This window comes from Carya illinoinensis, chromosome 9 (assembly GCF_018687715.1).
Source record: "Carya illinoinensis cultivar Pawnee chromosome 9, C.illinoinensisPawnee_v1, whole genome shotgun sequence".
Taxonomy (NCBI): Eukaryota; Viridiplantae; Streptophyta; class Magnoliopsida; order Fagales; family Juglandaceae; genus Carya; species Carya illinoinensis.
Window position 1 is genome coordinate 33,757,783 of NC_056760.1, and position 72,089 is coordinate 33,829,871.

Consider the following 72,089-nt stretch of genomic DNA (forward strand, 5'->3'; position numbering starts at 1 on the left):
GTATGTGTGAAGTGGTGAAAAAATGTAAGAGTAGTGCAGCGGAAGCATGGCGGGCGTCGTGCCGCAACTCTGGATTTGTCTCGAGCTACGTGACATGGCAAATGTACATTTGTGGATGCAGTCCTCTTGTTAAGTGTCGAGACGAACTTGTACAAGGCCGAGAAGTAGGAAGAGTCCTACCAACTGGGTCTAAATAGAAGTTGGTATCGGAGTATGGAGCTAGTTTATACAAGCGAGCGTTCGTTGGACTATAAGCTAGTCTTAGGTGATAAAAGGAATAAGATACATATGCCTCTAGCGAGACACGTGTGCCAAACAGGTTTACCACATGTAATGGGTAATCTATCCTCACCATGGTTGCAAGATGTTTAAGCCTCATGGTTGGCTTAAAGTAGTTTGGCATGCATAGATAGGAATGAGGATTGAGTATGGGCTAGGATGCATGGAGGTAGTGATGAGTATATTGTCTAAGGTTGGAATGCGAAACTCTATAGGTTAGAATCATGCAACGAAATGTGGAAATAGAAGAGTAAAACAAAAGTCTTAATGTCTTAACTTTAAGGTGAATTACGAAGGTTCACTTTAAAGAATAAGACCTTGAAGGTTTTAGCATAGTAAATGGCACATAAGAGCCCAGGGATGGATGGAGAGTGTTCCAAGTGAGACATAGTTCTATTTCTAGTATAGTTACTTATGCATTAGACAGATAATAACGTGAGGTTATGTGCATGCATGTAGGTTGTCATCTGACATGCACACAAATGGACTGCATGGATTAAGTATGGCATGAAGTCCAGGTAAGTATTGCATTCATACTCTTCTAGAGTTTTCTTAAATAAATGAAAAGGAAAACGAAACACTTTTTCTCTAAAATGCTTTATGAATTGATGCGAAAGACTTTTTAAGAGAGAACGCTAAGTATAAGTTTTCAAGTATACGTAAATAACAGCACTTCTTGGTAGCCCTTTTTCATTCACCCAAAGTAAATAAGTGTATGCATATAGATGGATACTATACGTGGTACGTATTGTATGTATGTTCATGAAAGGAAACAAACTAATGCTTTAAAAGATGCACAAACTGATGTTTTTAAACGATGCCACGAAATAAAACTATTTTTTAAAAATGTCCAATGCTTTTAAAATGACTTCTTACAAACGAAAGGACTGTAAGAATTGAATGAAAGGACTGAAAATGAATGAATGGACTGAATGCATGATGTATGAAGATACGTAACGGCCATATGAATGGAAAGGAAAAGGTACCAAAGGACTGGACTGGGCAGATTACAATGCCAGGTAAGTAGTACTGGTAGTGCATCCAGTGCTGTACCTTGACGAAATGGATTCCCAACCTGTGGCCACGAGCGAAATCAGGTCTAAAAGACGGCTAACCCCAGCACACGTGGAGCAACATTGTGCAATAGCCAATGAAAGTGATAAGAAAGAATGAACGTATACATATTAAGAAAGAATGCATGTATGTATAAAAAGATGTATGCATGAATACATGTAAGAAAAGATGTATCCATGAACAGATTCTTTAAGAAATGAAGTTAGCGAGGCGTGGGGAACTGTTTTATGAGAAGAAAATATTTTTTAAGAAAAACCCCTCATCGCAATGTTTTAAAATGAATCGCATGTCTATGCATGATACGTATGATATGTATGGAGTGATGAATGCATGATCGAAAACCTATGTTCTTATATTTTAACTGTATGAAATAATGCTTACGAGTCATTGACTTATTTTAGTTTTAATGTGTGTCCTCCTCCTAGGGACAAGATGAGCATGACACATCGGGATGGGTACAACTCAAGGGTAAGAGCACAAAAACCTAGGCATGATATTTTGTATGAGAGACTTTAATTATGAAATTTAATATTTTTCGCTGTAACCTTTTTAATTAAGAAAATAAGTTGTATTTATAAACTGGAGTCTTTTGTATCTTAGCATTTAAGGAAAGAAAATTTCAAAAGGAACTGTAATTCCCATTAATTTTTATTAAAATCATTTATCAAATGATCCACCATAAGGATGGGCGTTACACTTTAATTCTATCTTGTGTTGACCATCTAGCATGCATTAGTTTTGATTATTTTACCCAAGTTTGAATAATGTGCATTTAGAAAAGCCTTGAGATTGGGATGAGAATGAAATTGCATGATTTAATTAAGTTTTGAAACATCTTTAGATAAAGAAAGCTAGAAACATCATGCATATGCGTAATGGATGGTTTAGTGAGAATTAAGGTCTTGAAGCTATGTTTAAGTGTTGGGATAAACTCGTATGACCTGATGCCTAAGTTTTAATTATCCCTAAGGTTATAATTACCATTGGCACTTGATGAATTTGAGTGCACATGCATCCATAGAGGTTGAATAGTTGAAATCACATCTAGGCCTTAATGAAATGCATGCCACGGTTGAGTGAGATTATCATAGTTGCACTTTAGTTCTTAAAGTTCTAAGGTTATATATGGATGTAGAACATAGAAAATACTGCGTTTGTGAAGTTTGGTAAACTTTGGGGCCTAATTGCAAATAGTAAAAATTTAGGGCCTTAGTGAAATTTTGTCAAGTATAGGGACGGTTTTGAAAAATACCAATTCTTGAACCCTTTTGATTGTGAACTTCTTCCTTATGAAATTCCTAACTTAGAACAACTCTTATTACAACCACACCAATTTTCTAAACACCTAATAAGTTTGTAAGTTAGATTCTAACTTACACCTTGAAAAGTTATTTATAATTTATTGATAAATGCCACATTCATGTTATAATTATCATTTTGAGCATGAAATATCATGTTATATGATACATTGAGTATATGACTAATTACTTACATGACATGTGCAATTCTTCATGATTTGAGCAAGTTATACAAAATTGTCACTTTTACAAGAAGCATACTTACAAATACATGTCATGAAAAATATTTTCAAAGTATTGCATGAAAAGAAATTTTTGCCATGACCCCAAAGGTTAGGATGGGAAATTATCCCAGTGAAACTCCTATGTTCACTGTGGAATGAGTAAAAATGGAGTGGTAACGCCTAGATTGACGAAAAACAGTCAACAGGTTTCAAATGTGTTCTTTTTAAAGAATGCCGGAATGAAGTTAAATGTTATGACACCTAAAGCTGGTGGGTATATATGTTACGATGTTATAATGATGTTATGTTATATTACCAATGCATTGAGAAAGAGTCTGTAGACAATGTAGTTCCAGCATGAGTTGTACTACAGTCACTAGCATGTACTCACAGTGCATACGGAGAACTGTAATGATACCATATGTTACGATGCTAATGTTATATTAAGATGATTTGTTAATGTATGATTGGAAAGCTATGATCAAAACACTAAAGTATATCCAGGTTGTCTCCTTGCGCATTCTTATGCCTTTTGAAAATTGAATTTTCAAGATGTTCTTTGTGAGAAAATGTGTATCAAAGTTTATTTTCTTGAAAATGTTGAGAAATCTGGATGGGAGACAAATACTCATTTTCTGCATAACATGCATCTCATGTTTATCATTAATCATGCATATCTTATCTCTATGCAAGTTGATTGTTTAACTTACTGATATTTCAAGTAAATCTCACCCTTGTGGACCCACTACCATTCCTTCCAAAATAGTAGAAGTTGTGTCAGGACCAGCATTTGGCAAACAAGACAAACCGTTGGTTTCAAATGGTTGAGGAAGAGCCTGATCTGGAAAGGAGGTTGGACTTGAGTTTAACTTTCGTAGCGATGACTCTATACATCATAGAGTAGAAGAGAGCATTGATTTGACTAGGAGACTTTGATGTCAGTATTTATGTTATGGAGATTCTATCTCCCACGTTTTATCTTAACTTATGCCTTACTATATGGACATCTTAAGTAAGGCAATATCGATTGATGGCTAATTGATCATTGGGATGTTTAGTTCATTTTGGCATCAATTATTTTTATCACCCTTATTTTTGCTACAATTATTGCATACTAGGATACATTGCATATTAACTATTATAAACGAGGCTATATAACCTTGTGTTGCATGTCCTGGTGCTCCAAGCCTCCGTTCAATCCCAAGCGGGTTGGGGACATCACATAGCGGCTCACATTTAACAATAATATGCTTCAATTCTCCACTCTCTTGAATGACCTCAATCCTACATTTGAGGTTATGGTAGACCTTGGTTTGGTGTCCCGCTACTCCATGATATGTGCAATAGTAGTCGATGGTCTGATTGTTCGAACTCTAAATGTCATATTATCACATCCGAATCTCCTCACTCCTTTCTACATTCATATTGACCAAGTCATCTTGGAGCCCTAGCCACGAGAGTTAGGGCCTTTGTCTCTCTTCCTTTTGTAAAGGGCTATTTCCCGCCTTGTCAACTTTCTCTGTGCTCTTAATACCTTTGTTTGCCTCCTTCAAACTCTTGTCTGCCTCCTCTACTAAGAGGTCTGATACCATGATAGAAAATATAAAAGAAGTGAAAATAGAGAAGATAAGGAGAGAGGAGGATAAGAATGGGAGGGCTAGATCTTTCTTGTTTTGAATTTAAGGGGGGGTGATGGTAGTGTTAGCAAATAGGACATGACAAGGAAATCATTTTCCGCATCCACACATTGGGAATGGGGTTAATTTTATGGTTCTAGAATAAGGTAGCCCAACCAAAGATGAGGGGCATTCCACAATCTACAATAGAAACAAGAAGTTGAGTGAGATGAGCCAAGTGGCTTGAGGCCCATCAATAAGATTAAGGAGTGGAGGAAAAGGCACACGGAAGAGGAAGGCGCCACAAATCATATTGAAAATAAGAAGGAGGAAGGCATCGCACATCATAGAAAAGAAAACAACACCCTGAAGTGTAATGGTAGGTGATCTATCTAGAAAAGACTAAGTACAAGGCTTAAAGGGGAATACAAAGAAGGATATAAAATATTAGGTAACGAGAGATGCTAATTGTACATATAAAAAATGTATTAAAAACTTACTACTTCACTTGGTTTTGCTACCTGTACATCACTGTCATTAAAACAACACATAAGAAAAAGAGAAAATCTACTCCAAAGCTGCTCTACCCTCCAACTCTACACACTAGATAATGCGGTAGACCGAGTTTAGGTAAACAGTCGAGCCCCCTGAATCCACCTCCCTTCCATCTACGATCTCCCCTACTTCCCTCTCTGCCCTCCCCCCACCCTCATTCTCCCCCTCCATCTGTGAATCTCCCCCCGAATCCACTTCCCTATCTGCCCTCCCAGGTCTCACCTTCTTCTCCCCCCTTTCATCTAATCCCTCTCCTCCCTCCATCTGTGAATCCCTCTGCATACCCTATCGAAAAACTCAAGATATGAGAATAACCATCTTTTTCTCCACCTCACAAAGTAGCCCTAATGGTAGAAATCCCTATGTGTGGTCGCATTTTGAGTCCTTCTCTCTCTGTAGCATAGAAAAATCAAGTATTTCCCCAAGTTGATTCTTCTCCTTCATCTTTCTTTGAGAAGCACAAAACCCCTAAACGTAGAACCCCACGCCATTTCTCTCTCCTGTCTTTGAGTGGTGCGTTGTTGTTCCTGTTGGTGCACGTATTCCACTCCACGACGGTAAGCTAATCCCTCTCTCATTCAAACACAAAATTGCCCCTACAACGTTTATGGATATCATGAATATTTAAGCTTTCTAACGGAAAGAACTCGGTTCTAGATTAAAATATCATGATGGAATTTTATAAAGATCTTGTTTGATTGCCATTATTTAGTGGTTATTGAAGTGTTGGGTTATTGAAGTGGTTATTGAAGTGTTGATTTGCCATTATTCAGTGGTTGTTAAAGTGTTGGGTTTGGCAATAAGTGAAGTTGGGAGATTTATTCTTGATAGATAAGCATCATGTGAAGCTACTAGATTTATTCTTGATAGATAGGATGGCTACTGTTCTTTTGACAGGGTAAGTTCAATTGCTTTAGCTAACCTATCTATTTTAGCACTTAAGTCAAGCTTTAGACCTTAGCATTATCTTTACAATTAGTGCCATGTTTTCAAATCTCTTCCATATGTATATTAGATATACCTTCAAAATGTCAATGCCCATATATCATGCATTATTGAGTTTGTTATTGCTAATATAGTAATATTACCTTTACAATCAGTGCTATATTTATTTTGTAAGGAATTTGTTTTCGATGATGATGCATTTGAATATGCTTATTGTTTCATTTAGATCACCTATGGCATTAAGTCAATCATCATGTATTGTTGATGAGTTGCAAATAGAAGCAACAACCTGTTGGTGTGGCTTGAAAGCACCATTAAAGACCTCCCAAATTAACAAAAATCTTGGAAGGAAATTTTGCACATGCCTGAAGTATAGCACTATAAAGCATTTTTATTTTAATCATAATTTTGTATTGCTTTTTAACTAGTCATATTTAACGTTTGTCGAATTGAAAATTTGTATGCAGGGAGAAGCAATGTGCCAATTTTTTATATGGGCAGATATATTTCAACTGGTAGAGGAGAAAATTCACATGCGAGAAAATACGGTTCAAAAAAGGGAGGACGTTTTATTGTTGCGTGAGTATAAAGTTTAGAAAATGAAAGATAAACTAGTTGAGAGAGAGAATGTCCTTTACAAGCAACAGGAGAAAATTGGAAAGCAAGTTGTAGAGAATAGATGTGCACAAATATTATTGTGTATTCATTGGGTGTTATCAATTGTAATAATTCTTGGTTGCCTTGGACTATAAATGTATTTTGAAGAAGTTAATTGTAGATGGATGGGTTGGATTATAGTATATTAATAGTACTATTTGTATTAATGTTAAGCCCTGTGTTGGAAATCACGCACACAAGCTTTGATCGATATTCTGCAAGTCATGTTCTGTGTCAACATCCATAAAAATGCATCACAATACCTAAATTACATCAAAATGCATCACAATCTTCCAAATCCATAAAAATACATCACAGCACCCAAACTACATCACAATCTTCCAAAATCCGTAAAATACATCACAATACCCAAACTACATTCCTCGACATCACAGTCTTCCAAACTACATCACAGTCTTCCTGGAGCACCTACTCATTGCTCGATGGGATTGGTTGTGTAACAGTACTGCACTGTATTAGAACAACAAAATCATCCTTACTTGCATTGGATATCTTAATAAATTTCAAATAAAAAAATTCACCATTAGAAAAAAAATATGCATGCAGTGGGAAGCAATGCACATAATTAATACACATAAAAATTTATTACAAGTTTCTTCTTTCTTTTAGTCCCAGCCTTCTCCACAGGCAGAACCTTCCTTTTTGTTGGTGGCCTCCCTTTCTCTTAGACAACATGTGGGCTTAATATTTTTTTATCCTTGTCCACAACCATGGTCTCTTTTACCTTGGTTGAACTGGACTCAAGTGTTAATCCTTTAAATTGATTCTCAAACTCATCCAAGTGGCACATGAATGCAATAACATGGGAATCACTCAACGATACACAGGTCAGTAATTTCACACATCGTTTCACCACAAACTCATGCCTCCATGAGTCCGCATTTTGGCGCAAGCTATCGTAGCTATTTTTTACTACTGTGTATCTCCACTTTAAGCCTTTCCTCCACCAATCCAATACGTATTTCTTCGGTAGCACATAAATCTTATTCATTTGACAAACATTCAATGCATGCCTATAGACAATCCCTCTCATCTTAAACAATGCACATGTGCATTTTGCATCAACCTCCTAATCGTTAAAGTAGACTGTGTACTTGACTCTCTTGACATGGTCATCATTAGTGTTAATTTTATCCAAAACATCATAGGTGGAAATGCAACCATCCTTGCTGATAAGTATGTAGTTACATAAAATTATTCCTCAGACCTCTCTTTAGACCTCTTTAAATTTCACATTCGTATACACCGCTTGAAACTGCTTTTGAGTGCGGAATGTAAATAAACATGGGATGGTTTGGTTGGAGGAACTGAAATCAACTGTCATCTCGACCTCCACCTTCTTCCTCAGTGCATTGTCAAATTGATTGATGAATTCTTTCAACGTCGTACTAGAATGCACAAACCCATTGAATAAAGCATTCATGCTTTTAGAACGCTATTTTGTGCTTATGACAACCCAAAAAACTCCCTTAAAGATAGATGAATGTTGTTGGAAAATGTGGCATTGGTGGGGGCTATACTCGAGCACCATGTTAGAACAGGTAACAATGAACTTCAAGAAACAAATTGAAGTTTAAAATGAAAATATACCTGGCTACCCCATGCGTATGTATATGAATTTGGATTTGCATTTGGATGCATCATAAATGGCGGGTAGTAAGCGTTTCCAAAAAAGAGAGAGACCTACAATACACAAATAAAAATATATTAATTAGTTGGAATCGAGACACCTTCCTTTTATGAATGACCAATGCATCATACCTAAGTTGGTGGAATTGGTGTAGAAGGCCCGGGTGGCCTTTTATCTTCATATTTGTCCATCTTGCTATATCAACTGAGTTTTTAAATCAACATTACAAGGAAAAAAAAAACATTAGTCCAACATTAGTTATCATAATATTGAATCGATCAAGATTGAAAGCAAAAATAAGAAGAGGAAAACAATTAGGGGTGAATGTGATACAAGCTTAATGAGATTGATAACTACAACTATGTATTTACCCACCATTTGGATTGAATCCCATAAAACCTTATTGCCACGATCACCATCATAATCCCATCTCTAGTTACCTCTATCACATCCTCTACTTAGATCACAATATCAATCACTTCTCTGAAATTTTTCATATAATTTACTCTCATTAAGGTGGGAACAAACACCTCTATACAACAGGTCAAAATAAATAGTCTATAATTTTATTCACTTCCCTATAAACATGACAGGACTGGACATTTAACTCTAAAAGCTTTACAAAGAATATCATTTCCTTCTTCTTTAATAGAGCAGTTGTAGCAAAGAGTAAGAATATTGGGTGATACATCAACTACTTCCCAATGAACACAAAGAGTTCCTTATAGCCATTTCACAACTTCCAGAGAATTAGATTCAACCACTACATAGAACCAACTCAGCCCAATACAAAGATTCAATCCATCAAAAACGCCTCTTACTTCAACTGGAGTGATGATGCCCCGCCCATAAAGAGATGCAAATCCTGCCAAAAATTTTTTAGAAAAGTCCCTTAAAGTAACTCCAAACCACTAGGTCTTGCCATCTTGAATTTTATAGAATGTGTTAAAGATATAAATAAATAAATCTACCTCCTCTCATCCACTCAACCTTTTGGAACAAATGGTGATTTCGCAAAAAATATTCCCATTACTATTACCAAATTATTGGCATTCTTTTCATTTGGAGTTTTGCTATATCCACTGACAGTATTATGAGATTCAGAGAGAGAGAGAGAGAGAGAGAAGATGAAGATAATGATAAAATAAAGATTATGAGATAGAAATCATTCTTAACATGTTTTAAACCTTAATAGGATACTAGTTTTAACTAGTATAAGCAAGTATGACATCAAAAACTTTATGTATATTTTTCATGACAAGTATGAGATATTGCTAGTTATTTTGCACTAAAATAACTAAGATTAGGTTCCCTAATATATACGACTAAGAAATGTCTCAGAAATCCAACCAAAGAGCATATTAAATAACCTATGGGAATCCGGTCAACCAAAGTATGGACCTTTAAGAGGATTCTTATCGTCGAAAGCAGTAAAATGGAGAAAATGGGTGACCTCACAAGAACAGCAAAACTCAGACGGTGGATGGCAGATGGCATGTAGATAGCGGTAGAAGAGTGGTGGGAACTGAGCAGAATGGGAGAGGCAAAGTTGGAGGGAGAGAGAAATTTAAATGGCCTGATTTGGGGAAAAAGTTGAGAAGTTGGTCTTTAAGGGGCGAGGAGCAGTGACCCTTTTTTTTTTAAACATATAGTTAGCATTTCTCATTGGCTAACATGACAACTATAGGTTCTAGTTATATTATGGTTAGTCTTCTTCTTCTTCATCTGGATTTTACTTCCACCACGCTTTCCATCCTCATGATTTTCTTTTAGACACCACTTGACTTGAGCATTAGAACCTCCCTTTACCATCCTCTATTGGCAAGCTTCCCCGCTCATTTGAATCTGATTTTTTCAAGGTCACCCAAGGGCTATAAAGACCAATATAGGCTTGAATTCATTCGTTCTTATGTAAGAAAGATAAAAAATTGATCATCGGTCCACTTAAAAGAAGACTTCTCCTCTCTACTTGGTTGAAAATGAAATCAATATAATTATCAATATTATGTTTTTTTTTTTCTCTAAGCAACTAATTTATTGACATAAAAGGATTAAGATACTTAAAGAAGGGGTGGAGTTCCTCGACAAACAACTTATTGCAACAAGTATAACGCAATAAAAGAAACAAATCGGACTATGGGACCCAAATATTGGTTCCCATTAATTTTCCATAGAGGGGGCGTCATCTTAAATGGCAATTGTTTATAGTCTGTTGGGCAAAGTATGGTACCATCACTGGAAATGATGGTTGATTGTGGTGTGCTACAATTTATTGTTCTAAATATTTCAAGGAGAGACCAAATTCTCATCCTCAAGATCTTCAACTAGGGAAAGTGATAACATAGATGAATAGATGACATCGACCAGTCCAAATCTCCAACGATCGAAAAACGTCAAATGTAGTTGTGAAGCCGAGTGAAAGGCACGTGCTAGTGGTTTAGGGTGCGATGGGCCAAATGTAACATATTTAAGGATGCTAAATCTAGTGGCATGTTGTGTGTTGCCATTAGAGTCATTACGGCATGACAGCGTGTGATGTTCATGTGATGAGCTTTTGGTGGTGGTTTCATGTTGCACCGATAGATCAACAACTAGGGAGTAGTGTGTCATGACGCATGTAGACATTTGGTCACTGGAAATGTGATACTCCCATATGACAAGAATAAGTATATGTGGTGTATGAGATCTTACATTATTTAAGAATGAGAAGTTTTTGCTCTTTATAATAATTGAAATGAGACTGTAATTATATTATTGACTAGTTTTTTAGAATATAGGCCATGTAAGTTAGGCCTTCCATTGGGAGCATTACCAATGGTATCAAAGTTTATCATAACCAGAAATGTGGGACTTGAGCCATGCTGCATATGATAGATTGGCCCAATGAGGACGTTGGAAATGTAAGAGAGAGAAATAATACTCCATTCTGATAAAAAATGGTAGGTGGTATATGGGATCCCACATTACTTGGAAATGAGAAGTTCATGCTCTCTATAATGTTCCAATCGGGCTCCAATGATATCATTAGCTATTCCTTTCAGAGTATAGGCCTTGTGACTTGAACATTCCATTGGAACATTATAGGAAAACAGCAGATCAAAACTAAACCGAATCAAAGAAGAGGAATACTAGAAAATACCAGGAAAAAAAACCTACGAATATGGTGGTGCCAGAAGTGGGATGGAGAGAGCCATCCTGTTTGGCTTAACAGGGGGTTGGATAGATGGGTTGTTTTCTGGCCTCTACGACTATATATACACAGGGGATGGATGGATTGTTTTCTTTGAGTCGGACTTTCTCTGTCTACTGAATGAAGGTTTTTCCTTTGAGGTAAGATTGGGCATCTCTATCAATAGAATAATATTCCCGACGTGGCTAGAGACAACTGAAAATAAAGAAAGGAATATTCACGATATCTCCTTTACTCATTGAGTTAATTAGCTTTGGGCATTGCATTGGCCATGTATTCAGGCTCTTTATCCATTTCGAGAAGCATGTGGAGAAGCCTCAGGCGGTTAAACCTGACAACACATCACCGAAAGGATAAATAATATAGTCATTAAAATATGCTATTGGTTCTTACAGTTTCTGACACTCTTAGCTTATAACAATGCGATTAGTTTGTTTGCTAGTTCAGATATTTGGATCGCTGCAAGCATATTCATATTTTCAGTAAATTATCTTATGAACAATCGATTTAGATAAAATTGAGGCCCCAAAATTAACTTGTCAAGCTCCAAAATATGTAACAAAGAAACAACCCAACCCAAAAAATGTATCAGAGCGAAGGCCTGACTTGGTGAAGGCTGCTCACAAGTGAAGAATATACTCTATCATCGGGTGTTAGACCTGACTTCATCATTTCATCATACAATTTAAAAGCTTCATCTGACCTCCCCACCTTAGACAAGCCAGAAATCATAGCTGTGAAAGTGGCTATGGTCCGAACTAAACCTTTGGAAGACATTTCTTCAAACATTTTTATTGCATCATCCACGTTGCCATAAACACTTTCACCATGTACAAGGGATGTGTATGTATATGTGTCTGGCATTATCCCCTTGTCTTCCATCTCATCTTTTAGCCTATAAGCTTCTTTCATCTTTCCTTTCTTGATATACCCATCAACTAAAACATTGTACGTAACTGTAGTTGGTTTCTGTCCCTTCTTCTCCATCTCAGTGAACACCCTCTTTGCTTCCCCAAAGTTTCCTTCCTTGCAATGTATGTCAATCAAGGTAGTCAAGTTAACAGTGTTTGGAGTCACACCCTTTTCTACCATTATGAACAACAATCTTTTTGCATCTTCATGCCTATTGAACTTACACATCCCACTAGCAATTACATTATAAGTAAACTCATCAGATTCAAATCCTTTCTTCTCCATGAAACCCTGCAGTCTTAGAGCTTCATCCACCATCCCTGTTTTGCAATACCCATCCATCAATGTATTGAATATAACTCGATTTAGGTCATGTCCTTTGCTTTGCATCTCATTTACCAACATTTCTGCTGCTTCCATCTGTCCCGCCTTGCATACACCATTAATTAGGGTCCCGTAAGTGTGAACATTAGGAGAAAAGCCTCTCTCAGTTAATTCATCAAACAGCTCAAATGCCCTTTTCATGTTTCCTAATCTACAATTCCAACTAATTATTGAAGTATAAACATGAACATCTGCTTCTATCCCTTTCTTATGCATTTCCTCAAACACCTTCTCAGCCTCCTCAATATTGCCAGAGCTCCCATAACTTTCAATCAAAATAGTATAAGTTGCTGCATTGTATGTTACTTGATCCTTCTCCATCAAGCTCAAGATCTCATTGAGACCCACAAAATCCTTTCTTTCAACATATGCATTTACAAATGAATTATAAGTGATCACACTGGGTTTAATCCCTCTATCAACCATTTCAACCATCAATCCTCTACCTCTTTCTATCTCTCCTCTCCTACACAGCCCGTCAATCACACTAGTCATGGAATAAACCGTAATCAAAACATCCGACTCAATCATTCGACGGAAGAACCCCAAACACTCCTCCGCCCGATCAGACCTCTTCAGCGCAAGCAAAAGCACGAAGCAAGATCTCTCCTCAATCTCAAACCCATTCTTTGCCATATAATCAAAAACCTCTATAGCCGCTTCGAACATTTTATTATCTGCGTAAACCCTCATTAGCATATCACACAACTTCTCAGCAAATGTGGGCTCACTATAGCCATCCTCAATCAACGAAATGATGATCGGAACCGGGCATCGTAGATTATCATCGGTCACAATACAATTCAACATATTCTTCATTTGGGCAAACTTTCGAGCCCCATATAACCTACGCATGAGAGTAACGTGGGCCCGAAGATCGAGTTTTTGTGAAGCGAAGGATTCATTTCTTCGCAAAAAGTTGAAGAAACTCGAGCAAGACTGGGAGGAGACATGTGGGTCCGAGAGAACAAGGTGAGTGATGTCAGAATTGAGATAGGAAAGTAGGGATGGAGTGGTCTGGAGGGGCTTAAGGCCCGAGTTGATAAGGGTTTGAGCTATCTGTTGGGCGATCTCTTGGTTCGAGAGCGAAGGAGAGATTGACGGGAGGACAGTACTGGCGGTTTTCAAAACCTTTTGGGTGGACATGTCTGTGGGAATATGAGGAAGAAGGAACGTGAAGCGAGCTGCTCTCCCTTTTGTCGGTTAAGGTAGTTTGCTGTTTAGCGTTTGCCTTCTTGGGTCGTCGGGTCTTTCCTTCTTGCCGGTTTACGGCAGACTATGAGAAGGAGCGGATTTGGGCATGAAATGGCGAAATGATAATTTTATTACTCTAAAAAGATAAAATTAGTAATATTTTTTAATGAAGCTATTATAATAATTATGAATTTATTAAAAATGTTATTTTTTAAGAAGCTATTATATTAATTATGAATTTATAAAAAAATTTAATTTCATAATTATAAAATATGATAGTTATGTAACAGAACATTTCCCTCTTTTAAGCATTTTCTCTTATTTGAAGTCTATTGACACATCACAACAATTAAAAAAAAAAAATTAATCCATAAACTATTAGAACATGACATATATAAACTTTTGAATAAAATAGTTAACTAAAAGTCATTTTTATTGAAGATAACCACACAACACACATGGGACCAACAACTCCAAATCAACATATGAAAACCGAGCCACACAACACTTCCACAGATCCAACAACTACCAAAACTCCTATGGAAACGAAGCCTCCCACCATAACCACAAACCCAACGGCTACAAATGTATATATAGAAACTTAGCACAAAATCTTCTATTCCTAATCTTCTCTATAACGTCCTTTTACTTTTCCTGATCTTGTATTTTCTATTTACACCTTTGTACATACCCTTTTATATAATGGAAGACTCAAGTTTACAAATCTTAAACTCGTAATTTGTATTATACTAATCTATTTGATTTTTGGTGAAAACCTCTTAGGGTGTCGAACTCAACCTCTCACCACAATAATGCGATTGAGCATGCCTCCAAACACCATATGTGAGTTCAAAGAATCGTGGTGTCGAGGGCACGCAAGCAACAAGACCCCGTGACCTCTATCTCCAAACACCATATGCGAGTCCAAAGACTCATGGTGCCTTGGGTGGGTAGTCACAAGGCCCCTTGACCTCCATCTCTAAACATCATATGCGAGTAAAAGACTCATGGTACCGAGGGCACGTAGGCCACAAGGGCCCACAACCTCCATCTCCAACCACCAAATGCAAGTCCGAAGACTCGTGGTGTCGAGTGTGCATGCCACAAGGCCTCATGATCTCCATCTCTAAAGATCGTATGTGAGTCCAAAGATTTGTGGTGTTGAGGGTGCGCATGCAATAATTTGATGATGCTCCTATCAGTGGGTAGAAGGTCCTCATAGAAATACTGGATAAGTAGCTGCTCACTAATTTGATGATGGGGGCAGCTTGCACATAATTTCTTGAAATATTCCCAGTATTCGTGTAGGGACTCTCCGTTGTGCCACCTTACGCCACAAATTTCTTTTCGAATGTTGGTCATCCTTGAAGCTAGGAAATATTTCTCCAAAAACAACCTCTTCATCTCATTCCATGTGGTAATACTTATGGAGGGTAGATAATAGAACAAATCCTTAGCTGAATCATTCAAAGAAAACAAAAAGGCTCTTAATTTAATTTGCTATTCAGTCACCCTCGTGGATTTCATACTCGTACATACCACATGAAGTTTCATACTCGTACATACCACATGAAGTTCCTTTAAATGCTTGTGAGGATCTTCACCTACAAGGCCATGAAAAGTGGGCAAGAGATGTATTTGTCTAGATTTTAATTCAAAAGTAGTAGTAGCATCTAAAGTAGAGAACGTTATGCATAAATATTGTTGATTCAAATCAGGGGTGACAAGCTCTTTCAAAGTTTGATTTCTAGCCATGACTTTCCCCTCTTCTAAGTCAGAATCACTAGCAAATAGGGAATCAAGAGTCAGATCATTCTCTTTAGAATTTATCCAAGCTTCCCTCCTTAAACTGTGCAAAGTTCTCTCTATTTCTAGATCGCATTGAAAATCACCTTGATTAGAAGATCGAGTGACAATTATAAACAATCAAGGAAACTCTAATAAACCATGAAAAATAAATCAGGAAAAGTCTAGAGTAATGAAAAGAAATAAAAATAACTATCGAAAACTAATGATTTTTTTTTTTTGAAAATTTCAAGAACAAAATAAGGATCACAAGAAGCACAAAAATCAACTAGAATCACTCCTCGGCAACAGCGCCAAAATTTGGTGTGCTGTCGTAGGCAACAAAAAATACAACCTATACTCCTAAAAATATATGTAATGGTGCAAGTAAAGATCATTCCCACATAGAGTATTGAACCTAGTTTTATGCTGCGTGAACAAGGATGTGGGGTTTGATTCTAACGAAAACAATTTTAAGAAGAAAATCTACGGAAAAATTTAAATTAAATTATCGAAATCAATCAAAAGAACCAACCTTGGTCTAAGTCAACATCCACCATCAGAATTTTACAATTGATCATTGATGTAAGTATATATCAATTTATACTTTGAATATTCACCGTTGAAACTATTTTCCTATCTCTCCTTAGTCGCAGTTAATTAGAAAATAAATGATCTAATTAACTTTTACTACTAAACAACCCAAGACCAACGCTAAAGATTTAATCTAGTAGCAGCCTTAAGAACTAGAGAGATCGATGAAGCTGAACAACACAAACAAAAGCGGTTGTATTTAATTTAATTGAGCGTTCTTCTTAAGATCTAATAATTTCTGACGCAGCAAATCATAAAATTTTAGTTATTTCAAAAATCAGAGGGATCAAACAATTACGGATTTGATATCTAACGTAGCAGTAGTTTGCAATGAATAATAAACTAGTAGGCCTTCTAGTAATTAAACGAGACAATCATAAAAATAGGCATAGAAGAACATCCGATACTCAAAGCATATATTAAACCATAAAAACAAATTAGATCTCACAGTTTTATTGATTCCAAGGCTTTTGTTTCCTTCGACCAATCATAAAAGTTTAGCCACACAAGGCCATGATGAAAACTCAAATGAAAAGTTGGAGAAGAGAGGAGGGAGAGGCGTGTGTGAGTCTCTTGATTTCTCCCCCCTCTTAACATGTTCAATTCAATTTTTTGAAGCCTACTAAATGTCCTAAAAATTTTCTAAGTATTATCCTAAAATTACAATATCCAAATCTGATTAATTAAGGAAAATATTAAAAACAAAATAAAGTCCTAATATAACTAGGAAAGTGGTGTTTACAACTGGAATTTTCGTTCACCAAATCTTGAAAACTTTTGATAATAAACCATGTAAGATCCACGTATTAGAATTGCAAGCTAAGGGACGTTCCGGAACGTCAGTAGTGCTTGTGTGTCAACTTCAAGCCCAATTTTCACCTTGATGCATCTAGTATCTCTCAAAATTCAAAAAATGAAAGTTGTAGAGTTTTTTCTTGGCATTCCATATCATTTTGAATCATCTCAAGTGGAACTCGGATGAGAGAGTTATGCCTAGATTACAAAGCAATGTTGAAACTATTCAAAATTGCTCAATTAGCTTCGTTTTGCATTTAACGACTCCATTTCCATCCTAAATCAAAATATAAGAATAATGAGTACATTTAAGCACCAAATAAGTATAAAAGACTAAATATTAAGGGAGAAAAATATAACATTTTGTATTCTCATCAATAACCGTTGGGTTGCTCTATATAATCCATATTTGATTGCAATGTTTGACTATCACATTAATGTTAAGATATGATCTACAATAAAAGTAGTCAAATATTTGTACAAGAATATTTACAAAGATTATGATAGTATTGATTTCAATTGGATTCCTGAATAAAGTAATCAACAAATTGATGGAATCTAACAATTCTAATCGGCTCGATGGATTACTCCACCTGAAATTATGTGGAGAATATATAGCTTTATCATTAATGAAATGTACCCAATAGTATATAGTCCCTATTTATATCTTGAAAATCAGCACCAAGTGACTTTTTAAGCACATGAAAATTTGATCAATGTTCTCAACTCTAATTTATCTACAAAATCAATGTTGACATAATTTTTTGCAGTAGACCAAGTCGATGAGAATGCCAGGAAGTTGTTGTACAAAGAATTTTTATAATTTTATGTTTGGAGCCAACAATACAAAATATGAATACCTCGAAAAAAAACAAAAAGACAGTTATAGGTTGACTTGCTACAGCAAATCTATTAAAGATGAGAGGTATTATTTGTGAAAATTGCTAAATCATGTAAGAGGTTCTTTATCATTGAAAATCTTAGGACAATTGATGGTGTTGTGGCTCTAACATTTTGTGAAGTAGCGACTATGCATGGTTTGTTATAAAAAAGATAGTAGTTTAGAAGATTGTTTATATAAAACATCTCTATATCAAATGACATTCAATTTGATACAGTTATTTGTAATTATATTAGTTTATTGTAATCCAACAAATTCAAGAGAGTTTTGGAAAAGCTTTGAACAATATATATCGATTGATTTTAAGTCAACTAAAGGTTCTTCATTGAGTGTAAGAATGCAAATTTTGCGTTCTATCTCTTCTACACTTGATTTAATGAGAAGAGACATTAATTCCTTCTATTTTCTCGATCATGATATTTATTTTGATGAAGATGAATTTGTATTTAGAGAGTATTTAGAGAGATTGATAATGAATTGGTTGTTCAAATTTCAGAAGAAGATCTTGCTGCATCAAAAACTCTTAATAATGAACAATAACATATTTATGATTTGGTATTGAAAAATATTTTTTCCAAATGAAACTGTTGCATTCTTTGTTGATAGCCCTGGTGGCACAGGAAAGACATTTTTATACAAAGCACTTATTGTCAAAGTAAGATCGAAAAAATTAATAGCACTTGCAACATCTTCATCTGGTATTGCTGCATCTATTCTACCTGAAGGTTGAACAACACACTCACATTTTAAAATTCCATTAGATACTGACAAAAATAACACATGCTATGTTAGCAAACAAAGTGTCCTTACAAAACTATTTTGTGTAACAAAATTAATTATATGAGATGAAGCTCTTATGTCAAGAAAACAATCCATTATAGCATTAGATAAGATGTTTCGAGACATCAATGATTCAAAATTAACATATGGTGAAAAAGTTATTGTTTTTTTTGTGGAGATTCTCGTCAAATTATACCTACGATTCGTAAAAGGACAAGACAAGAGTAGATTGATGCCAGTTTGATTTCTTCTTATTTGCAACCTACATTGATCAAGGTTCATCTGACTAAAAATATGCGAGTAAGATTGGATCCAAATTTTTCAAAATATCTATTAGAGTTGGGCAACAAAATGCCGCCAATAACAATTGACAAAACTGTAAAATTCCTGATGGCATGATTATTCTATATGAAGATGATTGTACTTCTTTGGGTTATTTAATAAGTATTGTTTTTCATGATATCTAGGATTATTCAATACATATTTCAACGATGATGAATCGGGGCAATATTAACACCAAAGAACAGTTTATATATTGATGAAATAAATACATTACTAATTCAAAAGTTTCCTTGTGAAATTAGGCGATATTATAGCTTTAATGAAGCAATATATACATCTAAACAAGCAGTTTTAGAATATTTTTTAAATACTTTGACCCCAAATGGACTTTCTCCTCATGAATTATTACTCAAGAAAAACTACCCATCTTACTACTTAAAAACATTAACCCTTAGAATAACTATGCAATGGAACACGTTTAACTTATAAGAGTTTTGAACAAAATCTCGATGATGCATAAATAACAATTGGCCAATATAGTGGAAAAAGAGTTTTTATTCCAAAAATCTCATTCTTATCAAATGTTGATAAAAATAGTGGCTTTTCATTTAAACGAACTCAATTTCCCATCCGATTGAGCTTTACAATGAATATAAATAAGTCACAAGAATAAACATCGGATTTTGTTGGGATATATTTGCCTCAACCTGTTTTTTCACATGGTCAATTATATGTCGGTTTATTAAGAGCCAAGTATGCATCTATAGTAAGGATTTTGATGGGGCCAGCATTGACTGAAGGATCTGAAAAGAACTGTACAAAAAATATTATTTATACAAAATTATTAAGATTAACATGTTCATAGGTTGTGCTATACAGGTGACTATATTCAATTATATAATTTAACTTCAATTAATTATACAAAATTGCATATTTAATTTAATTATTTTTTCTATGTGTTTAGTATTTTGTAATTTAATTTATTCAATTCTTTAATTGCTTTAGCAATTTTTTTTTTTACCATTGGGTTTACTATAATTATATATTTAATATCTTTACATGTAAATAGCTTTGAAGATGCAGACAATTTATACATCAATAAAAGATATCATTCCTAGTACAAAGAACTAATAAATTGAAATGTATTGCAGACAAGTCAGTTAAACGAATAGGGCAATGCTCAGTAGTGAAGTTCCAAACTCTAACATTGATTGATTCAGAGGTATAGTATTTATATCTATCTATTGTTTTTTCTTTCTTTGTTGCTCTACAACCTAACAAGGGAATTTTTTATTTTTGCATCCTGTTCTTGTAACCATCTTTCTAGTCATGATTTGTTGTGAGTTTTAACGTTGCATATATTTTTTTTCATATTATACAAACACCAATGATGTTGTGTTTTTTTAGTTTTCTTTATAGCATGCATTTCAAAAAATATTAATTTTTAAAAACTTAAAAATCAAATCAAACAAATTTATTATACTAAATTATTCATTGTAATCTTTTATAATAAATTATTTGTTACAATATTTTACGTTAAATACGGAAATCAACTTCAAGCTATAATGTTTGGTAAAGATCTTGACTCATAAGATGATATTTTGCACATTTTCGGATCATATTATATCAGCAATACATTTGTGAAGCCATTAAATCCAAAGTATAGAATTGAAACACATCATACCAATAGATTTTAAATTCTAGAACAATAATTGAGGAAGTTCTAGATCATGAAGAACAATTGGAGCCACCAACATATTAGTTCATTATATTCAATGAATTAGATGCTTCTAAATATTCAATTGCAGAAATAAGTAATTTACTTTTTATTTTTGAATATTTTTTTCTATAAGTACATTAACAATTTGAATGTTATCTATCAGATGTTTAGCTATTGCAATTCATATCAAGCCATATAGAGAGATAACTTCAATGTACGAACCAACAATTTATTCATTTTTTAATTTTGTTGTTTAAATCTCATATGTTTAGCAATATGGAGTCCATTTGTGCAAGATGAATGCCAAAAAATCTCTGAAATAATTGGAGCTAAGCTAGTTATGATTAGAACAAGGATAAGAGTTGGTTCTTACAATGGTATTTAAAATAATTAACAACCTTATATTTTGTTTATATCAAGTATACTTGCATTAATTATGATTTCTATTTTCAATGAACGATTATCTCTTTCATCATGTCCATTAAGTGTATTCACAATCAATCCTAGGCAACTTCATTGCAATAATGGTAACCCTCACAAATTAGTGATTATTTATTAATGCATTTATATTATTTACTTAAAATGTAAATCTTTAGCCACTTGAATATTAATATCTCCATATTTTTCTTTCTTATGTTCCATTTTTTATGAATTTTAAAGGCAGTCATTAATAAATCATTACTTGAAAATATTATTGCAAAATGTTTGAAATACCCATCTATATCTTTATCTTTTGTTGGCATTCAAGAAATAATCAAGAATTCTGATATTGCTAAGTTGATGAAAAGTTCGCAACCCATGACGGTAAAATCATATTCTTAATTACAAATTTAAATATTTATACAATTACTTGATCTAAAAAAATGTTTCTAATATAATGTAGAAAGTAAAATTTTAGATAAAGGCGAAGATAATTATCATTAATCTCTGGCAGCTATTTTTTACATGTTATGTATTGGTTGTAAAAAAAGAACTGGCTATGAACACAATGAAAGTTTCCTTTGTTACCATAGCAAACACCAAAGTATTTCCTAACTACGGTATGTATCTTTCAAACTTTTGTTTTCATAATTTATGTGACAAATTTAATATATAGTTTTTATTAATAATTATAACTTAAAATTATATTTTCATCACATTTATAGTTGCCGAGCGTATGTTGAACTTGACGATATTACAGGAAAATTAGCTGCTGTTATGTTTGGAAAAATTGCAAAAGAAGCATTGACTTGTTCAATAGTTGAGTTTATGAATAATACTGACGAGTATGCTTTCTTAGTTTTTGTTACTTTATTGTTTGGAATAAAATAGTTTTTTTTTTTTTGAGATATTTACTACATTGTCTATAATTACATTGACATTTATATTAGAAATAAAACTATTAAAACTAAATTATAATAAAAATCATTTTAATTGACTTTTATATATTTCTGTCTTGTACCAGTTTTATTTTTATTTATATCATGCATAACAATTAATTAAAAATATTGAATTCTAAGACTTGTATTAATTTACAACACTTGAATTGTCAATGTATAAGTTTCTTAAGCTTTTATGAATCATGTAAACCTATTAATTTTCTTTTTTTCCAAGAACATTTGCCATATATAGAAAATCATGTTGTAAAACAAGTTTTACAAAATGAATAGATGATTCAACTGTTTGCAGACCTTACAAATTCAACCAACAAAAGCACAAGAATTTCAATATTATGTCTATTGATCTTGTACAAAATGACAAAGATGGTTGAATCATAGTACAAACATCAAAGTAATCTTTTTTTGAACTAATTTTTTTTTATACTTATATTAAACTTGTTCGAAACAAGTTTGCTAAAAGTGTCAAATATAATCACATTCAATCGTTTTAAGTATGGACCCATTCAAATATTGTTGCTACCTTTATTCAATAAGGATGGCATTTTTTTTTATTCTGAAAATACATTGTTCGAATAGAATACCTTCAGTTTTGAAGTTTTTCTTTTCATTGTTAAAATATATTGTTGCCACGTCATTCGGTTGTTACGTTGTTCCTTTAATCTGAAACCTTAATAAATAGAGCGTCCTAAAGACTTCTTGCTCCTTAAATTTAGCCACCCATTCCTCCCCGCCATTTCTTCATCTCAAAGTCTGGACCTTCCAAGCCTCCCAAGACTTCTCACAACACCATTAACCAGAAGTTCAACCTCCCTTGTTGTTCAGCAACAAGTTTTGTTAACATTCAATTTGCATTCCGATCTCCTATTACTCTATTATTTGGTTTTGTTCCAAAATTAAAGTTGAATTCATTTTAGAATTAACACAATTCAAGTTTACATATAGCAAGGATGCTATGGTTAACCATTATTTGACAAGCCTGAATTTGGATTTGGGCAATTCAAGAATTCTATTTACAATTGTTACTTGGGCTATTTTCCTTGAATTTGTGATTTGGAGACGTTTCAGCAATGGCACTGAGGGAATCCAGGATTCATGTCTGTTGGATTCCTCATGTTTTGTTGTACATCATTATTGGCTTAAGTTTATTGCCGTGCATTCAATGTGTGGATGGGAATGACTACAGTCAGACTGGTAATCCGGCTGTGCTTCCAATTGTGACACAGCTCATCTACGGTCGACTTTCGAATCTCACCAAAATTTTGAGCCAAGACATCAAAGAGAATTTGGGATTCTGCATAAAGGATGTGTGAGTGATTTGATGAAGTTTTTACAACAGTTTGGTGCTTTTATCTTACATGTTTCGTTTTAATTTTCTTCTTTCAGGGATGTCGATTGGCATGGTGCATTCAATTTTGCTGGAAAGTTGGATTTCTTGACAAATTGTGTCAAGAAAACTAAGGGTACGAGTCTTTGGCCTTTTCAAAATGAATCTACTTCATTTGCTGAATGTTGCATCCATGGGCAAATGAGGCTTTTGAGCTTTTTCTAGGACTTATATTTATAGCATCTCTATTCCGATAAAATATATAGTTTAAGAGAAAATTACTATCACAGTAGCTCGTTTCATTCTCAAATCTATGACAGTAACCTTTTCCTATGATACATCTATCTCCCTTCCCTCCCATGCATCTGATTGTTGAGAAATTCTACAATCATGAACCTTAGCATCCAGTCTTATCAATTGATGTAGCACATTTTAAGTAGTTTCATAAGTCAACCACATAGATAAAAAGCTATTGAAAATGTGACCCATCTTTTTCTTTTTCTTGGTGGTTTGAACTCCTATTATGGCCTTTTTTGTTTTGCTTGCCAACCTCATCAAGGTTCCTGGATGTGAAGATCTAGCTAGTATGGAATCAGGAGAATAAAAGGCAACAAAGTTTAAATGCTAAAGAATCTGATCTTATATATTATCATGTAATGTTCATTATTTGTTGATTACATCCCCCAAAAGAATTTGTACAACTTACACCTTTACCTACTTTGGAATGTTGGATGTGATTCACAGGTGACCTCACACAGAGACTATGTACAGCAGCAGAATTAAGATTCTACTTCAAAAGTTTGTTTGAAAGAGGGGCAGCCGAGGACAATTACTTAAAACCTAACAAGAACTGCAATTTGAGTTCATGGGTTTCTGGATGTGAGCCAGGTTGGGGTTGTAGTGTTGGCCAAGACCACAATGTTGACCTCAAAACTTCAAAAGCCATGCCTTCAAGAACTCAGGACTGTCAACCTTGTTGCGAGGGTTTCTTCTGTCCCCAGGGCATTACTTGCATGATACGTAAGTACGTGAAAATCATGAAACATGTTGTCACTGTTGAGATTGAGCTGTAACTAACACCATTTTTTTCCTCTCATTTCTTCTACATGAAGCTTGCCCATTAGGTTCTTATTGTCCACTTGCAAAACTAAATAAAACGACGGGAATCTGCGACCCGTAAGTTTCATGTCTCATCTTTGACTTTCTTAATTATCACTTGTCCCAAAATCTTAAATTAATGGGAGAATAAAAATTTAGTTTCAGAGGAGGTAAATATAATTATTTGAATTACATTCTACCATTCTTGCTCATATGTAGATTGCCACTTAATAAGTTGGTCCAACGTGAAACATTTAAGAGAAAAGATATTTGCAACCGTGAATTATACAATCGCTGCGTAATTGTTTTGAAAAAAAATGAATAAAACATTGTATCCACATGAAAAAATTAATTAATTTTTTAGTAGTGAATTTCATTATTTTTCAAAGCGATTATGTAACGTTTACTCACTTTACGATTGTACGTAGAATTACTTAATATTTAATTAAATGGAGTGAAATGGTTCTGAATCGATCACCACTTGCCCAAAAAAAGCTTAAGCTAATGGGAGGAAAATTAACCATTTAAATTATAGTCTAACAGACTGATATTCACTGGTAGAAACAATCTGCAGATACAGCTATCAAATAGCTCCAGGAACTCCCAATCATACTTGTGGTGGTGCTGATATCTGGGCCGATGTTGAGAGGAGCAGTGAAATTTTCTGTTCACCAGGGTCATATTGTCCAACTACCATACGCGAAGTTCCTTGCAGGAGTGGGTAGTGATTATCCCAGAACTTACAGCTCGTTCCTCATTCTTAACATGACACTTGATCTGAATCATTATAATCAGCTTTTAAGTTAATTTTAATTTTTCTTTGGTGCATGAATTTATCATATAGTGCAACTGTTGGTTCTGAATCTGTCTGTACTAAAATGATGTTCTCTTGCAATTTCAGGCATTACTGCAGGATGGGCTCCACTTCCGAAAAATGTAAAGTTGTTTATTTATTTTTTAAGCTTCTTCCATGTAACATGGCACTAATCTTAATTCTTCACTTGTAGAAAAAAATTCACTTACTGTTATATTTATAATCTGTTAACAAACGAATTTTCCTCAAGCTGCTTTTTTCTCACCGTATCTACCCCATTTGCTGTTAAGATAATTTGTTAGAAATGAAGACTCTTGTGCCACATCCTGGTCAGTGCTCATTAGAGTATAGAATTCATTCATAATCCAGCCTAGTTGTGATTTTCATACCTGTCTGAAAATATTATGTCAAACAATTAATAAAGTTTCAGAATGTCAAATCTCTTAGGGAGGTGATCATGTCAGTATCAATGCACTTGATCTCATCAAAACTATGCGGTTGAGCATGTTAGGGCAAGTGTAGTACTAGAATGAGTGACCTCCTGAAAAGTCCTCGTGTTACACCCCTCCTAAAAAGATCTCTTAGGGAGGTGAAAACCCTTAAGAATCATTATAAACAGCAATTAACAACTTTCCCTCTACGTAATGTGTGATCTTATTCACTACCCTCTTGTGCTAAATCAAAGCCATTAAAATTTCCTCTTAAATTTTTACATTCTCATTAGGTTGAAAGTGACAAGGTTCAAGTCTCACACTTCTAGTTGGGATTGGCTATGATTCCATTTGTAATGGCTCAAGAAAAACCTAAGCCATATATGGGCTTATACTCTAAAAGGAGTAGTCAAAGTTACAATTTGAAAAGTTACAATTTGAACCACTTGGAATCATTATAAACTGTAAGAACTTCTCCCTCCTATGTAATATAGGATTAGAATCACCACCCTCTCATTCTAAAACTGGTGGATCATATCTAATGAAAACTTCAGTTAGATGCCATGTCTTTTGTCTCAAATGTAAACCTATTCGTTGGTTATTCCTCCTAGCCATGTTGCCTCTTTAAATTGACATGTAGTGCACTACAGCAAATTTTCTCAGCATCTTTAGTTTTTGTGATTTTGATTCTTATTAACCTTTCGCAGTGTGCTTCAAGTTGACGACCTGTAATCCAAATACAGCAAACCAAAATATTCATGCCTACGGTGTCATGCTTCTTGTAAGTAAATGTGTATCTAGTCGTACATGAACAAGTTGACCACCATCTCGAAATGGCCGGTTCGCTGTGGTGTTTTGTTAGTTGGGATAAAATTATTTAATTATGATTGTTAAATTTAAAAGAAGGAAAAAATAGAGCACTCCCAAATTTTCTTTCTTCATTCCTAAAAGTCACATTCTTTAAAGATCTGTTTACTAGGATTCTATCTAACATGAGTCCTGTCTCTTGAATTTGATATTGTTAACTTGCCTATACAGGTTGCATTATGTACTCTGCTGCTCTTTATATACAACTGTTCTGATCAAGTTCTCACCACTCGAGAAAGAAGACAGGCTAAGTCTAGGGAAGCTGCGGCCAGACACGCACGAGAAACTGCACAGGCACGAGAAAGATGGAAATCTGCAAAAGATATTGCCAAGAAAAGTGCAGGGGGTTTGCAAGAACATTTATCCCGGACTTTTTCTCGTAAAAAATCTGTAAGGCAGCCAGAACAGATGATGGTTCTTGGTCAAGCTAAACCTGGAAAAGATGATGCTCGATTACCACCTTTGCCTCTAGGTTCTTCAAGTACATCTGCACAATCCTCTGGCACTTCCAAAGCAAAGAAAAAGGAACCAAGTAACCTCACAAAAATGCTGCATTCTCTTGAGGAAAATCCAGATAGTAATGAGGGTTTTCATCTGGAGATTGGAGACAAAAATCTAAAGAAGAATATGCCAAAAGGTAAACAATTGAGTACTCACAGCCAAATTTTTAAGTATGCATATGGTCAAATAGAGAAGGAGAAAGCTATGCAACAGCAGAACAACAACTTGACGTTCTCAGGAGTAATCTCGATGGCTGCTGGTGGTGAAATCAGAACTAGGCCTTCAATTGAGGTGGCGTTCAAAGATCTAACTCTTACTTTAAAAGGGAAAAAGAAACATTTGCTTAGGTGTGTCACAGGGAAATTCATGCCCGGTCGAGTTTCGGCTGTCATGGGTCCATCAGGAGCTGGAAAGACGACATTCCTTTCTGCTTTGGCTGGAAAGGTGACTGGATGCAACATGTCAGGTTTAATTCTTATAAATGGAAAAGTTGAATCCATGCAGTCATATAAGAAAATTATTGGTTTTGTGCCACAAGATGATATTGTGCATGGGAACTTGACAGTGGAGGAGAATCTGCGATTTAGTGCAAGGTGCAGGTACATATATTTGCCATGCCTTTTAACTACACCACCCTTTCCATTCTTGAATTTCATAGGTGGAATCCATTATTAGTTCATCATTCAATATCACCTGTGTCAAAGATTTCTATATCAGGATATACTTCTTGTCGGGAAAAGGCGTGCAAAAGAATCTGGGAAAGATATATTGAAATAGAATAAGCTCAAAGACTAAGCACCCGATCAAATGCCTTATGTGATCGTTAAAAAAGATCACATGCCCCTTGAATCTGTCAAATATACATCTACCTAAAAGGATTTACTGAGTTCTAAAAATGATCTAACAATTACATCTTTCTCCATGTTGTTAACATGATATGTCATGTAAACCAAAAAATATGTTTCCCTTATGGTAGTTTAAAGTTACATATCTTGTTTGTTGCTGCTGCTGCTGCTGCTTAACGTTACAATTTGACTTCCTGATTAAATAGATCATTGCCTACTGTTTATTTAGTTCCATTCACATTTTTATTTCATTTCTATCGCTGCATTACTTGATGCTGCAGACTATCGGCTGACATGCCCAAACCTGATAAGGTTCTGGTTATTGAAAGAGTCATCGAGTCTTTAGGACTTCAAGCAGTGAGAGATTCCCTAGTCGGAACAGTGGAGAAGCGAGGAATCTCTGGAGGCCAGCGGAAACGTGTAAATGTTGGCCTAGAGATGGTCATGGAACCTTCATTGTTAATCTTGGATGAGCCCACAACTGGTCTAGACAGTTCATCTTCCCTGTTACTTCTTAGAGCACTTCGCCGTGAAGCTCTTGAAGGGGTAAACATCTGCATGGTAGTTCACCAACCCAGGTAAGCTCCATCTCTCTCTCTCTCTCTGTAAATCCTTTCCCGGTTCAAATGAAATTCCCAACAAAAAATATTTCTCTTTGTAAAAGAATGAATGATGGGACCCTCTATTTACCTTTTGTTTTTGTCCCCTTTTTATTTGTAAATTGTTAGGTGCATCACCTCGTACAAGCTTTTAAGACAAATAAATTCTCTAGGAGTCTAGATGCTTATATTTACCATAGAAATGAAATTTTAAACAAAAGTATTCTGTTTTCTGTAGAATTCATTTATTTTATGCAACAAGTTCCTTATTTTTCCCGTTTACATTCATTGCATGATTGGGGACTCCTGCATGAGCATTCTTCAGAAACATTACCGTGAGAGTTTCTTGGGCAGAAGGAGAAGGAAGAACAAGTAATAAAGAGAGAGGTGGGGGAGAACCTTTTAGCGGCATGAATGAACACAATTTTGTAAACAGTTTATTCAATAGGCCAATTGCATTAGGTTTATGGAAACATAAGGAGAACTTGAAATCAAATTCTGAAAGATTTTGTTGAATCACGATGTAAACATCAAGTCCATCATTGTTCAGCCTCATCAATTTGTATATAACCGAGTCTCCATCAAGCAGAAGAAGAAAATGTACTTTCAGAAATGATTTCAGGCATCTGAAACGTGTACAAATTGACTCATTATTTTGGGTTTGCAGTCAGCTGAATAAGATCAAAAAGGGGGGATCACTTATAGGCATTGTTTTCTCTTCCTTTTAAAGATTTACGAGAATCACTTACAATCAGATTTTTCCTAAATATTGTGGTTGATTCATTTTTTTTTTTTTTTTTTCGTCTTCCCATACAGCTATGCTTTGTTCAAGATGTTTGATGATTTGATACTTTTAGCCAAAGGTGGTCTTACTGCATATCATGGATCTGCAAAGAAAGTTGAAGAATACTTTGCTGGCCTTGGCATCACCGTACCAGAACGTGTTAATCCTCCAGACCACTTCATCGACATTTTGGAAGGTATAGTGAAACCAAGCTCACGTGTGACTCGTGAACAGCTTCCAGTTAGATGGATGCTTAAAAATGGATACAGAGTTCCCGCAGATATGCTGCAATATGCTGATGGACTTGCTGCAATGTCCTCAACTAGTGACTCAAATCCTGGTGATGATGAAGCTACTACTATTGAACAATCTTTCGCTGGAGATTTGTGGGAGGATATGAAGTATAATGTTGAGACAAAACGAGATCGTATACAACATAATTTTTTGAAGTCTAAAGACTTATCCAACCGGAGAACTCCTGGAGTAGCCAGACAGTACAGATACTTCCTAGGGAGGTATATATAATATTCCACCATTCTTTTGTGTTAGCTAAATGAGCAACCAACTTCCCTACTTTGTCATTGACTCATTGGGAAAATTTTAGCTCACAAGGAGCAGTCTCTGCTCCCTTTTCAGTTTCATGAATTGTGTATTGTAGAATATTATATCTAGTGTCAAGTATATGTTCAAATCTTTCAGGGTTAGTAAGCAGCGGCTACGTGAAGCTAGGGTTCAAGCAATTGATTATATGATTTTACTACTTGCTGGAGCCTGCTTGGGAACTCTTGCTAAAGTGAGCGATGCAACATTTGGGTCCCTTGGCTATACTTATACCGTCATTGCTGTTTGTAAGTTTTAAAATACAAACTAGTTATCTATTTTATGTTTTGGCAGTCTATAACATTCTATTTTTAAGCTTTAAACCATTTTTAATGACAATCTGGCATCCCTCTTTTATTTTAGCTAGTTATCCTCTCCCTTAGGTTGTACTTTCTGACGTTGAAAACTTTAGTAATTTAAAAACCAGATGTTTTTGTACATCTCATCTCTCATGGTGTGTTATTAATTGTTTTTTTTTTTTTTGTAGCGCTACTATGCAAGATTTCAGCTTTGAGAACATTCTCTCTGGACAAATTACAGTATTGGAGAGAGAGTGCATCAGGGATCAGCAGTCTGGCCCATTTTCTCTCCAAAGATGCAGTTGAACTTTTCAATACATTCATCAAGCCTTTGCTTTATCTATCAATGTTCTACTTTTTCAACAATCCAAGATCATCTTTTACAGACAATTACGTTGTTTTGGTTTGCCTTGTTTACTGCGTGACTGGCATCGCTTACGTACTTTCCATCTACCTTGAACCTAGTCCTGCCCAACTGGTATATACACCAATCAACTCAATGCACATGAACATGTATCCCTTTTCAATTCAATTGTTCTTTTAAGGCTAATATCCCTTTTCTTTTCCTCTTGCAGTGGTCTGCGATTCTTCCTGTTGTTTTAACTCTTATAGCAGTTCAAGAAAACGACAATCGATTTCTCAAGTACCTAGGAAAGTTGTGCTACACAAAGTGGGCCTTAGAAGCTTTTGTCATTTCAAATGCCAAAAGGTTTGTTCTTAGAATTTAACTTCAATCAAGACCTGCTGTAAACCAATGCCTTTACACCCTCTAATAAAAAGCTAACACATCAACTTTTTATTGAAAGTCATATAAAAAAACACAACACCAAAAACAAATTAAACCTCTCCAAAACTAAAATTAAAAAATTAAAATTAAAATAAAACAACAAAAAACAGGGTGGACAGCCACCCACAAGGGCATTTTTTTGTATGAAAAAGTGTAGAACCTTTAGGAGGCAACTTGTGATTGAAGGGTGTAAAGCTACCGCATCCCGACCGTAGGGGAGCTCTTGTTCTTATATCTCTCCCATCTTTCTTTCTCCCTTGAGTAAGGCATGCTTATACAGACATGCACACAGCATCCTGGTGCATGCATGGACATATACTTGGAAACATTGGCATTATTGATGAGGGGATTCAGCCAGAATTTATTTAAACCTTTGTTGGCATTGTTGCTTGATATTATATGGAATACTATCATCATTAAGTATTTTATTTGGGATATAGTGCTCAAGATGGCAAATTTAGACATATAAGTGGAGCAAACTGAATGCAGTGGGGAGTTCTTTAACATGTGCTTCTTTTATGTTACATTTTGTTGATTTTAGGTCATATGTTCACTTCCTTAAGGCTCCTTTGGTTTACAAAAGAAAATCTGCTCCATTGCAGTTTGAGAAGCAAGATAAGAGAAATATAAAACATGAAGAGTGAATTTTTTGTCTTCCTTTCCTATATCTCGGTTATTCTTCCACTATAACATCATAAAACAAGCCTTGGATAAAAACTGGCACGTATCTATTTAGATCTAAGGTAGATCTTTTGGTATTGGTGAGGTAGCTCTAAGTAGCCATACCCCTACTTAGTACTTGTGTTTGGTTTATCGTTTCCTCATTGAACTCCCTCTTAGAAGTTTCTAATTTATGCATTCAAGCTATAATTTTCTCCTGGTCAGCTGCAACAGGTTAGGCTCCTGTAATTTTGTAAGATATGGACACAAATTAAATGCATTTAGGGGAAAATGTGAAACATAATAAACTCTTACAACTGGTATAGGATTCTGATATAGATTGGAGAAATATTGAATATTCATTAATCATGTTATGATTATACATTTCAAGTTAATTGCATTAGCTTGTCAATTTTACCATATAACAGTTTTATCATCTGCTTTTCTCAGGTATTCTGGGGTGTGGCTGATAACTCGTTGCAGTTATTTAATGCAAAGTGGCTATGATCTTCAAGACTGGGCTTTTTGTCTACTCTTCCTCATTCTTGCTGGTATAGTTTGCCGTGTTCTGGCATTCTTTTGTATGGTAACCTTTAAGAAAAAGTGAGCAGCTTGGACATTCTCTCTTTGCTGATTTCCCAGTGTGCCAATCAGAGAAGTCCAATTTCTGCACCCTTTTTATCATGAAGATGCAGAAGGATTCCAATACCGTTAGTGACAAAAACATTCCCTCTAGGAATGGGAACTGATGGCTAACAATTAAGTAGAATCATGTGAATCAAGTCTCGTGACCCAGTTTAGGAATCACTGGCCATTCCTTTTGTATTTAGTTTGGTTATTTGTAGGTAAGTAGAGAGTTGGCACATCATGCTTCTCATAGAAAGAAGAAACAATGCTATTCCACTTTTAGTTCTTGCATTTTGTCGTCTGCCCTAACTATATCACAGCTTGTGTGACACCTCCTAACTAATTTCAGAAGGAAAATGCTGAAGCCACGAAATATTTCACGGACATGAGACACAAACAATCAACGTCGAGGATTTGAACGAGTAATGAGTCTCATCATGTTTGTGAAAAACTATGCAAGAAAAATAAAATAAAACAAGAAATTAATTAGAACTATTGATGGAACCCATTTGCCGGTTAGCATTTCTCCGGCAACACAAATACCATATATATTGGTAGAAAATGATTACCTATGAAGAATATCATGGCTGTTTCCGATTTTCAAGACTTTTGTCATGCTCATACGAATGGATACATGGAGACGTACAGAAGGGAACGACATCTACAAGACTTTTGTCATGGTAACAGGTCAATGGGTATACGTGAAATGTTTAATCATCATTCGTCACTCATATGTAATATTAAGAGAATATTTGAAGTTTGAAAAAATAGATAGAAGATGTTGAATTATATTCCAAGTTTTCCTCACGATAAACAAATTAAAATTGGGGTAGCATCTATGGCTATTCATAATTCTTGTAGGACTCATGAATTAAACGAGCATGAGTTTCAATCATATGATGATAATAAGGATTATCTACCTACTGAATAAATGGATGATGAAAAAGTAGAAGAATATTTAACCATGCTACAATTAGAGACATCTTATGAAAATGCTATGAATATTGAGTGTAATTGTATTAATATTTCACTCTTGAGTTGTTGGAAGGATTTTTTTTTTATTTTTTTATTTATTTTTTACATTATAAGTGTTGTATGAAAATTTTATTTTGTGGGTGAAAATCTGATATCTTATTTTGCTACCATTTATATATATTGAAATCTAGCAAATATATATATATATATATATATATATATATAATATTGAAAATTAATGAAAGTGCAAATAAAGAGAGAATATGTGAATATATTATATTATTATTATTATTATTATTAGGCAATCGTTTTTTTATTTTTTATTTGATTCCAAGATTTAGTTTCTATTAAGGGTATGGTTATAATTTTTTTAAAAAAAAAATGACATTATTTTCATTTTCTACCTCAAAATGCACTTTTTTATGTTATTATCAAACAAATGTAACAAGTTTAAAATCACTTCATACATATATTTATCAAACAATAAATAACTTTCTAACAATAGAGTTTATTAACAAAGTCCACGGCTAAAAGCTCTAAAGCCAAAACTATATTTCCAACGGAAATCACATGCAGGCTCGAAGCATTTCAAGTGATGTTATTAAAATTGAAGAGGCATCTTGTTGCATTCTTTCTCCTAGTGGGCATCCTTAATAAAACTCGCTATTGTTTTTCCATAAAAAATGAGTATGTTATGGAATTCGGATGTCCAAATGTAACGACCGATCCAATAATATTTTTGGGGAGTAGTTTATTGGGCTAGTAATAAGTTTTAAAAGTCCATAAGAAATTTTAATAGACAATTGGACATATATTGGAGTCAAGACCAGACTCGTTAAAATTATTGAATTTTGAGCCTATGAAATGAACCCAAACCCATAGGCTCAATGCCGGTTTCTTCGTAACTTAAAGACTGGTTTGGATACAGAAGTCCCCCAATTGATCTCATCTAATAATTATTACTTTTTTAAATTTTCATACAAAATATAATAAACAATTCAAAATTTTTAAATCTCAAAACAATAATAATATTAAAAAATAATATTTTAACAATATTTTATTTAACTTTTAACTTTCATATCAACTCATTTCATCTCAACTCACTATTTAAACCTCCCCTAAATCATGCACGTCTCCACTTTCTACTAGGATTCATGTCCCAATATAATTCTCTCCCAACAAGGTTAAAATTCTACCGTCCTTGTCACCCTAAATTTCTAAACCTGACTACCCTATATACAAAAATGTGTGTGTGTGTGAGCATGCGCACGCGTGTGTCTTTCTAGACTGTTAGCATCCACTATTTTTCTCCCTTACAAAACCAGGGTGGACATAAGTTTACTTTATTTTCTCAACAAGCCCCTCATGTTATACACGTTGTCAATGTCTACCTCTTCAAGCCACACTCCTCACAACAAAAACCATTAACCTCCGTTAATCAAGTCAAATGATGCACACCCAAACTGTAAGCTACTTTAATTTTCACCAAGAGCCAAAGTAGCCACCAAATGTGTCCATGCAACACAGCTACACTACAAGTCAACCATGCCGAAAACTATCCAACTGCATATGTGCAACCCTACATCGAGAACCACCAAGTTTTGCACCGTCCAAAACTCTGCCCTCTTCATTCACACACAACAGATGCAACTCATGCACTAACGCCCCCTGTTTTACAATACAAAAACAAAGTAACATTGCTTAAACTAAGAGCAAGTCGGCCGCACGTCTTCCCCTGCACAAGAAGTGCCAACCACCGTAGTCTCAATAGGCTACCGTTGATGATTGCACTGAAGGATCAAACGATGCTGCCACCTACTTCCAAGACCCACACTGTGAAGCTAAAAATGAGTTGCCTCGCCAGCCACAACACCTAACTTGTAATGGCTCTGTGTTGAAAGGAAGGAATTAGTTGAGAATGAAAGCTTAAGGAGATTGACTGTCTTGGTAAAATGGTACATTGCAATTTAGTCATATGATGCATTGGGAAGAAAGGCACAAGGATGTCTTAGCTGAAGTTAAACGGTGCGCGCAAATAAGTGGAACGGTGCATTCAAATATATAGTGAGGGTGTCACAGCAAGAGCAAGGAACAATAATGATTTAATTGTAAACACATATATTAAACGTTATGTTATACTGTAAGTAGCCATAGATATAAACTGACTGTGAATGAAGGATTGGTCATTCTGGAAGTTAGTTGATTCTATGGAGTGTGAAGATTATGCAAAAATCTCTTCCAATAAATTAAGATGGTTTCTTGGTTATCATTCTTGCTTTCTTGATTGTTTTCTTGAAATTGATTTATGTTATTTGTTCTTAATTTTCTTGTTCTTAATCATACTGGGTGAATCGGCAAGTAGCAATACCATTACAGTTGGATCAGAGAGGCCGATCCTCTCATGGTAGAGAATACTCTATTAGCAACAGCCTTGAAGGTACATCAAGAAGGTTCTTTCAGGTAGCAAGAAGGTTCTTTGAGGCATCAGGATGGTATCTTGAAGCAGTTGGAGGAGCACAACCATGTAATCAATGGAATTATATGCAAGTTAGATCAGTTAACTGATATGTTAAAATCTTTAATAGAATGTTAGCAACATACTTACGTTCCTCAAGTTATTTTGAAGGTAGAGGCGTTGTCATGAGGAAGGGTCATATGGGCATGGAATGAATCTTGATGAAAGGAGTGCTGTTCTTAGAGGGGTTAGACTAGAATTTCTTCACTTTAATGGAACTAATCCTCTTGTTCTTAGAGGGGATGAAAGTACTCAGTACTTTGAGTTCCATCATATCTCACTTAATCAAAGGCTTTTGATGGCCTCTTATCACATGAAGAGTGAGGCTCTCGTGTGGTATCAAGATGCTAGTGATTGTGAAATTTTTTCAAGTTGGGATTCATTTGCGAAAGCCCTTCAAGTGAGGTTTGGCCCCACTGCATATGATGATCCTATGGAGACTTTAACTCATTTAAAGTAGACATCTATTGTGGCTGTTTACAAAGCACAGCTTGAGGCATTATCAAATAGGCTACAAGGTCTATCAGAGGGGCACAAATTAAGCTATTTTATGAGTGGATTGAAGGATGAGATTCGACTGACTGTTTGAATGCTCAATCATATTGATTTAAATGCAACTTTGGTCTTGCAAAAATACAATAGGAATATATGTTGGTTTCTAGAAAATCTTAGAGAGGTAGTGTGGCAGGTGGGGATAAGACTCAACATGAGATGGCTGGGGATAATGGTAGAATGCAAAAGAAAAATATTCTAGTTAAGAGTATTTTTCATCTCAAATGGATGACAAAAGGAGAAAGAGTCGTTGTTATCATTGTGATGAGAAGTGGAATCCCGCCCATGTTTATAAGAATCCCAAAGTGTATTCGTTACAAGTAGAGTAGCATGTTTTAGATTAATCAGTGTTGGATGATAGTAAAATGCTTCCAAAAGTGGAAGAAGTAGTGTAGGGAGTGGAAGAGGAACGTATTTTTTAGAGATTTCTATTAATGCTATCTCAGGGTGTTTTACCAACAACGCAATGAGATTACATGGCAGAATTGGAGCATTGCTATGGAAATCTTAGTGGACTTAGGAAGTACTCATAACTTCCTGGATCTACTAGTGGTTCAGGAAGCTAGACTAAATATTGAAAGGACTCGAGCTTGTAGGTCAGATTGGCCAATGGAGCTAAAGTTTTGAGTCAAGGCAGAGGTGAAGAAGTGATTAGAATACAAGGCTCCAAGTTTTCAATACCTTTCCATGTGCTTACTTTGGGGGTTGTGACATTGTCCTTGGAGTGCAATAGCTCAAGACCTTGGGTTCAATTCAGTGGGATCTCACAAGAATGTCTATGAGTTTCAGGCTGGGAAAGGATATTATTGTTTTGGAAGGAATTAAGAATGACACTATTGATGTTCTTGTTGGAAATAAAGGGCTAAAATCTGACTTAGTTAAAAAAGAAGTTGACTCTTGCAATTGATGGTTGTGGATCAGGAACAGAAAGTTGAAACTCCACAAGGGTTTATTACTCAATTACTAGAACAATATCAAGAAGTGTTTGTAGAACCTGTTGGCTTACCACCAAGAATGGCATTTGATCATCCTATTAATTTGAAGGATGGGACAACTCCTGTATTAGTGAGACCATATAGGCGTCCTCATTATAAGAAGTCAGGAATAGAGAAGATTGTTCAGGACTTGTTGGCTTCTGGGGTGGTGAGACCCGGCCAAAGTCCTTCCTCATCACCTGTTCTATTAGTCAATAAAGCGAATGGCACTTGAAAGATGTGTATTGACTATCGTGTACTTAATCAAGGGACTATCAAAGACAAGTTTTCCATACCTGTAATTGATGAGTTGCTTGATGAGCTTTTTGGAGCATAAGTGTTTTCTAAGTTAGATCTAAGGATAGGTTACCATCAGATAGAGTTGGAGAACAAGACATGCCAAATACAACTTTTAGAACTCATGAGGGCCACTATGAGTTCTTGTTCATACCTTTTGGTCTTACAAATGTACCAGCCACTTTTCAAGGGTTAATTAATGATATATTCAAACCATTTTTGAAGAAATTTGTGTTAGTTTTTATTTTTTATTTTTTTATGAGATACTGGTGTATAATAGAAATGTTGGTGATCATGTTTCGCATTTGAAGTCTGTCCTATAAGTACTAAAGCAACATACCTTGTATGCTAAAATATTGAATTGTAAGTTTGGAACTACGAATTGAGTACTTAGGCCACATCATATCAGGGAAAGGGGTGCAACCAGATCCTTCTAAAATAGTGACTATGGCAGAGTGGCCTATTCCCAAAACTTTGAAGTCTTTAAGGTGATTTTTGGGTCTCATAGGTTACTACAGAAAATTCATAAGGGATTATTTACAGCCCCATTAATTGTTCTATTGAAGAAGAATTCCTTCCATTAGGATGAAGCAGTTGTCATAGCATTTGAATAGTTGACGAAAGCTATGAGTAATCCTTCGGTTTTAAGATTGCCGTATTTTTCTAAAGTATTCATAATTGAATGTGATGCTTCAGGCATTGGGTTGGGGTTTGTGCTTATGTAAGAGGGCCAACATATTGCTTTTTATAGCAAGGCCTTGAAGGGGAAGGCCTTATTGCTGTCTACTTATAAAAAAGAGTTATTAGCTCGTCTCTGCAATGAGTAGATGGAGACCTTACCTATTGGGACATACATTCAAGGTCAAAACTAACCAATAGGCCTTAAAGTATTTGCTTGAACAAAAGATTGGGACTGAACCTCAACATAGTTGGATATCCAAGCTAATTGGATATGACTTTACCATTGATTACAAGAAGCACAAGGAAAATGTGGTGGTTGATGCCCTTTTGAAGAGAAATGAGGAAGATATAGCAACTGTTACTTTAATTTCTTTTCCCACTCCTCTATGGATAAAACAAATTAAGAACAACTACCATTTGTGTCCTAAAGTATTTGAAATTGTATCTAAGCTGCAACAAGGATAGGAGAATCCTAAGTATTATTCTTTGTAGCAAGGATTATTGCTAAGGAAGGAAAAATTGGTTCTCATTCCTTCTTCATCCTTTCATGCCAAAATTTTGCAACTCATTCATCATAACCCTAAGGCAAGTCATGTAGGTTATCATAAAACCTTGCAGAAAGCTAAGTTGAATTTCTGTTGGGAAGGGATGTGCAGGAACATCAAGGAGCTAATTACAGAATGGGAGACCTACCAGGTTAATAAGCATGAGAATGTGCAGTACCCTGGGTTGTTACAACCATTATCTGTTCTTGGTTCTCCATGGCTGGATATCTCTATGGATTTTGTTGAAGGCTTGTCACTATCCAATGGGTATTCTATTGTCTTTACTATAATTGATAAATTGACTAAATTGACACTTTTTTATCCACTCTCACATCCATACACAACCATGAAAGTTGCATTGGTCTTTTTTTTTTTTTTGGGAGTCTTTAAGCTTCTTGGATTACCTAAATCCATTGTTTCAGATAGAGATCAAATTTTCACCATTTCTTTTTGGAAGCAATTATTTCATTTTCAGAGTACTTCATTGGACTTTAGGTCAACCTACCATTCTCAACTTGATGGCCAGATAGAAGCTTTGAACAAGTGTTTGGAAACTTATTTGAGGTGCTTCACTAGTCAAAAACCAAATAAGTGGAATTTGTGGTTGCCCATGGTTGAGTAGTGCTATAATACTACAACACACTGTTCCTTAGGCCTTACTCCTTTTGAGACGCTTTATGGTTATCCCTCACCAAGGTTTTTGTCATATGTTCTAGGTACTTCCACTAATAATGTTGTTGATCAGCAATGAAGTCTAGAGACTAGCTGCTATCATTGTTAAAAGAGAACATATACAAGGCTCAGCATAGGATGAAATTTTATGCTATTAGAAGGAGGATTGAGAGGAGTTTTCAAGTTGGGGATTGGGTTTTTCTGAGACTGCAACCCTACAGGTAGAAGATTGTATCTATGAGGCATAAGATGAAGCTAGCTCCAAGATTTGTCCAATAAGTCTAGCAAATACAACATTTTGAGTAAAAAATAGACAAACATATGACCATCCAGTTGATACATCTATTAAAATTATAAAATATCTAAATGGCCCACATGGTGGATATATAGGTCCATATATATCTCCATGGATTCTTTGTAAAATGATGGAGATTCAATAATTACCTTGGAAGGAGATGGTTTTGAGAATTAGCTTTCTTTTGAAACATGCAACACATGCATAATAATTTAGTAAAAGAATTTTCTGGTTCTTTAATAGATGTTCATATGAATTCTCAATTATTCGAGACATCATGATTGATCCCAGATGATCAAAATAATCATGAAAAAGCATAAAGATCTTTTGATCAGAGCACTTTTGATGCATTACAACATGAGATTCACTTGTTTTCAATGTTGTCTAATATAACCCATAAGAGAAAGCTGACAGTTTTTTTAATATGAGCTTTTGGCCTAATTTTATTGTTGTGATGTAAAGATATTCATCACTACCTTTATTAATAGTTTGAACATGATAACCATTACGGCGAGTATATTTAAAACTCAATAAATTTCTTCTAAATTCTGAAGAATATAAAACATCATTAAAACAAAGTTTTGTTCCTTTTGACAACAAGATGTCGGCTCTTCCGCCTTCAATTAGGTTCGGAAATTATTGTATTAACGTTTGCTATAAATAATGTTAAATATGGAAAATATTTTTTATCTTTAAGAATTATGTGTGATGTATAACTGTCTGCCAAACACATCTTCACCAATCATCTTAAAATTGGTCAATGCATCAATAGAACTCATGTCTCCTTATAAATAAAAATATATATAAAACTTTATTAATCAAAAATAAAGTTTAATAGGATGTATTAAAAGATAACAACTCAAGCATAATGTAATTATAATAAATAAATAAAATTAATTGTTATGGTCATATGCATCACTAACCAAAATATTATTATCTCTATTTGGATCTATAAAGAAAAAATAAATATCGAGATGAGTTAGAATCATCATATTTGGATTAACAAAATAAACTACATGACCTTCTAGATCCTCGTGGTTGGTAAAATTCATTTCGATCATCTTTTTTTCTTCATAGATGCTTGATATAGGTCCACCAAATATTTGGACGTATGACAGGCACATGACCACTAACCAATGCCTTTTCATACCATACCAGTGATATTTCTCTTCATATTTGTTTACACTTATTTTGCAAGTCTTTATTTTCATCTTGTTTTGTCATGGTGTGGTTCCACTTCTAGTGGTATGAAGCATTTTTCTTTGAGAAAGTTTGAATATGCACCCATTGATTCTGATAGTTTTTTCTACTGCATCCACTTCCATATCCACATTCCTTTATTATGATGAAATAATACTCCATTAGCTTCAGAAAATGGAGTAGAATTCGTTAAATGAGGCTTGTGTATTTAGAACTAATATCTTGTTCAAGTGGTTGAACAAAACAACTAATTGTTAATAAAAAATCACAATGAACTTTCGCACTTGAGATTGCTGCTATAGGAGCACATTCGAGGTGTGAATATGTTATATGTTTCATTTCAAACATAGCATTATTAGTGATATTTTTCTCTACATAATTTTAATTGTGCAATTTCAGATGCATTTAATCACAACGAGCTTTTGAGAGGATCACGATCTTCTGGTACACGTACTACTCCCTTAAACTATTACATGGAATTAATAGATCTTTAATTGTGAGGTACTAAATCTTTAATAAAATTATTTCATTAGAGAGATATTTCAGGGATGCTTAATTTATTTCCTTAATAGTATTGAATAAGAAAGATATATCTAAATTTGAACCAATATATACAAGACAAGAATATTCATTGTATTGATATGATAACATTATACTTTATAAATATCACATAGATCATATCAAGATTTTATAAACATATATTAATATTTATGGAACAGAAACTTACAGTGGTTTAGGAAATGTTACTCGAATATCTTGCCAAAGATCAAAAGAATACAATGGTTGGCTAAGGTCTCGTACTAATAACGTATTGTAAAATTAAAGAGAAGTAACAAGAGATTTGAAAACCCACAATATATGAAACTAGTTCTTCAGGAACTCAATATTATTTCTCTTTGAATTTTTTGTTGCATGCCTACAAATGATCATCAAGATACCCTTTTATAGATATAGGAGGATAAGGAATATGAAGGGATGATGCGTGAATTAATGAGATACACTAATGAATTTAAGAATTCTAAGAGTTGGCACATGAATTAAAATTCAAAGAGTTGGTACATGAATGAGTTAGAATTCTAAAAGGTGGAAATTCATGTATACATTTATAACACATTATAGTTTTTAGGAGTTTTTAATGTTTATATTTTAGAATTTTAGATTCTTCCTTTTAAAAAATTTTAATTCAATGTATTTTTTGCTTATTATAAAATAGGTAGGCCTAGTCATCTCATCTTGTCTAAGTATTATAATTTTTCCAAACTTCCAAAAAAAAAAATTTAACTTTTTATTTTTATCTCATATTACTTGTGTAACCAAACAAAGGCTCAAGATTAGGGTTGGCTTAAGATTAGGGTTAGGGGTGAATAGAAACCGATGCAACGGGTCCCCACTGACGGGAACTAATTAGCAGCGTTAGGAACTGGTTGAAACTAGCTGGCATGTGGTGGAAATTTGAAGAAACCGACCTTTAACGGTTTGGTCTTGGTTTGAAGTTAAATCGGATAGCTAAATTGGATAATGAAATAAAACTTTTTTTTTTTTAATGTACCCTACTCAAAATGACGTTGTTCCACTTAAATTTAAGTGGAATGGCGTCGTTTTACTCCTATAGTATACAATACATAATGGAAATGACGCCATTTGATATTAAACTAAACAGTGTTGTTTTATTCAAAACATATGAAAATGAAATTAAGTGTGAAATGAAGCTATTTGATTTTAAACCAAACGGCGTCGTTTTGAGATGTGATCGTCTTCTTCCTCAAATCCCCTTCCCTCTTCTTCTCCGATTTAGTTTCTCCTTTGCAATTCTCTCTCTCTCTCTCTCTCTCTCTCTCTCTCTCAGGCGAAGGTCACTGCTAGGCAAACCTAAAACTGATCGAGCATTGTTAGAGATTCGTTAGAGTTGATATGGCCAGTTTTCTTTCTCTCTATCGATCAGTTACGGTTAGTTGCTCATTCATATTTTCAAACATTGGTTGGTGTCGAATTTTAATCCCTAATTAGGGTCGTGAAACTTATGTTTAATAGTTGCACCTGTAGATTATATTTATAAATGGATAATTTTTTTAAATAATCTTTTAATTAAGTATTGCTTGTGAATCTTTTAAAATGTTGTTTTAAATTAGGATAGGAGTAAAGGAGACTCTACGTTGATTGAGAATTCTTACGGAGGAGTATAAATTTTTTTGAAATAATTTTTAAAATTTCTTAAAATATTTAAAAAAATTTACAAAATTATTAAAAAATGCTTTTTAAAAAAAAGTACAAGCAATATGTGAGTATAGTACTAGCATTTTCGTATGATTAAGGTGGGGTTTGAATAGTAAATTGAATGAAATAAATTAAAATAAATATTAAAAGATAAATAAAATCTTTTTTAAAAATATTATTATTATTTTAAGATTTAAAAGAATTAAATTATTTATTATATTTTATATAAAAATTTAAAAAAATTATCATAATAAAATGACATCCCGATAAAAATGAGCCTAATTGACAAAGTAGTATGTGTAGATTTCAATTACGTCAGCGGTCAAATATATATATATATATATATATATGTGTGTGTAATTCTATGTATCAGCTACTATTTATGCTGCATACCAGATATTTATAAGTTTTTATAAGATATAGAGATATTTTTTATAGGATATATAGATATTTTTTATAGGATGTATAGTGTGCAATGATAAATAGTGGCTAATCTTAATATTTTCTTTATATATATATAGAAGAATGCTACACGTTATTTTATATCACATATTTTATATATTTAAATATGATTTTTTATTTTTTTATTCTTATTAAATTAATTAAATTATTTTATTTATCATCTATATATTATATATTTATTATAAAAAAGATATAATATGTGAAATGTGAGAATAAGAGAAGAATTTTTCATATATATATTATATCGATGTAATCGGCTAGAGTATTTCTCTTTAAATAAGAAAATGAACGTCCCAATTTCGTGTCGCTTTTTGGCGGTTCTGAGGCTTTTTGGATTCGAACATTCGCTCGAATTTTTCTGACATCTCTCGCTTGCTCACACAGCTCAGATCTCTCTTCGTCCTCTTTCTGCCTTCTTTTAGGTAGATCTTGGATTTGTTTATTTATTTTTTGTTTAGATTTTCTGAGCTCACTGATCGGAGAGCTTGAGCTCGCTGGGGTAACTTTACTGATGAATGAGGTACGGGTTCTTAATAATTTTTCCCATTTTCTCTAATTTTCTATTTGCTTGCGGAGTAAAGGAGGAAGGAAAAAATGATAGAAACTTCGGTTTTGAGTTTATATTTTTTCCTTATTTTTATTTTATTTTTGTTTTAGTTTCTTAAATGGACTTGTTTGACACAACTTTGCTAAATAGTTCTATACTGCTAAGTTGTTGTCTTCCTTTTCTTTTTTGTTTTCTTAAATGTGTCTATGGCGGCTCTAAGTGGTTTGCTTTTTCTGTGGGCCTAGTTAAGAAAAAATATAATATTCGATCATTTATTTTCTCTTGTTTTCTTCATTTTCTATGCAGCCAAGCATAGTTGTCTTTATTTTCGAAATATTTAATATTTGAATAATTTTCTTAATTGTCATTCGAATTTCTGTTTTTGGAATTGGCAGCTTTCAGTTTTTTCCCGCACCTCTTTCGGATTCCTTACCCATGTTTTTTTGATTGTCGTTGGATGACTAGGGCAAGTTAATGCAGATATTAAATTTGTTTTCTGCCTAGGATGTTGCCTTTATTGTAAATTCAAATCTCAATGAGCAAGATCTTCCACGTTGCATGCCCCATTCTTAAAAATTATTTTCATAAAGAGTGGCATTAGTAGAAACAGAAAAAAAAAAAAAAAAATCAATCTAAACAACGAAAAAACTAGAGGCTTCATTTGTTGCGGTGATTAGGACTATTCACAATATGAAACAGTTTGGGGTGTCCTCACTTATGATGCTGAAATCAGAAAATGAAGTGGAATACCCACCATGAGAGAACATTGGGGGAGCTGAAAGTTTTTTTCTTCAAAACTTTGTTTTCTTGGGTGGGAGCCATTGTATGTAATGGACTAAATGTCCATGACTTTCTTGTTTCGGTTGTAACTAGATAGGTATCTTTCAAGTATATGCCCTGTGTACTTGGGATTTGCCATTTATGATGAATAAAACTTCTTGATTACCGATCAAAAAAAAATATTTTATGATGTTTATATATACTCTAATAACGGTTGAGCAAGTGTGCGTCAAATTGAAACCCCCCTAGTGTACCCTAACCTGGGACACTATGTTTGAATCTGTAAGACCAATCGTAAGAACCTAAATGAATTGGATAGGAACCACACTTGCATAAGAGAGTTGCCAACTTTAAGTGCTAGAGCGTGAGAATAACTTACTGTGGTTTTATTGTTATGCAATCTGCACTCAACTCAACTGATTATATTTTTAATTTGGCATAACTCTTATTTGTTCTTCCCATACTGAAACTTGCTAGGTGAGGATTTACATACATTACTAATTTGCATATAAATTTACATACATTACTAATTTACAATATATGTAAGTATGGTTTTTTTTTTGATAGGTAAAAGAGATTTTATTCAAGGTAAATAGGCATAGCCCAAATACAAAGGAAGTATACCAGCGAATACACCTAAGTACAATCTAAAGCAAAAATAGTACTAAGAAAAAGCATTACAAATGTTGATATCCCTCACAAGATTGTTCACCCAAAAATTTAAAGTGTTAAAGAAGAAGTCCCTAAATTCTGTCATTGTGCGTTCACGATCTTCGAAACACCTCCCATTTCTCTCAAGCCATAAACACCAGAATAAGCATAGGGGAATCATTCTCCACTCAGCTGAACTTCCTCCACTTCCTGCTGCACCTTGCCAGCAAGCCAAAAATTCCACCACATGAAAAGGCATCACCCAATCGATGCCTACCTTTGCAAATAACTCATTCCACAAAGGCGTTGCCATTTCTCAGTGAAGAAACAAATGGTTAACAGATTCACCATCATTTTTACACATGGTGCACCAGTCCATCACTTAAAAGCCTCTTTTCCTCAAATTATCGGTAGTTAAAACTTTCTCAAGCGACACCAACCAGCAAAAAAATGCAACTTTACTGGGCACTCTAGCTTTCCAAATACATTTCCAGGGAAGTGTTATATTACCATGACTAGGATTTCACAGAAAATCTGCTTTTAGTATCATGAATCCACTGCATCATATCATCCTCGGTCTGATCAATCTTAGAATCATAAAGTTTTACATAGAAATCAGCAGCTTCACTCACTTCCCAGTCCTGTAAATCTCTAGTGAATTCCACATTCCAATTTAACATGTTGTTAGAAAACAAGTAAGAATCCGCCACAGCAGCCCCTTTACATTTAGCGGTCCTGAAAAGGCTAGGAAATGCTAATTTAAGAGCTAAATCACCACACCAAAATCATGCCAAAAAAAAAAAAAAAAAAAAAAAATATTGGACCTAGTCCCCACTTTGAAATTAGTGTTTTTGATAAAGTCCCCCCATCCCAATCGAATGGACTTCCATAGACCCACCCCAAACACCCCTTTTATTTCATTAGTACACCAATTCCCCACATCCTTCCATATTTAGCATCAACAATCTGTTTCCACAATGCATTATTCTCATTGTTATACCTCCAAAGCCACTTCCCTAGAAGAGCTTTATTAAAAAGCTTCAAATTCTGCACACCCAAACCTCCACAAGTCACCGTAGTGCAAACCTTATTCCAATTCACCAAGTGATATTTTCTTTCCTCCCCAATACCATCCCATAAGAAATTTCTAAAAATCCTCTCAATTTATTTTTACCACCCCCGCTGTAATAGGGAAAAGAGAGGAAATAAGTAGGTAAATTAGACAAGGTGCTTTTAATTAATGTAACTCTACCCCCTTTGGACAAATAGATCTTTTTCCAACCAGTTAATCTCCTCTCGATCTTCTCAATCACCCCATCCCAAATAGACACAGATTTGTGGGGAGCCCCCAAAGGTAATCCAAGGTATTTCAAAGGTAAAGAAGATACTTTACAGCCCATATATTGGCCAAATCATAAATATTGTGGACTGACCCCACAGGGACGATTTCGGACTTATCTAAATTTATTCTAAGCCCGGAAACAGCTTCAAAGCATAACAATAAAGCTCTTAAGGCTTGAAGATGATCCGGATTAGCATCACTGAAAAGGAAAGTGTCATCTGCGAAGAGAAGATGAGAAACAATGATGCAGCCCCTAGAAACATCTCCCACCTTGAGGCCTGACACAAAACCTCCATCAATTGCCACTTCAACCATAAGTCTCAAGGCATCCATGACTACGGCAAAGAGAAAAGGAGATAAGGGATATCCTTGCCTTAAACCACGGGAACTACTGAAAAAACCAGCTGGAGAATCATTCACCAAAATAGAAAACTTGGTCGTTGAAATACAATGTCTTATCCACGAACACCATTTCTCCCCAAAACCAAATCTCTTGAGCAAGTAAGGAAGAAAATCCCAATTGACATGGTCAAAAGCCTTTTCCATGTCCAATTTAATTAAATTCCAGATTGACCCATCCTTATTCTGCTTTCCAAACACTCATGAGCAATAAGTACTGAATCAAGAATTTGTCTTCCCTTCACAAAAGCATTTTGAGACTTTGTAATAAATTTATCCATAACCACGCTGAGGCGGTTGGCTAGAACCTTAGAAATGATCTTATAAACCCCATTAACCAAGCTAATTGGGCGAAAATCTCTCAATTCAACAGCACCCGCCTTCTTAGGGATAAGAGCTAAGAAAGTAGTATTAAAACTCTTTTCAAATTTTCTGGAGGAGTAAAATTCATCAAAAACTTTCATAAAGTCATCCTTCACAATCTCCCAACAAGCTTGGAACAATGCCATGGAAAAACCATCGGGGCCTGGAGCTTTATCCTTAGATATGCCCCTAACAACATCAAGAACTTCATCTTCCTCAAAAGGCCTCTCCAACCAAACTGCAGTGTGATTATCAATGGAGTAAAAAACCAGCCCCTTTAACTTGGGCCTCCAAGAAAATTCTTCCCGAAAGGGTTTCTCATAAAAATTCACAATATGATCTTCAATCTCCTCCTTATCACAAATCACATTATCACCTACATGGAGGACTTCAATGGCATTATTTCTACGATGAGAATTTTCCATTTTATGAAAGAATTTCATACATTTGTCTCCTTCCTTAAGCCTTAAAATTCTGGATTTTTGCCTCCAAGAAATTTCTTCCATAAGCATAAATTTATCAATATCCGCCAACACCCTTGCCTGCAACTCCTTTTCTTCACTAGAAATTGTACCCCTCAACTCATTTTCCTCCAAATTATTCAACTGTTCCAGCCGAAGTAATATATTGTTTTTGACATTGCCAAAAGTCTCTACATTCCATTTCTTCAAATCTTTTTTGAGCTCCTTTAATTTCCTGCCAAGATAAAGCTGGGTGTACCATTAAAGTGATAGGAGGCCCACCACCTTCTAACTCTATCAACAAAACCTTCCTCCTTCAACCACATATTTTCAAATTTAAAGGGCTTTGACCACTAGCAATGCCCCCACAGTCCAACAGAATAGGATAATGGTCAGAAACAACACGCTGTAACCTTTTCTGACTTAACTCCGGAAAAAGAGCTTCCCAAGATGCTGAAACTAGAAATCTATCAATACGGGACCAATCTCTTCCATTTGACCAAGTGCAATCTCCTCCCACCATAGGCAAATCAATCAATTGCATCTCAGAAATAAATTCAGAAAAATCAAACATAACTTTAGAAAATTACCGAATCCCCGACTCTCTCACAAGGCAAATGAGTAATGTTGAAATCTCCTCCAAAACACCATGGAAGATCCCACCAACTACAAAGACCCACGATTTCATCCCACAATAGACTCCTACAAGAGTCTACATTTGGCCCGTAAACACCATCAAAAGCCCATTCGACACCATCAACTACATTCTTAAAATGACAAGCCGCGAAGAAGTCTCCCACATAATGATTAACTACTTCCACTACCCTTCTATCCCACATAACAATGATGCCACCGGAAGCTTCATTAGAGACTAACTCAACCCAGCCCACATAATTACAATTTCATAAATTATGAATCACCGAATGGCTAACAACTTTCAGCTTAGTTTCTTGAAAACAGTAAATATCAGCCTTCCACTGTCTTAACATATTTTTCACACGAAGACGCTTTCTAAAGTCATTCAGCCCCCGAACATTCCAAGAAATGATTTTAGGTTTCATGGAATATCATTAACAGCCCTCTCTTTGCCTTTATCTCTAAAGGTACTCCCACCCTTGGAATTATAATTAACCGTGCATTCCAATCTCTTAAGCTCCCTTTCCTTTTTAGCAGCAGATCTAACCAAAGCAGGATGCCCAGCCTCAATAGCAGTAAGTATAGCTCTGAATTGCTCTTCATAACCCTCACAAGAGATACCGAGAAAACTACTAAGATCTTCTGCCTTCCTCACAACCCAATCAGAAGGATTACTAGACCAATCAATACCTGGACTAAAAGAGCATAAAGGGACATGATCAAGGTCTTCATCAGAGTCTGATAATTCACCAGATTCACTTGATACAGAACCATCCCCTCCACCTAACACCAATTGCAATTCAGAATTAAAAGTCTTAGAACAAGGAACCTGTGAAGATAACTGTACAGGCCCCATTACACCCTAAGTGACAACATCGACAACCTCAACAGCATGCCCATCTGCTGAAACAAAAGAGGACTTCACAATCCCTCCATCAGGCACAGAACTTGACTCCCCTGAAGAACAACCAGACTCTTGCTCATCTTGCAGATCTTCTTGAACCCCTAGCTGTTCCGCAGGAATAGCCTCCAATCTCACTTGTGCCAAACAAGAAGGATCACCCAAGCCTGTCGGCAAATTTTGTGAAGACAGAGGCTCAGTCGAGACATTTTTTTCCTTATAAATGGCTCCCAGACGTTGCTGCACGAACTGAGTACTTGCTACCTTACTGTAGCAGCTTCTGTCACTGAGAAACTTCCAAAAGGTTCGCCTGCTGCCTACGAATCACTCTGTGGCTTTGAACTAGACGACGTGGCCACTATGGGCTTGGGCCGGCGAAACCCTTTACTCGGGCTTGAAGTGTGGAGAACCCCAGTTGCTGGAAATTTCTCATGACTGATAGTGGGCTTATGGGATGGGCCATTCTCGAGCCCAGAACCAGAACCCATCTGCCCCTCCTTACTCACTTTACCCCCCTTAGGGGCATAGGAGGACATCAGGCCCATAACAAGGCCCAGTCCGTCATCAACCTTCTTCAACATCGATTCTGGCCTGTCCTTCCAACCTGAGAGCTCAGCACGTAAATGCCAAAATGACCCTTTGACTTCCCCAAGCTTCCCTAACATCTTGGGATTCCAAACAGCTCCTTCGTCACCAAGGACTGCATCCTGAGTCCCCTTCATCATACCAACATTCAAAATCCTCTCCCTTGAACCTTCCACATCCTTGATATTAACATTTTTCCTGTGAATGATACTGGAACCATGATTAGCCTTAACAGGATCAGTCAAAGCAGCCAAGTAAGGGGCTGGACGTGAGGAAGAAACTCCAATATGAGGATTAAACGAAAGCTTCTCTTGTTCTTTGTTATCTCTCTTCGCGTTGCCATTGTTAGAAGCAGCTTTGTTTCCAGTGGCCGAAATAGAGGAAAATGAACCGACAAACTTCAGAAGTTTCCTAGCAAATCTTTCCCACCCACTTCCAATCTTCCCTTCAGGAATAACAATGATCCTATTTCCCTTACCAGAACCCAAAACTGACAATTTAATAAATCTGCCAAACGAGTTTTGACAGACTTGGACCAAGAAAACTCTATTACCATCCCTTTTAGACTGGTATGGGGCCCTATTGCTTGAGAACTTCAAATATCTCTCTACCACCTTGGCCAACCATAACACCACCTCCCTATTGAGATAAAGGGCCTTCGTAAACTTAAAGCTTTTCTCGACTAAACAGAAGAGATTCCCCTCTAATCTTCACAAAAGACTTGGCTTCGATCCAAAAACTAAGCTCCATCGACATCTTACAATGGCAGAAGAGAAAGAAAAGAAAAGGAAAAAGAAAAAAGAAAGAAAGAAAATGATAGAAAAATTAAAGAATATTCCCAACGAGGAGCGTCAGGAATAGAAGATGAACAGACATGGAGAGAGAGAGATGAGAGAGAAATATATATGTAAGTATGGTTTTATTTGGAATAATCTTTGGAATTTTTTTTATAAATTGTTGGTGAACCGTACTATGGCTACAATTCATCATAAGATCCATGAGATTGTTTGCTTTACAACTATGTTTGCACAGATAGTCACCTATATTATCTGTTATTTCATGCTTATTGTTGTTTTTCTCTGGAACGAATGACCTGCATCATACCACCCCCCCCCCCCCCCCCCCCCCCCCCCCCCCCCCCCCCCCACAACAAAAAAAAAAAAAAAAAATATCATCATATTGTTATAGGGTATTTACATTGTTGCCTTTTCTCATATGGTGACTTATACCAAATCTTTTGCACTTTTGAAATTAATATCTTATCAATGACAGCTTGAAATCAGATAAGATAACTAGGAGGGCTTACCAAATAGTAATAGTAATAGTAATAATAATAATAATAATAATAATAATAATAATAATAATAATAAAGTGACCAGGAGGAGAGTAGAGTATGTTGAACTGAAGAAAATGAGATTAATCTGATATTTAAGTCCTCATTGAACTCATTCTGAATGGTAAGGAAAACACTAGAAATTTTAAAGCATTTAAGCTTGGCTTCTTCATGAAGTCTCAGAAGAAGCTCTCACTATAAGTGCAGTACTATAACAAGGGATTACAGAATTCTTATGATTGAAGCGAGAAGTGCAAAAGGTTTTATAGAAGTTGAAGCAGTGTTTTTGCAAATCTGAAAATGAAAGTAGTTGCTGTTATTGTAAAATACTTACTGGATCACTCACTTTGTATATGGATTTTTCTTTTTTTAATAATCTATCTTTGGATAAAGGGTTGGTTGTGTAACTTTTGACACCACTTCCCTCTCTCTAAGTAGTTCTCCACTTTTTTGAGTTATAATAGGCTTGAGAATCATGTTGGTAGGAGAGGTTTGCTTAACATGGAACATATCTTTGAGTTTCTTTCTACATGATGTTGGCACAAGGAAGAGTATTTGTGGTTCTAGAGTAAGGTTTCCTGCATGATGCATGTCATAATTCATATGAAGTTTAAGTGGCCACATTGTTGCACACTTCTGCACTTTTTAAATAAGATTATATTACTTATCAGAAAGTTTGAGTTGCCACTTTTCAAGTATAATCACCTTCTTAACATTAACTTAAAAGGAAAAAATTGTTCCCACAAAGTCTTAAGAATGGAATTCGTTTCACTTGACATGCTTGGCTGTTTCTCCACCTTTAATTTAATTCCTTCACTGCATGCCTCTTTTGACTCTGTCCTTCTTTATGTCCTTTGATTGTGTGTTTTCCTAGGTAAAGGAAGATGAATTGTCTGTTTCTACATTGGAGGATGAAACAATCGAAGTTGAGCACTTATTTGCAGAACCCAAGAATGAGCACGTTTCGGTTGATGGTGTCTTAAGTTTTGGTGATGAGAGTCTGGGAAAATGCTTGCATATTGAAGATTTCTCCTGTGGATTTGATTATGGACTAACAAATAACGGTAATTTATGAGTTCTCAGTTGCTTTTTTCTGAAAAATATTTATTTTAAGTTCATCGTGTTTCAATAAAGAGAAGATAGAAGTTTTTAAGACTACTCTTAAACACCCCTTTTGTCTTGTCTGCCATCTTCAAATGAGCAAATTTGACGTGTTTTCTTCAGGTCATTAACATTGTTTCCCAGACTAAAATTTTCCTCTCATACGTACCTTTTCATTCCCCCCCCCCAACAAAACAAAAAAAAACCATTTGTAGCAGAAGATGACCTAAATAGCACAAAAGTGAAACAAGAGTGAAATACAATCATTTGGATGGTGGTTATCTTAGGATTCATTATAATTGTAAAAGATAACCTCTCTGGACGGATTTAAATAAAGTAAATTCATTTTTCCCCGGGAATTTGCGTTCCCTACAAACCCCCTTTTGATGAGAGTGTGGATTCCCTTGTAGAGAGGTGAGAAACTACATTCCCATTACCGTAGGAAGCCTTTTTCAATTGAAATTGAAAAAAAAGACACTTGATAAATTCATTTATTACATTAGTTGTGGATTTATCTATAAAACTGGGTTTTGTGCAAAATACACTTGAGTATCTTGTTCTTTTTTTTATTAGATACTGTTGTAGTTCAAAATAAAATCAGTTGCAATACTGTTTAGTTTTCTTTTTATTTGTTGGATAGCGTTATAGTTATTTTTTATACAACTTTTTTTCCAGTCTCCTCGTGAGTACTATTTGTAAAATCTGTATATTAAAGTGAGAAATAATTTAATTCTGAATAAAAAAAAGCAAGTCTAACAAATCAATAAAGAAAACATTTCAAACAACATACACAGTTTATATTTCGGAAAAGGGAATAGAACCCATGGTTCATATGTAGTTTTTATTCTCTATTATTTTTTTTAATTTTTAAATATTTTGCATCAGACAATCTTATGCACTTTAAGAGAAAAATAAATCATACAGTTGGGATGCCTAAGAATAAACCAAACATGAGAATCTCGTATTCTCAAGGATCCTATCAGATTCCTTAATGTTTCCAAATGTGGGTTTAGTAACATTCTTGAGAATTCAGATCTTGAAGCCATCATATTCCTAGTAACATGGATGTCAAAGTGCACCCTTGGTATTAGTTGGGACGCAGTTCCCGGACAGCCGGTGCCCATAAAAAGGATATATGGATGTATAAGTGAATGTTGATTCTCCAACCAAACGGCCTGACATTTATTTTTTTTAAGTCAAACGGCCTGATATTTTTAACACGTACTTTTACATAATCACAATCCAGTGCATTAGGGGTTTCTAATATTTAACACAAAGATGAAGTATACACCAGTACCTATGGTGATATAATATGTATTTGCTTAGATAATCCCAAGAGCTGTGCATGCTGGGTTGAATTTATTCTTTGACACAAAGATCTTTCCTTTCTTGGGGTATATTTCTAATACCAGTGAATGTTTTTCTTCAACTCAAGGTGGTTTGGATTCTAATACTACTCAGGAAGGAGATGACTTACAACTTGATGTACGTATCTCTTTTGGTGTATATTTAAACATCACGCCACAACTATTATTTTTCAACAATCTTCTCTTTGTTTCTGTAATTCATCCTTTTCTTTGCAAAATTTAGTTTGTTTTCTGTTGTTATTATTATTATTATTATTTTGGCTTGATGTAAGCTTGAGTTTTCAACCCTTTGTGAACTATGCGGTTCCTCATCTGATACTGCTTCAAGCTCAACAATTTGTGAGCCTTTTTAGCTTTGTTTACGTGATTCATCTCTGATTACTGTTTTAGTAGGTCCTTGATGGATTGCTGGATGAAATTGATGAAGTGGATGATCTAGATGCAACAAATGGTCTCTCCAATGCATGTGAATGTGAGGATTTTCTTCTGGGTAAGTTTTTATAATGTTGTGTGCTTTTCAGCTATTGTAAATTGATCTGATGACCGTCAATGTAATGTGTTGTTGCCTTTGTTGTCTCCAAGGACAGACATTGAGTTTGCTGAAAACGTTATCAAATTGGATTTGGGTCTTAGCAAAGGATCATGTGTGGGAAACTCAAGTTCAGAAAGTCAGTCTCCTGGATTAAGTGGAAGTAGTAATGGTGCTGTTGGCATTTCAGAATCATCATCTGTAACTATTCTAGAATCTGAATGTAAGAATGATGCTCTTAACAAGACAGCAACTTGTAAGTTACATGGTGGCTTAGTGAGCAAATGTGGGTGTCCACCACCAGATGAAGACAGTATCCACGATACTTCATTAGAGTTAAGAAAACTTGATGACTTGAATAGTGATAAAAATCTTATAGTATGTGGTATCTCGTCTGCTGGGGGTGAGAAGAGATTGCGTAAGCAGACTCGGAGGTACATTGAAGAATTTTCAGATAAAAAGTTGGAATATATGAAGCGGGGAGAAAAATATTCTGCTGGTATGAGACGCAGAGCATTAACTGTAATTCCTGAGGAGAAATCTTTAGGTGGTATCAGTGTTCCAGCAGTGTCTCAATTTCGGGCGCGGCGGGGACGACCAAAGAAACAGAAACAGGTGCCAATATCGGTAGGGAAAATTTTTAGACCACCAGATTCTGTGTTTCATTAATCAAAAAGATTCATAAAAATTCTCTCTCTCTCTCTCTCTCTCTCTCTCTCTCTCTCTCTCTCTATACCAAAACTAAAAAAATTAAAACAAAAAGTCTGTCAGGTGTGTGCTTTAGCTTATGCACACCTACACGTGTGCAGCCATTTGTCAATCAGTCATATAATGCAGTAGTTTCAGAATATAATATCACCAATGTATTTATCACTCTCTGTACAGGAGATTGAATCTGACAAGGAACTTGTCTCATCTGAATCGGAAGATGACCATGTGACCAAAAACATATCTAAAAAACATGATAGGAGGAAGCATCAAAGGATGTGGACTCCTTCCGAAGTGATTAAGTTGGTCGATGGGATATCAGAATATGGAGTTGGCCGATGGACTGATATAAAAAGGCTCCTGTTTTCGACTTCTGCTTATCGCACACCCATTGATCTTAGGGTATTTTACAGTGCCTTTTTCAATTAAGCAGCTGTATTTATTAGTTCAGATTTTTTTTACTGTCTGTCTTTGCACGCTGTAGGACAAATGGAGAAACCTTTTGAGAGCTAGCGGTGCACAAAAGCCAAACAAGAAAGGGGTTAGCTTTCTTATTTTATTTATTTGCATAGATGGGTTTCTTTTCCCTAAATTTAACTTGTGAAAATTTTCAACCATTCTTGTGCTTCATGGATTTAATGCTGCTTTGCTGTAATAAATTTCACTTGTTCATTGCAAGTGTTTTCTGAACTTGTTTGCTACAATGCTAATGATAATTGCATGGTCTATACAGGTTGAACAAAAGCAGGAACATTCCTTGCGGCCCTTACCTAATTCTTTGCTACGCAGAGTTCTTGAGCTAGCCAAAATTCATCCATATCCAAGAGTGCGCATCTCGAAGAATTTATGCGTAGGACAAGTTGCCCCTGCCATTGTTTCTTCTGCAAGTAAAGGTGCTCCTCCATCTAGTCTTGGCGGGAGAACTGTAAGAAGGAAGAATTATAATTGAAGCAGCATTATTGGATGCGATACTCGGGTATTTCACATTAATTTTATTTGTAAAAAACCTGTTGCTAGCTAGCTATGCTCTGCCCATAAACACCTAATTTTCCAGATATTCTCAAAATTCTGGTTAGAGAATGTGATGTATGCCAGCATAAGTGCCTCCAAACTTTAAAATTATAACAGCTGTGAAATATCTAACTGATGTTTAAACAAGAACAGTTTATCTTCTACCATCTCAGCTTTTCTCACAATGTTTCAAACCTGGAGGTGCAGTGCACCCTCATGTAAGTAGTATCCATTTTTTGTTGTAAGAATATTTTCTAGTTCAAGGGAAATGGATGCTATCCATTTAGATACTTCGATCTGTTTTTGGGTGATTACAATTGGAATAATGCTACCTGGCCATTTAAAATTTATCGCTAAGATGGTTTTTTTGATGTGGCGACACCATGTGATGCGATATGATTTATTAAAAAAATAAAAAATAAAAAACCATAAACACGAAAGTGAGAGACGATCTAAGGTTTCAATTTTCAAATTATGTTTTTGGACGCCCTTTTGTTTTGAATATGTTTTTTTTCATTTTTTTAATAAACCACATGTCACTACATAGTGGTGTTATGTCAAGAGGGCCATCTGAAATAAGTTTCAGATAGCCAATAGTAGTACTCTTACAATTATTACTGCTGATGTCTAAACCAGTCTTTTTGGTGCTTAGATTATTGTGGTTGATGGGTATTGGGATAGTGGGGATGTGTTTTGCTTCCGAGTGAGGGTCTTGCAGGGTTAAGTTGGTGTTTGCTCTGTAATGGAATGACTTTGAGTACTGACTTTTGACTAATTTTTAATTTAATTTGATTATTGTGTGAAGGCATAAATGCTTTTACAGTTTTACCCATCTATGCCTACCGGTATCTGGAGTTCAATATACTGGTAATACCAATTAATGCTCCATAGATAAGTAAAACTTATCTGATCTACGGTAGGCATAGATTTGGGAATTGAGATGCAGGATACTTTGTGATGCCGGAAACTTTGTGATCCAATTTTCTACTGTTTATGATGCTTTCTTCCTTCATGCAAGTTTAACGAAATGCACTTACTGATCTGAAATGCAGAAAATATGATTCCCCATTTAAAAGAGAAAAATTAGTGAATTAACACTAACTCAAAACTAGATTGTCAAAAAACATTGCAAGTTGTAAGCAAATTACAGAGAGTAGAAGCCTTAAAGAAGGCATCAGAGACCCAAAACAAAACTACCTACTACAACCCTCTAGATACATACATCATATAGTTCACATCACATAATCCATGCCCACAATTTTATTAACCACTTCCATCTTTATTACCATTACCATTATCTCCTTGAGAAGTGCCACCCCAGTCATTGTAATACTGTCTAGGTATGTTATGATGGTTGTCGATGTTGCCATCTGCGTACTGAATTTTGCTCTCTTCTCTTCCACCTTCAACTGCCATTCCTTTCTGAGCCTGGTATCGCTTCTCTTGTCGGTATGCTCCACTTGACATAGCTCTCCGTGGCACTGCCAAGCAAGAGCTGGTCCCGACCACTAGAACAACGAAGAACAGAGCTACAAGCTGCTTCATTTTTGCTTTGTTATGTAGATTCACAAGCAAATTGAGACATTATATATTATATAGATGTATATGCCAGTGTGAATCCGGGATACAAATGACAGTTAGTATTCAAAATTAAATCATGGTGTCTCCACCAAGAATGAGACAAGACAGAGGTATTCATATATTATTTGACTGAAAAAATAGTTTTGTTTAAGAGCTAATACATCTCTCATGATGGCTAGGGGAACAGTGTCTGCAGCAGCAGCCTCAATAGGGTAACTCCACTTTTAAGTGGAATTATTTACATAAGCAAAGTCAATGGACCATGATGGATTTTCTCTATTTGAGCTGATCTATTATGTCATGACTCATGAGGTGCAAATAGAGTTTTAAGTGCACTCTTAGCAGCGGAGGATATTAATGAAGGTGGGGGAAACCTTTTATGCTTTGCAACCTCATCAAGGCCATTTGTCCATCTTTAAATTGAAGGTTGAGAGAATATATATATATATATATATATATATTAGATCTTATGAAAGAAAATTAAGAACACATGTGAGGATATAGATTAATTCTAAAGGTGCCCCCCATAAAGATGCCTTCCATTTTTCTAGGTGCATTTCATTCCAATTAAAAGGGGTTGGCGTGCACTTACGCCTAGGAATTGGAAGCTTTATGAGCTAAAAACCTAACAATTTAGAGGTGCGTACCTATCCCAAATTTTATCCTTAGATTTAGGTTGAGTTTAGGTAGTGAGGTGATCTGAGATATTCTATGAATAGTAATGAAAAAATAATGATAAAATATTAAATATTAGTGAATATTAGTACAACATAGTAAAAAGTAGGTAAAAAGTAATGATAAAATAATAAATAGTAGTGGAGTTTTTTAGAACACTCTACCCAAATTAGTCATAACTAACAGCCTCAGCAATTTCACATTCCATCACTTTCAAATCTCTCCTATATTTTTCTCTCCAATAAAATCTAAATTGTGGGTATATCATGTAAGATGCCAAGTTTTAATTCTTGATCCACTCACAACATTAGGAGTGTTGAATCGAGCTGACGACAACAATTTGCTCTCAGTTCTGTTAGTTTGAAAGATACAATTGAATGGAAACTACTAAACAAATATTAAAAATTAACTAACAAAAAAAAAAAAAATAATTCAAGAAAATGATCATTTATAGAATTTAAATACCTGAAAGCTGTACTTTATGAGTTTCTATATTTCGAAATCATTGCATGATGTTTTGATTATTGATGGACTTGAATATCCTTATCAATTAACGTACCAAACAATCATTCATTTAATCATGTCCCATTCAGCTCATAGCTTCAGTACCCTTTTCACACCCATCTTCTTCTCAGCAAATAGTCCAATTTCTTTGAGTGTGATAAATTTTTTACTCAAACTATGTCGAGGGTGTATTTTCGATTTGGTTATCTAAGATGAAAATTTGGACCTCCGAACAATCATTTCCCCTTTGTCAATATTATCAAATGACTTATTTTTCGACTAAAGAAAGCACTGCAAATTACTACTCCAGAACTCACTTTATCAAAATGACTATTACGTTTAGGTTGAGTTTGGATGTCGAAGTGATTTCAGATGATCTGATTTAATATGTGAATAACAATATTTTGTAAGTCTCATTGAGATGTGTTTGAATATAAATATGTTGAGATGTTTTTGATGTATGAAATAGGTTAAGATGAAAAAGAGTCTTCTCTTTATCGTTTTCTAGAAGGCAATTTTGGTGAAGTAAGGTAGTCTTCTTCTATTCTCAGGGAGGAGGAGTGTCCATCTGCTACGGTGGACAGAGTGGAGGGAGATGGAGGTAATAGAGGAGATATGTGATCGATTGCATTTAAATGAAGATGGGACTAATCCAATTGAGGTGGAGATAGGTGATTTGGAAGAGCTAAAAAAGAAAGGGGATAGGAGTCTATTGGGGAAAGTGTGCTTTGCGAGGGTCATCGAGAGGGAAATCATAAGATCAATTTGGAGAAGATATGGCTCGTAAGTAAGCAAATGGAATTTCATGAAATCAGAGCAAACTACTTTGTTGTAACCTTCACAAGTTAGGGAAATAGAGACAGAGTATTGGAAGGATGCCTGTGGTTATTTGACAACTATCTTTTTGTACTCAAGGTGTTTGATGGAAACACTCAATCTCATCTATTGGATTTCTCTAGAGAGAATTTATGGATCCGGATGTATAACTTCCCACTAGGAGGGATGAACCGAAGAATGGGTGAGATGATGGGAAAAATGATTGGGAGAGTATTGGAAGTGGATATTTAGGAGGATAATTTGGCATGGGGTTGGTACCTCATAGTTAAAGTGGAATGTGATTAAACGAAGGTTCTAGTAAGAGGAAGAACGGTTAAGTTTGAAGGTTACTGAATGTGGATCCCCTTAAAATACGGTTAAGCCATTGTGCATGGGGCTAGTGAAGAGTGCTTATCACAAGCAGAAGGAGCTATTGGAAATGCAAAAGGGGTAGACCTCTCATCAAGCACAATGGCTTAAGGATTGGACCTACTATTGGAAGTTTCAGATTCAAAATGTTACTAAAGTATTCATGTGGAAAGCTTGCCTTGAGTCACTTCCCACTCGATTGAATCTGTATTTGAAGAAAATAGTTGATTCCCCTTTCTGTCCTATCTGTTGTAAAGAAGATTTGTTCACTACTCATGCTTTATGGAGTTGCTTATCATCCACGAATGTTTGGAGTCAAGGCCCTTAAGTCTTTCAGATAAGCTCTAATAATGCAAGCTGCTTCAAAGAATTGGTTGAACAGTTTATTTCTACTTTGATTAGAACTTGATGGAGTTATTCTCCATGACAGCTAGAGGCATATGGTTGAGAAGGAACAATATGACCTTTGAGAATTCTTTTATGCATTCCATGCAAGTTGCAAGAGAAGCAGTCACTTCCTTGGAAGAGTTTAAGGCTATACAAATTGGCTTTAAGAAAGTTATCCAACATGTTCAAGACCAACTTTCTGTATGGGTTCCTCCTCCAGTGAACTCCATCAAAATTAACTGGGATGTAGCTCTGAGTGTTACTAATAATAGAGTTGGGATTGTTTTGGTGGCTCGAGATCATGAGAGTTCCATTTTGGCTACTAAAAAGTTGTCAAAATCTGGTGTCTTGGATCCCATGCTAGTTGAAGCTCTTGGTGGCCTTTATGCGGTTGGAATGGCAAAGGAATTGGGGCTGCAATATGTTATTCTGGAAGGTGATTCTTAGATAATAGTTCAAGGCCTCTAGGAACATACTGATCATTGGGATAGTGTGGGTTTGGTCTTACATGACACCAGAGTAATGTTGTCTAGTTTTAATAAATGGTAGGTAGCTTTTGTAAGAAGAAGTGGCAACTATGTTGCTCACTGTCTAGCTAAGGATTCCCTTGAGCTAGTTGAGGATGTGATTGAACTAGTCGATTGTCTAGTTTTGTAATCTGTTTTCCTCCTTTTGTTTCTTGATATCAATGAAGTTTGATATTTTCCTCTAAATATATATATATATATATATATTGTCTGAAGAAAATCTTTATTTGATTTTATATATGATATTATGAGAATATTAATTCATCAAGTAAATGAATGGAAATACCCACACCAAGACTTAACATTTAATACTACTTGGATTTAATACATTGTTAATCATTATTGTATATATATATTAGCATAAGGTCTATACACGATACAAGAGAGGATTATTGACTGTACATAATTAAGTATATACTATTTACTACTAATAATAGAATTAAGTTGTTATATATAACGATTGGTTTATATTACTAATATAAGATTGTTAATCATTAACCGTTATCAAAATCATTTAGGGCTCTGATTTATAAGATCAATTAAGTTTTGACAACTGTACATTTTGTTGTCTTTATAACTGAAGACATGTGCTCATGCCTAACCTAATTAGTTATAAGATCACGTGATCATTGATCATTAACCATCAACTATCTTTTAGTTAATGCTAACGAAATCATGATTGAGGTGATCTTGTTGAATTTGATTGTATTTATTAGTCAGGATCGTAGAAAGATACAATCGTTGGTTGTTAACTGTCAATCATTTTGATCTATTTAATGCTAATGAAATTTGATTTGATATAATGTATTAAGATTGGATTATATTTATTAATACAAAATCATTAATTTTTTATCATTAGCAAAATCACTTAATGCACAAATTATTTTTTGTCATCTTTATAATTAGAGATGATTATAGATTTCACGAGTTGTGATATATGATAAGTACTTGCAACTGAACTTTAGGACAATACATCATGAACTTTATCCATTTACTGTATTTAGCAAGGTCAAATGTTCACATGCTAAATATAATAGAAAAGTTCTTGTGGTATATAAACTCTTGTGATTTTTGATTTTGACTTTGATAGATGATAGGCCGTAATATATATTATATTAAATATCGATATGTGGGGCTTAAGAAAACAAAGGCTAGACTCAAGTGTTCCTTAAAGAAGATTCTTTTTTCCTCTAAGTTTTCTTCCCAGGTTTTATTATAGAGTGTGAATGAGCTGCCAAATAATTTTCATCACTCTGGTTTTCAAAAGGGGCAAAAGAATATTAAAAGCCGATACTAGCAATGAATCATATATAAGATAGACTTTAGGAATCAAACACCTTACATGCTAGAATATATAAAAAATGATAATATTTTATTTATGAGATGTATAAATTAAAGTTATACTATAGTTGTCTCCATATCATTTTCCTGTCATGTATCTAGGGGTTCCATTGGTATGTGGTAGATTGAAGGCGATCCATACGAATCAATTGCTAGCAAAGTTTCAGGCTAAGGTTGCTGGGTGGAAGCCGAGGTTGTTGTCGCAAGGGGGGCAACTGATTTTGCTTAAACATGTGTTATCTAGTATGGCTTCCAATTGCTTGGCTGTGATGAATGTTCCTTAGGTTGTGATCAAAAAGATTAATTCCATTCTTGCTACAGTTTTTTGGGGAGAGATGAGTGGGAAAGCAAAAATGAAGTGGTGCACATGGTCTCGAATGTGTAAACCAACAGAGGAGGGAGGCCTGGGCTTGAGGAATTTATTGGAAATCCAATGAGCAATGCATATGAAATTGGCGTAGCGGATTTTATTGATGGACTCGTTGTGGGCTCGGTTCATGGTGGCAAAGTATGGATGGGGCCAACATGTTTCTTTGCTAGTAGCTCAAAATAATAGCTCGAGATTATGGAAGTCTATAGTCTCTGTTCTTCCGGATGTATGTGAGGTAACTAAAGTTAGAGTAAGGGAGGGCACCGTTTCTTTTTGGTATGACAGATGGTTTTTGAGTGGCCCTCTTTGTAATATGGTGGATGTAGTTAGCAGGCCAACTTTGAAAATTAAGGAGGTTTGGGTTGGGGACTCTTGGGACGTTGACATGTTGTAACAACTAGTTGGTGTGGAGTTGGCAGACGCTATGATTAGCGAAATTGGTGCAGCCCGTTTTGGGCAAGATGTTTTGATTTGGAAGCTAGCACGGGACAGAAATTTTTCTACAGCCAGTGCGTGGGACTTAATCCGATTGAGGGATGACCATCAGGCTTGGATGGACTGGATATGGAGTAAATATTTACCTAAGAAAATTTCAGTTTGTATGTGGGGGGCTCGGTTTAGTTGCTTAGTGACAGATTCCTTGGTGCAGTCCCATGGAGTGGCCATGGCCTCAAAATGTGACTGCTGTCAAGTCCCACAGACCGAATCTCTAGATCATGTTCTTGCTTCTTGGCAGGTCGCAGAGCAGGTATGGCGTCTAGCCTCTTTGACGTTGGGCATCTCATGTTTACCAACCAGAACCTGGTGGCATCGAGTGGAAGCATGGCTGGTGTGTGCGAGAAAAGGGAAAAAATTGAGAGTTTTAATTGGCCTTCTACCGAGCATATTAACATGGTGCTTATGGCGTCGACGATGTCGAGCTCAGATGGAGGGAGTTCAGGGCAGTGCAGTGGAGGTATGACATGCATGACAAGAGGCTTTCCACAGCTGATGCATAGATTCTTAGTGCTTTTGACATTAACGTAATGCTCTGGGCAACACATAAACTAGTTCAAGTTGTTTGGTCAAAGTCCCCGCTTGGTTAGTAGAAGCTTAATGTCGACAATAGTTGCTGTGTGAACCTAGGAAACTGTAGTGAGGGTGGAGTATTGCGGGATCATCAGGGCCAGATAAAGGTGTGTTTTTCTGCTCACTATAGTTTTGGGACCAATAATGAGGTTGAATTAAGAGCTTTACTCTAAGGGGTATGGCTATGCAAAGAAATGGATTGTCGGAATATAATTTTTTAATGCGATTCCAAGGTTGTGGTGGATTGGATGAAGAAGCGAGCCTGTAATTTATGGTATCTTTGGGATTATTGGGATGCTCTTCTTCAGGAACTTGATGGAGTCTACTTTCAAGTGGTACATCAATTCACAGAAGGCAATCAAGTGGCGTATTATTTGGCAAGGAGAGGAGAAGAGGGTTTGAATTGGGATTTTGTTTCTAGTGATGATTGTTGAGGAGTATTATTAGAATGGATGCATTGGGTATCCCTTCTATTAGGAAGTAATTGTATGTTGGATTTTGTCATGTGTTTTGGCATGTTTTTAGTTTCCTCTTTTACATAAGGGGTTTGGTTTCTGGTAGAGGTTTTGGTTTTGGTTGTTTAAGCACTTGGCTCTTTTGGGTTATTTGATAGAATTTTGTAAAAAAACAAAAAAAAAAAAAACCCCCAATAAAATTGCATAATCCACCAAAAAAAGTATTGGGCCTATGCGCGTAGTTAAAAAAACAAAAAAACAAAAAATTCTGATAAATAAAATGATAAAAAAATCTAGTCTTTTAGAACTAAACATGAAAATATTAGATGGATGCAACCCGTTTTAATTAAAAAGAAGCATGTGCTCATCAACTATATTTTAATTAAACAAGTCTCGGACACTAAAATTTGTACAAAATTAATATAGTTTTGTTATATTTTTGTTTGACTGAACTTAGAATTATAGAATAGTGTTATAACTATTCTATGATCGATGTTCATCCCCAAACAAAATCTTATATTCATGGACCTCTCATCATTTTGACAAAACTTGGGGCTAAACGGATCCAAAATCTTGCTTAGCAGTACCCTTTATAATAATATTAATCTCAAGCCAAATTGAAGAAATTCTTCTAATTAGCTCTTGTTAACCACCTTATTTTGGATTGACATGATCTTATTTCTTTTAATCGTGAGTGGATCGAGGCAAATTCCTTCCAGGAATTCTCTATTGTTTCAATTATACTCATATTACTACAGAAGAAAAAAAAATAAAAATAAAAGAGAGACAAATTAGAAGAAATACAACTTGACATTATTCTGTTAAAAATTATACCTAGTATATGGAATGCTAATACATCTATAGAAATTGGATTCTAAGAAATTAACCAATTCATTATCTAATTTATAGCTTAATAATAACTTTATTATTCTCATTTCTCATACGTAAATTCCACTCAATTAATAACTGAAGTAATTGTGCATTAATAAATTGGTGAACATCTATTCGTGTCTCTTTAATTATTTATGATTTGATGCATTATGAGGTACGTACACAGCATGCCTGCCACTTTGCATTCGTCCTTCAAAAATTGACAAGATTCTTAATTCTCATGTTGTAAAAAAGTAAAATGTCAAAGGTGAATATGGAGAGTAATATCTCTGCATTTAAAACATAATCTAGGTGAGTTAAGGCATATCTGTTAATTTGAACTGCAGTATATTCCATAATTGGTAGAAAAACAAAGGTTTGATTTTCATTGCTATTTTTTCTAGTGGACCCCACTTCACTAGCAAATTAAGTATGGTTAGAAATCTGACCTAAAATGTTACTTTTTAATTTGTTGTTGTTGTTGCCGTCGTCATCATACAGTTCAATGTGTTAGCGCTTTAATTGGAAGTTTATATTTGCACAATTATGTTAAGTTTCACGTGTTAAATCAATGATACTAATATGTAAAAATAAACTCTCAAATTATTTGTAGACTATAAGACTGTCGAGTCAAAATAGATAGGCACATCGAATAAATTCACAATGTACGTTTATTACTGTCAATATGGATTTTTGGATAGTCCATTAAATTCACAATCAAACTCAAATATCAACCCTATTCGTAAAATGAATGTGGCATTATTCACATCTAGAATATTTTTATGAGCGTTACAAGTTCATGTCTAGGTGCTAGATGTGAAGTCAATTATGACATGTATAAGCTTATCCAGGGAGACAATCTAGAACCTTAAATTTTCTCGCCACCTAGTCAACAAGCACATGGCTTCCAAGTATCTTTCTTCATGTAGGAATGTTAATATAAATATATGCAAATGTACATGAATGAAGGTCACTCCCATTTCTCTCTCACAAGCAGCTTTCTCCCTCACAAGTTGCTCTCTCTCTCTCTCTCTCTCTCTCTCTCTCTCTCTCTCTCAAGCTTTCTCTCTAGGGTAGCTATGGTGCTCATTTCAGAAATCAGCGCTAATGATAATAACAAAAAAGCAGAGACACAAATCCTTGTACCATTAGCATCAGGATGCAGGAAGTGTTGTTACATTGAAAGGGCCCAACATAATTCCCTCATGCGTTTCGAAAGATTGGATCATGGGGTAATTTAGCAAGCTTGGTTTCTCCTACTTTTGAAAGTTTTATAACAAGTTTGCATATAAACTGTGGAGCTTTAAGCACATAAATGGTCTTTTATGGCTTGATGTAATTTTTGGTGGGTTTGTTCCCCTTTCTCCCTCTCTTCAAGAAGAGTTTCATGGTTTGAAAATCTTTTTTGGTACCCTTTTTTCACCATCGTTTAAAATCTACATCAAGGGTAGCCTTTTTTCATCATCTTTCAAAATCTACAAACAACTTAGGTTAAGGGCAGCCTTGAAGTTGTAATACTGCATGCCCAAGGTAAGTGGTAGTTCTGAGTTTACATGAAAACATATAAATAATCTAACAAATGATATTCTATGATATCATTGATCAGTATGTAAATCTCCAAAGTTCATAGTTTCTAAGATTATTATTATTTTTAAAAATTGTATTTCTTATAATGAAGTAATCTTTCATGTTTATTTCTTCCATGCTTTGCCCTAAAAGAGATCAATAACAAATTGTTTTGTTAGCAAGCATATCAGGGATGATTGTGTGAAGTTGATAAGATATCGTATTTTCTTTGTAGTACTTTTTTATCGGTGATTTTTCTCTCTTACAAATCTCATGGATCTAAATTTTGATAGCATTGCGAAAGTCAGCCACTATTCCGTATGCTTGTTCGAGTGCCGAAGATAGATTTGACTGACATGTGGAATGCACCGATTTCAAAGCTGATGGAGTGCTTAGAAAATGCCAGGACATACATCCGGAGAGATACAGTATTAATGTTTCTTTCCCCTAGCCTAAGTTTTCATTTGATTTTTTTGTAATGAAGTACTATTTTCGAAGCTGAAAATATATTTGTTTTACATATTGCTATATTAATTTGGTGACGGATATCAGCTTCTTTCAAATAATATACAATAGTGTGTTAGATTAACGTACCCATGATCCGCACTAAAAATTCGAACAGTTGTCCAGAAATAAATCAATCCAAACATTCACTGCACGATTTAACCATTAATACTTGTGTTTAACACATTCTTTATCATTATGGACATAAGATCTATACAAAATACAAGAGGTGATTGTTGACTGTCAATTAACTATACTATTTACTACTAATAGAACTAAATTCATATCTGTTACATTCGTTTGTATTGATTGATATGAGACTGTTAATCGTCTACCGTTATCATAATGACTTAGTGTTCTAATTGATAAGATCGATATAGAATGGTAAACATACACATTTTTGTCATCTTTATAATTGAACTATTCTTTTTATTTTATGCTACTGATTGCAAATTTACACGATCAAATAGGATTTGATTGTATTCCTTAATACAAGACCGTTAATCGTTTCTAGTTATTAGAATGACTTTATTATTTGCTGCGTGTTACCACTCGACTAGACACGTGTAAGTTGTAGGAAGTATTTTTAATTGATAATATCAGTTTAATATGGTATGCTTGCACATTTGTTTTTTTGTCTTTTATAATTGGATCTATTTGGATAATTCAATTAATTATAATACACGATTATTGGTCATTAACCGTAAATTAACCATTTTTTATTTAATGCTAATGAAGTCAAATTTGACACAATCTGTAAGGATCGGATTATGGTCATTAATTCAAGACCATTAATCATTTATCTTTCATAGAATCACTTAATAACGAGTAAATATCAGATAATTTTTGTCCTTACTTTGAGTTAGTTTGAAAGGTATTGGAATTTTAATAGCATTGATATACAGAAGATAAACATTGCAACTATATATGAGGTGACTTGTTTAAACTAGTTTAAAAGTCACCATCACATAATCTCCCTTTGCTATCCATCTCTATCGAAATCTCCATCTCTCTCCATGCAGGTCAAGATGCCTCTGATTTTGAATGAGAACAACTCTCAAAACTTTAGTGATGAAATGAAAAATGTCACTGGGTGGGAGATACAACTCTATGTTTCAAATCCAATACATGATCAAGGTTTTTGCATAAAAAAGGATCCAGACCACTGTCGGCTAATCCAAGTACTTCGAGAAATGATTGTCGTAAGTTCCCTGTTCTCTTCACATGATTACAGGACATGTTTAAAGCTGGTGGAACAAGACTAGTACTACTATAACACGATGATAAATGGGTGTATATGATTTTCATAACCCATGTTAACTATATCTAAACTCTAATTTGAAACAGTAATTAGCTTCAAAGTTAAAACAAACATCGGTTGGGAAAACAAGACACATGACAAAAGACGGTGTACTTGTAGTTGTCCCAATATCCTATAATGTTGTAGATCACAATTTTTCAATCAATACTATAACACCAAATGTGGTACCCAAACTAGATACAAAAGTCTTCCACTTGTTTTTTACTTATAGCCATAGGGATTGTCGATCGTGATTAAGCTTCTTACATGACCTTCTTAATTTTCATGTAGTGAAAATTTTTATTTCAAAAGCATGTTAACTTCTGTGATAACAAACTGATTGAGTAATTTGAATAGCATATAATTTATTGTTCAATTTAGTTTCATAGATCTTTATATATAGCATCATTAACTTCAAGATTTTTGCACTTGCATCTCAAATCCCTTACACCAATATTGTAGGGAAAGCTTGCACCAACCCGTCTTGCAGGAGAAATTATGGTATCATTCCAACTTCCTGAAGATTGTGATGTTGATGTTATATTAATGGTGGACAAGGTATTTTCATTACAGCCTATTCATTAATGTGCTTTAGTTACTGGTTGAGTAATTCAAAAAACATATGTGTGCGTATATACATGTGTGTGTAATATATAACATTATCTTGTTTTCGTAGTGATTGTTTGATTTTCTTGCAGTTACAAAGGTTGCCAACACATCAATTTTCCTTTCTTGAGAGGCTTGAAGGATGGCGGATTGAACGTAGGCAACGTAGTAATGGAAGATTTGACTTGGTAATTATGTTTACTTCTTGTTCTTATAATACTAGTTTTTTTTGGTTTGTATTGACTCTAAAGCTAAATAAACTATTAATGAAACCAATTCAAACGTGGGCATCTAAAATACTATGGTAACTATTTACCGTAAAAAGGATCACAACTAAGAAGCTAATTTTGATAAATTATATGTACATATATGTTTATACACGATGGAATTTTCCTTGCATGTAGTATTACCACCATGGAAAGGCACATCGAACATTCAGGTCGACCATTGAGGTTGTTAATTTTCTACTCTATGAGGCTTATCCGGACAAACTTCAGAAGTCACACAAGGAGCCATTAGAAGGAGATGATTCAGTGAGTTGCATGTGGATATGTGTGTGTTTATATATATTACATAGCAAATTATTCCTTGGTGATTGTAAATTTATATTGAGTACTTACCTCTTTTCAGGCACATAAATATGGATATAGGGGAAAAACGTTAAAGAGAAAGTGGACACCTCCAAATTTCAAAAGCAGTTGTAAATCAAAAAAGGAGATGAAAAATTTCTCATCCAAAGTTTGTGAACGACATAAAACTGAAACAGTGGAGCACTTCTTAGCTGCTTCTTATGAGAAATTTCTCAGTTCTACAAGTAGTAGCTCGAGCCATGGAAGTGAAGCAAAAAGGTATACTGTGTTCTCATCTGAGTCTAAGGAACAAGCCAGGAAAAGAAAAATGGTTGAGGACTTTTTGGATGCTTCACATAAAAATTTGCTTACTTACTTTAAAATGGAAGAAACTGTTCCAAAAGGTAACGACCCTGTTGTTAATTGCTTGTTGTTGAGGTGATATCAGTGTTGGACTTTTTGCTCCTTTGATTAGTCCCACATGGATGGGAAATGGGAAGGAGCAAGCTCTCAAGGCTTATAAATAAGAGGCTTAGCCTCTTAGTTTAAGTGCACCAGTCAAATGCTTAGCTAGTAACTTTTGACTCTAGTTAAATTCCTCTGTTGTCCATTTTTGTAAAATGGGAAGAGGTGTGAGTTAGAGTTTTTCTAGTGGGGAAAGCTTTGTGGGTGTGTTTGGGGTGAGGAGAGAAATTATGTGATTGTAATAATTTTTCACATAGTGTATTTTCTTCTCTGGGTCTGGTGGTTTTTCTCCTGTTTTGGAGTTTCCACGTAAATTTCTTGTGTTGTTATTATTTCTCTATTTTTCCTTGTTACTCCTACAAAGGGTAGATCCTAGGGAGGGTGAATTTGGGAGGTCCAAATTCCCAACAATTGGTATCAGAGCCACTAGGTTCTTTTTGTGGGATGGAGTTTTGGTGTGGTAGTGTGGATATGTACAGTTTAAGGAGGTTCTGTCTAGGAGATTGGAAATTTTAAGTGTGTCCATTGTGACCCTCCAATCTTTCCTGGGAACTGACTTAGTGAGGTACTATTCATTTCTACGGTAAATTCATCAAAGCAATGTTAGAAAGTATGGTTTCAAATCCTATCAGATTTGAGGTGGAGAAATTGGTTTACACAAGGTGTGGAAGGGCAGATCAACCCCTGAAGTCAGCAGTGATTCTAGCGACTGGTGAAACGGCTAGTACAAGGAGCTGGTTCGGCAAGTGGCTCCAAGTCAGTAAATGGAGATACTGGTATTGATGCTAATGTTGTGTCTCTCTCCATGAAAAATGAGACATGTACATCCTTATGGCATGTTGTTAATTCCCAAAGTTGCCATGATAGAGGATGTGTTAATATTAGCAGGTCCACAAGTTTGCACACGGGCATTGGTTTGGCATTAATGCAGGGTGTGTGGTGGAAATTCATGTCGATGGCTGATGAACTTCCAGGAGAGCCAAACGTGGAAGTTACACCATAATTTTCAGCAAAGTTATTTTCGACATGGGCCGAAGTGAAATGCTTGGAATTGATTTATTCTGAGTGGGTATGCTTTTATGGTGAAGCATGATAGCGGAAGCTATGAAAATCTTCATTGAGGTGGAGCTTGGCTGTGGGACCAGTCAAAGTCGCAAGGTGGAGATTGTTGGACTTTTTGCTCCTTTGATTAGTCCCACATGGATGGGAAATGGGAAGGAGCAAGCTCTCAAGGCTTATAAATAAGAGGCTTAGCCTCTTAGTTTAAGTGCACCAGTCAAATGCTTAGCTAGTAACTTTTGACTCTAGTTAAATTCCTCTGTTGTCCATTTTTGTAAAATGGGAAGAGGTGTGAGTTAGAGTTTTTCTAGTGGGGAAAGCTTTGTGGGTGTGTTTGGGGTGAGGAGAGAAATTATGTGATTGTAATAATTTTTCACATAGTGTATTTTCTTCTCTGGGTCTGGTGGTTTTTCTCCTGTTTTGGAGTTTCCACGTAAATTTCTTGTGTTGTTATTATTTCTCTATTTTTCCTTGTTACTCCTACAAAGGGTAGATCCTAGGGAGGGTGAA

General features: G+C 35.1%; 3 protein-coding genes across 4 annotated transcripts; 2 read left to right on the forward strand and 1 right to left on the reverse strand.

Annotated features, from left to right (window-relative positions):
• Positions 1-11,831: 11,831 nt before the first annotated feature.
• On the reverse strand, positions 11,832-14,085 carry LOC122275046 (pentatricopeptide repeat-containing protein At2g32630). The gene has a single exon (XM_043083977.1). It carries the CDS (start codon positions 13,929-13,931, stop codon positions 12,078-12,080), a length of 1,854 nt encoding a protein of 617 aa, XP_042939911.1. The 5' UTR covers positions 13,932-14,085; the 3' UTR covers positions 11,832-12,077.
• An 8,921-nt stretch (positions 14,086-23,006) lies between these two features.
• LOC122275632 (putative white-brown complex homolog protein 30) lies at positions 23,007-32,731 on the forward strand. The gene is made up of 14 exons (XM_043084770.1): positions 23,007-23,521; positions 23,599-23,675; positions 24,284-24,559; positions 24,652-24,715; positions 25,212-25,358; positions 25,539-25,573; positions 26,590-26,663; positions 26,921-27,849; positions 28,377-28,673; positions 29,511-29,993; positions 30,178-30,326; positions 30,566-30,855; positions 30,953-31,086; positions 32,275-32,731. Exons 1-14 carry the CDS (start codon positions 23,283-23,285, stop codon positions 32,429-32,431), a joined length of 3,351 nt encoding a protein of 1,116 aa, XP_042940704.1. The 5' UTR covers positions 23,007-23,282; the 3' UTR covers positions 32,432-32,731.
• An 11,357-nt stretch (positions 32,732-44,088) lies between these two features.
• On the forward strand, positions 44,089-56,837 carry LOC122275956. Of its 2 annotated transcripts, none has more exons than XM_043085308.1 (8): positions 44,089-44,353; positions 52,706-52,895; positions 54,368-54,417; positions 54,693-54,789; positions 54,887-55,443; positions 55,714-55,938; positions 56,021-56,077; positions 56,270-56,837. In XM_043085308.1, the coding sequence occupies exons 1-8, from the start codon at positions 44,345-44,347 to the stop codon at positions 56,483-56,485; spliced, it is 1,401 nt and encodes a 466-aa protein (XP_042941242.1). In that variant the 5' UTR covers positions 44,089-44,344; the 3' UTR covers positions 56,486-56,837. The 2 variants fall into 2 exon arrangements, with proteins under 2 accessions (XP_042941242.1, XP_042941241.1); XM_043085307.1 differs by having other exon boundaries at positions 44,090-44,353; positions 54,887-55,455.
• The last annotated feature ends 15,252 nt before the right edge of the window (positions 56,838-72,089 follow it).

Coding starts and splice junctions, on each gene's coding strand:
- LOC122275632 (XM_043084770.1), top strand. CDS start 23,283: ATGGCACTGAGGGAATCCAGGATTCATGTCTGTTGGATTCCTCATGTT. Junction 26,664..26,920: donor CCTACGGTGTCATGCTTCTT/GTAAGTAAATGT, acceptor TTGCCTATACAG/GTTGCATTATGTACTCTGCT. Junction 28,674..29,510: donor ATGGTAGTTCACCAACCCAG/GTAAGCTCCATC, acceptor CTTCCCATACAG/CTATGCTTTGTTCAAGATGT.
- LOC122275046 (XM_043083977.1), bottom strand. CDS start 13,931: ATGTCCACCCAAAAGGTTTTGAAAACCGCCAGTACTGTCCTCCCGTCA.
- LOC122275956 (XM_043085307.1), top strand. Junction 54,790..54,886: donor ATGTGAGGATTTTCTTCTGG/GTAAGTTTTTAT, acceptor CTCCAAGGACAG/ACATTGAGTTTGCTGAAAAC. Junction 55,939..56,020: donor GCACACCCATTGATCTTAGG/GTATTTTACAGT, acceptor TGCACGCTGTAG/GACAAATGGAGAAACCTTTT.